At 32.2% G+C, this 72,089-nt stretch overlaps 1 protein-coding gene across 32 annotated transcripts; it reads right to left on the bottom strand.

Annotated features, from left to right (window-relative positions):
* Positions 1-13,366: 13,366 nt before the first annotated feature.
* Positions 13,367-65,018, bottom strand: LOC141405613 (uncharacterized). Of its 32 annotated transcripts, none has more exons than XM_073990148.1 (10): positions 64,895-65,018; positions 64,534-64,825; positions 43,075-43,249; positions 33,504-33,986; positions 27,463-27,632; positions 27,068-27,320; positions 26,870-26,984; positions 19,037-19,178; positions 18,556-18,629; positions 13,367-13,756 (listed from the first exon to the last, which is right to left on the bottom strand). In XM_073990148.1, the coding sequence occupies exons 2-10, from the start codon at positions 64,555-64,557 to the stop codon at positions 13,558-13,560; spliced, it is 1,635 nt and encodes a 544-aa protein (XP_073846249.1). In that variant the 5' UTR covers positions 64,558-64,825; positions 64,895-65,018; the 3' UTR covers positions 13,367-13,557. The 32 variants fall into 32 exon arrangements, with proteins under 32 accessions (XP_073846249.1, XP_073846264.1, XP_073846261.1 ...); XM_073990163.1 differs by having other exon boundaries at positions 64,631-64,825; XM_073990160.1 differs by having other exon boundaries at positions 33,504-33,971; positions 64,635-64,825.
* Between the last annotated feature and the right edge of the window lie 7,071 nt (positions 65,019-72,089).

The following is a 72,089-nucleotide window of genomic DNA, read 5'->3' as shown; positions in this document are numbered from 1 at the left end:
AAAGGACAACAAGGTTCTCTTACAATCCCACTGCAGCGGGTTCTTTGTACCGGATTGACCCGGAACTACACAACATTATTGTTCCGGCCAGCGGCTGTCACCTCAGTGTACATATGTTTGTATTTGTTTTGTTTTTCTGTGTTGGGAGCAGCATATCCCGGAATGCCTGCTCGGTTTGTGACATCCGCATCTTCACCCACATCCAGCCTTCGGTGAGATGCAATAGATGTCAGGAGTGGGTGCATTTAAGGGGTTGCTCTGGACTTGTCCACGCGAGGGACTACGACAGGGACTATGTTGCTGCATGCTGCGTGAACACAGTCTCACTGGGGACTGTCGTCGTCGTCGGATTACGAAACTCCATCGTCGTCTGACTACGAAACTCCCCCGCAGTCCCCTCGACAACAACCGCACACGCACCTTTAACACCAGCCGTTGTTGTCCCAATCCCAGAGAATGCATCTTTTTCCAATTTAATTGCAATGGACTCCGAGGTAAGATCGAGGAAATAGTAGATTTCTTGAGTCGGAGGAATATCAAGGTCGCTGCGGTGCAAGAAACCAAGCTCAACAGCAACTGTAGCTTACAACGTTGCGATGGTTACAACGTGCTAAGGAAGGATCGCACAAGAAGTGGAGGTGGCGGATTAGCTTTCCTATTGCACCAGTCTGTCCAATACATACATATCTCGCTTGAGCCTGTCTCTAATGATCCGTATATGGAATGTATGGGGGTAGCAGTCAGGTGTGGAACTGCCGAGATAGAGCTGCTGAACGTATACATCCCGCCGAGAAATAGCTGTATCTCAGATTACATGCCTAACATTAGACCGCTTTTGGAAGGTCATAATCGTCTGGTCTTGGGGGACTTTAATGCGCATCATGAGATGTGGCATTCGGCCCTCGGAAATGACCAGAGAGGTACAGCGCTGGCTGAGCAGATTAACAGCTCTACGTTTTGCACGGTCAATGAGGACGCCCCTACCAGAATTAGAGGAGAGTGTCACAGCTCGCCAGACATAACCTGGTCTGACAAATGACGTTACCTGGCAGACCAGCTTCCCATAATTGTCTCCATAAGACTAACCGATTTCATTACCTCTGAACGCCGCACATTCGTCAATCATAAGAAAGCTGATTGGCCGGGTTTCAGAGAGTTCACCAATCACCGCTTCAGAGAACTGCCCAATCCTTCTAATGCTGCAGCCGTTCGCCATTTCCCTGCTGGTCGAATACCCGAAATAGGACCAAACTTCCCAGCAGAAGCGACGGGATTAGCAACTGAGCGTGATAAGCTTCGCCGAACCAACCCCAATGACCTCAGAATCAGGGAGCTGACACTGGAAGTTAACAGGCTTGTTGGCGAGCATAAGCGGAACAAGTGGTTAAATCATCTGAAGAGTTGCAACATTGGAGCCGGTATAGGTGAATTGTGGGCAACGGTTAAGTCACTCTCGAACCCTGGAAGAAGGGAAGATAGGACATCAGTCGCGTTTGGCTGACTCGTTACGTTGACTGACTCGAAGAGGTGCGCAAGTTATTTCAATCGACAGTTTGTCGAGCACCCCAAGAGTGACAAGGCGAAGAGAAGAGTATTACGTCGCATCAGATCTCTTCCTGCCGAGGAGGAACCACCACAGTTTACAATGGATGATGTTGCCAATGCCATCAGGAACGCTAAATCATCCAAAGCGTTGGGCCCTGATGGAATCTCCATGGTAATGCTGAAGCAGCTAGATGAGCCGGGAGTGGAGTATTTCACTAAAGTTCTCAACTTGTCGCTATCCACCCTCATTGTTCCCGATGTCTGGAAAATGGGCAGGGTGGTCTCACTACGGAAGCCCGGCAAGGATGCCAGCAAAAGTGAATCGTACAGGCCGATTTCGCTTTTGTCACCCGTAGCAAAGACCCTTGAGGCCTTAGTCCTCCCCAGTATCAGAAACAGCTATCAAGTTGCCGATCATCAGCATGGATTCCGAAAGCAGCACAACATGACAACTGCGCTGCACGCAATTACCACATATATTTGTCAGGGACTCAACCAGAGACGGCCGTGCGATAGAGCTGTGATGGTGGCGCTTGACTTATCAAAAGCCTTTGATACAGTCAGGCACTCCACGCTGTTTGAGGACATTGAGCAGACGTTAGATAGTCAATTATATGTGTGGATACCAGTCGTACGTGGAATTCAGGAACAAGAAGTCCAAACCCCGTAGAGTGAAACAGGGAGTTCCCCAAGGTGGGGTGATATCTCCGGAACTGTTTAACCTCTACCTCTCCTCTATTCCGCCCCCTCCAGACGGCATCGAGATCGTAACGTATGCATTTGATTGCACGATCCTGGCGTCGGGTACCTATCCGGATGACATCTGTGAGAGACTGAACAACTATTTAACCGATCTTACCACCTTTTTCCATTCGAGGAATATGCAGATTTCCGCCACAAAATCAACAGCCACTCCACAGTGGTCCCACTTGTATGGGAAGGTGCGACAAAAATATTTATAATCGTCGGATCAATCTGATTTTTTCAGTATATGCTAAAAATAAGTAAAAAATACTTTAGCCAAAAAATCATCAATATGGGTCCAGTTTTTCCTATAGCCCCCATGTAGCGGTACCACCCGATTTCAGGTATTTTGAAGCTTTTATCTACATTTTCGGCCTTAACTGGCTGTACTTTGGTATTTGGGGTTCGCAATGGTCAAAAACCTTCTGCGCCAAAAATTGTGCGCTTAGGTCCAGGTTTCGGTATAGCCCTCATATTACGGTACCTCCCGATTTCAGGTATTTTGAAGATTTTATCAACATTTTCGGCCCGAATTGGTTGTAATTTGCAATTTGGAGTTCTCAATGATCAAAAACCTTCTGCGCCAAAAATTGTGGTCTTAGGTGCAGGTTTCGGTATAGCCCTCATATTAGGGTACCTCCCTATTTCAGTTATTTTGACGTTTTTATCTACATTTTCGGTTCAAATTGGTTTTAATTTGCTATTTGGAGCTCTTAGTGGTCAAAAAACGTCTCCGACTGGTATCGTGGACAGGAAAGGAAACAAATTATTCCATTTGAGGTCAGAATATTTCATGGTAGGGGATATAATAAAGTTCGGTGCGACCGAACTTTACATTTTTACTTGTTTTTCATTTTATATGTAGCATCATACATATATCAAAAATATACAAATGTAAAAAATACACTCATAAGTAGATCTCAAAAGAAAAATGTCTTAATTATTAAAGAAAAAACTCAAAACAAACAATTAAAACACAAAACAAAGAAGAAACTGAGAATACAGTAATACGGCATATTCACTGAAACGACCAGAGGCATCGTCAGTATTTTTAATGTCACGCACGGAAGCGCAAGTATATGCAGCTGGAACCAAATTTTTTGTAAACTTGACACTATTTCGAACATTCTTCAAAAAATTTGGAGAGTGGCGAAGGATGGCGAAGTTAGTAAAACTCAACTTCAATTTTTAGGACTTGGAAACAAAAATCCACAAAAAAGTATTATAAAAAATGTGATTTCCAGCACATTTTATGCGAATAATGTGTACAAAATTTTATGCAAAAGTAATTAGAAAACCGTGTACTCAAACTTCCATTTCGAAAAAAATAATTTCATCCTTTCAATTTTGAGTTACTTGCATTGTAAGATGTCACAACCTTACTGATGTTTCTAAAGTTTTTAAGAGAACATATGTAAATGTCAACTTCTTCTGTTTTGTCTTGTTAAATACCGTTATAAATTACAAAAACAGTGCTGGAATATTAAAATATAATATGTTTAGAGATAATTTGCTGAATTGTCGCAGAGATTTGCTGATATCGATTTTTCGATTTTTGTCGCAGGTTGGGACCAGTGTGCACTCTGTTCACCACATTGACAGCGCAGAGAATTGAATGTCTTGGTCGATGGTAGAAGAATTCCGACCACAAACTGCCCTAAAATTTTAGGGGTCACATTCGACACTACTTTCAGGTCGTGCGCGCACGCCACAGCTATCTGCGACAAACTGAAAAGTAGGAACAAGGTCCTCAAGTCCCTAGCCGGCAGCACTTGGGTGCTGATAAAGAAACCTTGTTGATCACATATAACGTGATAGGTCGGTCTGTGGTAAGCTATGCGGCGCAAGTCTGGTCCCCATGATTGTGTGATACGAATTGGGAAAATATTCAAACTTGCCAGAATGCCGTCCTGAGAACAGAAACAGGGTGCCTCCTCAAATCGTCTGTGGACCATCTACATGCGGAGGCAAAGATTCTTCCAGTAAAACAACGCAATGAAATGCTTTCGTTGCAGTACCTGCTCGGATGTTACCGTGTGAGCCATCCCAATCATCATCTTGTGGGTAGGCTCGACACATTCAGGCAGATCAGGAAGGATATCCATGCTCTAGAGAGAGAGAGAGGCCCAACGATACAGGAGAGAACCCCTAGATAAACAAGCATATTAAGCAATTATAGTGTGAATAAAGTCCTCGAAATACATCCTCCATCTATTGCAGCTAAGGAGCGTCAGCTGCCACGACAAACTAGAGTAGTTTCGGCTCAACTACGCTTGGGATATTGCAGTCGCCTAAATTCTTATTGGGCGGAAATCGACCGCTCCGTGCAGGACATCTGCCCAATATGTGGCATGGGCCCGCACGGCACAAAACACCTTTTCAACTGCCCAGCCAAACCTACTCATTCCGGTGGATCTGTGGTTACATCCAATCGAAGCAGCCACTTTCCTGGAATTGGAGATAGACCCAGAGCCAGACAACAACAACAATAGGTCCTCTTACTGAAGACCACAATGTTTCTTTGAAAAGACTTTTATAGAATTGTTCAGTGTCGTCTTATAGAAGATATCTAAGTTTTCTTATAGCGCGTTTCTTTTAAGATCTTCATGGTTGTCTTAATAAAGATCTCAGGGTAGGACATTGAGATCTTCTATTAGCCCTCAATATCTTCTCATAGAAGACCACAATGGTTTTTTTGTGAACACATCAAAGTCTTCTTCCGTAGAGGACCTCAAAGACTTCTTATATATGTCCTCAAGTATTTCTTATAGAAGACCACAAAGTTTTCTTTCTTTTCTCAGGGTACTCCTATAGAAGACCTCAGGGCCCTTCTACAGATGACCTCATAAGGTCCTCTTAAAAAGACCTTAAAATCTTTTTTAAAGAAATCCTCAAGTTTTTTAAAAGACGCCCAGGTCTCACTGAAGACCTCAGTATCTTCCCATAGAAAACGTAAGGGCCTTCCTCTTAAAGAAGACCTTAGGGTCTTTCTATAGAAGACCTCAAGTTTTTCTTATAGAAGTTTTCAACGTCTTCTTACTGCAGACCTCAGGAATTTTTAATCGAATAACTAAATGTTTTCTTATAGAAGACCTCAGGATCAACTTGTAGAAGACCCAGAGTCTTCTTATTGAAAACCTCAGCGTCTTCCAATAAAAGACATTTAAGTTTTCCAATAGAAAACCTCAGGATCTCTTAAAAAAAACTGAGGGTCTCCCTATAGCAAACTTCAGGTTCTCCTAAAGAAGACAGAATTCTGTGTATAAGACCTCAGGTTCTTCCTCTAGAATACCGCAAGATATTTTATAGAAGACTTTAGGGCCTTCAAATAGAATGTTTCTAGGTATTGTTATAGAAGGACTCCAGGTCTTGTTATATAAGGCCTCAGGATCTCTTATAGAATGTCTCATAAGGCTCTTATTGAAGCCCTCAGGATCTCTTTTAGAAGACCTCATATGGACTCGTGAATTTTCGAAATTTTTTGTATGGATTTGTGGATTTTTCCACAAACCTCAGCTGAAAACCTCAGCGTCTTCCAATAGAAGACCTCAGGATCTCTTACAAAAAACCTCAGGCTCTTCTTATTGAAGACCTCAGGGTCTCCATATAGCAAACTTCAGGTTCTCCTATATAAGACAGAGTTCTGTATAGAAGACCTCAGGTCCTTTCTCTAGAATACCGCAAGATATTTTATAGAAGACTTCAGGGCCTTCTAATAGAATGTCTCCAGGTATTGTTATAGAAGGCCTCCAGGTCTTCTTATAGAAGGCCTCAGGATCTCTTATAGAAGATCTCATAAGGCTCTTATAGAAGGCCTCAGGATCTCTTATAGAAGACCTCAAAGGACTCGTGAATTTTCTAATTTTTATGTAAGAACACGTGGATTTTTCCAAATTTTTTATAAGGACTCGTGTATTTTTTTTAATATTTTTGTAAGGACTCTTGTAAATTTCAAAATATGTTTTGAATATTTTTTGGAATTTTGCAAAAAAATTTAAAGACTCTAAAAGAAATTTCAAAATATTTTTTAAGTACCCGAAGAAATTTTAAAATTTTTTTAAACATCCAAAGAATTTTTAAATTTTTTTGAGGACACGTGGATTTTTTAAAATATTTTTCTTATACTTACTGAATATTTTAAAGGACTCGAGGATTATTGAAATATTTTTACACATCAGTGGATTTTTAAAAATATTTCATTTAAGAATCCAGGGAGTTCTTAAATATTTTCAAGGACTCATGCAAAATTTATAATCATTTTAAGCACCCAGGGATTTTTAAAATATTTTTCAAGGATCCCTGGAAATTTTAAAATATTGTTTTAGTATCCAAAGAATGTTTTAAATATTTTTAAGACACAATAAATTAAACAATTTGTTTTTGAAAACATGTGGATTTTTGAAATATTTTTAAGGACCCGTTGATTTTGTAAAATATGTTTAAAGGATCCGTGAATTTCATAAAACATTGTTTAAAGATTCGTGGATTTTTTCAAAGCATTTTTTAAGGATCCGGGGCTTTCGAAAAATATTTTAATTTTTTTAAAATATTTCTAAGGATCCATGGATTTTTTCGAAATATTTGTTAAATTCCAGTGAAGTTTGTAAATTTTTTAAAGAGCAGTGGATAAAATAATAAATATTTTTTAAGGATCTGTGGATGTTTTAAAGAGTCGTACATTTTTTTTTAAATATTTTTAAGGAACCTTGGATTTTTTTAAATATGTTTTAGGGTCTCCTGTAGGGCTATTTTGTAACTTTTATCGATTGAAAAGTTGTTAAACTTTCTTTTGTTTTTGTAACAATTACAAAACAAACAAATGAAATTGTTGTAAAATAAACAATGAGTAAAGTTGTTAAAAAGTTTCGGAATAGGGGGGCTGGATTTTTTAAATTTTTAATTAAATTTTTAATTAATTAATTAAATTTTAAATTATGTTTTAAAGTTTTTTTTTTAATATTTTTCATGGACCCGTGAATTTTTTGAAAACACCTGCCTCCTTATATTTTTTAAAATAGTTCTGAAAAGCCTGTGGATTTTTAAAACTACACGGTGCTCTTGAAGCAACTTTAAATGTAATGTGCTTACACCTGGGAAGTTTTTGCAATGTTCATAGGTGAGAAAAATCCAAAAACAAGAAAAAATCGCTGGAGGGATTTTTAAATAAATCGCGATTCCAGTTGACAGTTTTAGGGGTTTTTTAGGTTTTTACAATTTTGCTTGGAAACCGCAAGTCCTATCGAAATGGGTCTAAAGAAAATGTTGTAGCTGTGAAAATTCTCTACAAGATTGAATTTCATAATTTTTTCCTTGGGTGTACCATTTTCAAGATATATAAGTTTAAGTTGGAAAATTGCAGTCATGACATTGTTTTATAAGGAGGCGATACAGTCAATGCATTGTCCCAATTTGAACTTCTGTATATCAATAACGGTAAAACCTAAGAAATTATCATAAAGATAATCTTGTAGAGAATTTTCATAGCTACAACAGTTTCTTTAGTCCCATTTCGATAGGACTTGCGGTTTCCAAGCAAAATCGTAAAAACCTAAAAAACCCCTAAAACTGTAAACTTGAATCGCGATTTATTAAAAAAGCGCTACGGTGATTTTTTTTGTTTTTTTTATTTTTATCATCTATTATCATCTATTAAAATTCCCAGGTGTAAGCACCTTCCAATTAAAAGTTGCTTCAAGAGCACCGTGACTATTTTCTAAGGGTCCGTGGATTTTTTCAAAATATTTTTAAGGAGTCGTGGATTTTGTAAAACACTTGCTTAAGGATCCGTGGACTTTTAAAAAAATTTAAGGACCCGATGACTTTTAAGAACCAGGGGGTTATTAAAATACTCGTGAATTTTTTTTAAAATATTTCGTAGAAGACGTGGATTTTTTCAAAATATTTTTAAGGATCCATGGATTTTGTAAAATATTTTTACTCCTTATTTGGACTCCTGCGTTTTTAAAATATTTTTTAAGGACTCGTGGATTTATTTAAAATATTTTTAAGGGCTCTCGGATTTTTAAAGCCCCGTGGATTTTGTAAAATATTTGTAACTCTTTATTTGTTCTCCTGGATTTTTGAAAATATTTTTAAAGGGTTATTGGATTTTTTAAGGACTTGTGGATTTTTTAAAATATTTGTAACTCCTTTTTTATACTCCTGGATTTTTTAAAATATTTTTAAAGGGTTTTTGGATTTTTTAAGGACTTGTGGATTTTTTAAAATATTTTTAAGGACTCGTGGGGTTTTAAAATATTTTTAAAGATTTGTGTATTTTTTAAAATGTATTTTTTGCGACTCCTGTTTTTTCTAATTTTTTTTTTAATGATTCTTGGATTTTTTAAAATATTTTTTTATATTTTTAAGGACCCGTGTATTTTTTTAAATATTTTTTTCAAGACTTGTAAATTTGTTATAAGGACTCGTGAATTTTTTGAAATACATATTTTTTTACAGAGCCGTGGATTTTTAAAAGCTTTTTTTAAGATCACAGGGAATTTTTAAATATTTTTCAAGAACTGATGAAATTTTAAAATAATTGCAAGGGCCCCGGAAATTTTCAAATGTTTTTCGAGGCATTTTTTAAATATTTTTATGGACCCAATAGATTCAAAAAACATGTTTTTGAAGACACGTGAATTTTTTAAATATTTATAGGGAGCCGTTGATTTTAAAAAATATTTTTAAAGGTCCCGGGAATTTTTTAAAATATTGTTTAAAGATGCGTTGATTTTTTCAAAGTATTTTGAAAAATATTTTTAAGGAACCATTAATTTTTTCAAATGCTATTTTAAGGACGCGTTGATTTTGTAAAATATTTTTTTAAGGATCCGTTTATTAAAAAAAAAGAATTAAGGACCCGAGGATTTTTTAAATACTTTTAAGGATTCTTAGATTTTTAAAATATGTTTTAAGGATTCGTAAATTTTTTAAAATATTTTTAAAGTGTTCTAGAACTGTTTTAAGGGCTTGTGGATTTTTTAAAACATTTTTAAGGACTCGTGGGGTTTTAAAATATTTTTAAAGATTTGTGCATTTTTTAAAATATATTTTTTGCGACTCCTGTTTTTTTATAAATTTTTTTAATGATTCTTGGATTTTTTAATTTTTTTTAGATTTTTAAGGACCCGTGGATTTTTTAAATATTTTTTAAAGACTTGTAGATTTTCCGAAATTTGTTAAAAAGACTCGTGAATTTTTGGAAATATTTTTTTACGGAGCCGTAGATTTTGAAAAGTTTTTTAAGATCCCAGGGAATTTTTAAATATTTTTCAAGAACTGATCAAATTTTAAAATAATTACAAGGACCCAGGAATTTTTTAAATATTTTTCGAGGCATTTTTTTAAAAATGTTTATGGACCCAATAGATTAAAAAAAAAATATTTTTGAAGACCCGTGGATTTTTTAAATATTTTTAGGGAGCCGTTGATTTTAAAAAAAATATTTTTAAAGGATCCGGCATTCTTTTAAAATATTGTTTAAAGATTCGTTGATTTTTTTCAAAGTATTTTTAACGACCCTTCGATTTTGAAAAATATTTTTAAGGATCCATTAATTTTTTCCAATGTCATTTAACAAAAAAAAAATTAAGGACCCAAGGATTTTTTTAAATACTTTTAAGGACCCTTAGATTATTGCAATATGTTTTAAGGATTCGTAGATTTTTTACAATATTTCGTAGAACACTTGGATTTTTTAATATTTTTTAGGACTCGCAGTGTTTTTAAGAAGAAGACCTCAGGGCTCCCTATAGAAGTCTTAAGGATCTTTCTATAGAATACCTCATCTCCTATACAATTTTTTTTTATAAAAGTTCTAGGACAGAGAAGACATTCCACAGTCGATACGTCTGAAGAGCTGCTCAACTAACAGCGAAACCAGGTCACGTAATTTGTGACTGTGTGGCTTCGTATTCCTGGCTTTCCTTTTTCACTTGCAAAAAATTTCTGATCATCAAGCTTAACTCTAAACGAGAAAATTAATAAAGACCTTAAGTTCTAATTACACAAGTCATCAAGGTCTGGTTATAGAAGACATCAGGACTTTTTTTATAGATCGCCAAAGAAGCTTTCTATAGAAGTGATCAAGGGTTTATTATAAAAGGTCTGAAGGTCCTCTTATAGTAGCCTCTTTATAGGAAGTCTTCTAAATGAAGACCACATAGTTTTCTAAATGAAGAAACCCGCAATGCCTTCTTGTATAAGACGTTTAGGTTTTCTTATAGAATACCTCATGGCCAGCACAGTAGATCACAATAGTTTCTTATGAAAGGCCTCAAAATCATCTTAAAGAGGATCTCAGTGCCGTATTATAGAAAATCTCAAGTTCTCTTAAAGAAATGTATTTTATTCTTATTTATCCCCTTTCAAGATAATGCCTTTTCTTATACAAGCAAAAATTGTTTTTTTTTTTTCTTTACTAAAGTTCATCATTTCCGCGCCGCTTCTTAACGGGTTAAGTGGTTTACATTTGGAATTATGATAATCATCTGCATACAAAATAGTGAGAGTAAATCATGGCAATGGAATGGGCGTGGGAAAAATGTTCTCCTACATTTAAATCACATGCAATGTGGCTATGGTGTTGTTGTTGTTGTTTTTGTATTTATTATGTATCCTTTGTGTCTTTATTGTTGGTATAATTTAGCACTTAATGATTGATTCATTGGTTGTTTGGTTTGGTTGGTAGGCTTTTGGTTGTTTGTTCATTGGAGAGTCGAATCCTTTTGTGTGGAGTGCCATGGTGAATTAAATTTATGGTATTTTTGTAAATTTAATTTATATATTTTTGTGTAAAAAAGCCTTTTTGTAATGACTTAAATAGCCGTTATTTATATTTGCATTGCATTAAATTTTAAAATTCTTTTTTTCAGCCCAGAGAGAGAGAGAGAGAACAAGTAAAAAAAAGTATCAGTCGGCTTGGCCGACAGAGATATACCCTCAGCCTGTGTATATTGAAACAATTTTTTCCCATAAAACGTATGTATTTAGAGGGTTTTAAAAATTTTGAACGCATGAACCGACAAATATGTTGATTAGATTAAAGAGCAGAAGTTTTGCGGGGGAATTACTTAAAAGAATGGATCGACATTGACCATTATGGAAGTCGATCTCCAGCCACTACATACGTTGCCATAGGGGGGTTTTACTCCCTTTGGGCTGTCTGTTTAAGAAGTGTGGTTTTGCCCCTGAAAAAACTTTTACCATCATAATTGAGGCAGCGAATGCAAGTTGCTTCAACAAAAATAAAAGTGATTCGATAGCAGGTCTTAAAGTGAACTTATCCGAAATTTTGTTTGGGAGGTACTGGATGAAGTGGACAAATATAGCCCATATTTGGACCTGATCTATATCTCGTAGATATATTAAGATGTGTTAAGTATGGACCAATTCGGCCACTCCCTTCAAAAGTTACCGTACGAATAATTTTTCCGAACATTTTTGAAATTTTGTGGGGGAGGTACCTGAAGGAGTGGACCGATATGGCTTATCTTCGAACTTAAACTATGTTAGGACAAAATATTACTAAGGCCAAAATTTTGACCCAATCAGCAGATCCGTTGGAGAGTTATCTTGCGCTCCAACCACCCCACACGGAGTCATAGGGGTTTTGTGAAACTTTCAAGCTATTTTCTCAGGAAGTTTGGACTTGCTCCTGCTGAAACTTGTACCGTCGTATGGGGGGCAGTGAATACAAGTTGCTAAAACAAAAACCAAAGCGATTCGAGAACAGGTCCTAAACTGAACTTATCCGAAATTTTGTGTGGGAGGTACCCGAAGGAGTAGACCTATTGAGTCCATATTGCAACCTCATCTAAGTCTGGTACATATTTCACGATGAGCAAAGTATGAACCAAATCGGTTACCCCCTTAAAGAGTTATCGTGCGCACAAATTTTCCGAACTTTTTCGAACTTTTGTGGGGGAGGTACCGGAAGGAGTGGACCGATATAGCCCATCTTCGAACTTAAACTAAGTTTGGGCAAAATATTACGAAAGCCAAAATTTGAACCGAATCGGTTAATCGGTTCGAGAATTATCGTGCGCTCCAGCCAGCAGGACAGACAGACAGACGGACGGACATGGCTAGATCGACTCCAAATTGTCTGAAACACATTTCGTCCAAACATACTTGGGGTCTAAAACCATTATTTCGATGAGGCACATTTTCATCGTATCAAAGTGTATATACCCTCCTTAGCCTAAAGGCTGAGGGTATAAAAATGGGGTTTTTAAATTTAGGGGAATTTTAATTTTTTATTTTTTGCTGCAGTTTTGGTATTCATTTTTGTTTTTTGTACAAGCTTAATTTGACTTGGTTGACAAAAAAGGTGTTGCGTTTTAAAAATTCATAAAATTTCCTATTTAATTTTTACCATTATTTTTTATAATTAAATTTATTTGTTAATTTGTGTGTGGTTTGTTTTTGTATTCACTGAATATGGTCCTATAGGATATTTGCATTTCATAAGTTCTAGGTTTTTGGTTTTTTGTTTTACTCTGTGTGTTCTTTGTTGTTGTTGTTGTTGTTAATATTAATTGGAAGAGATTTTGAATATCACTAATAAGTTTGCGGTTTGTTATTAAATCTAAATATATAAGTTTGTAGCTGAAGGTTTGTTTAGAAAATTAAATAAAAATAAAAACTAATAAATACAAAAAATAATAAAAAATTAAAAAATAAAATAGATAAATAAAAATATTAAAAATGTAATGCAAAATGATGATTAAAAAAGGCATAAAATCCAAGATGCACATTGTATCACTGACATTATTAAATTTCTTACAAAATTAGGAATAGGTCTCCATACTCCCTCTTAGATATTAAATCGAATTGTCTACTTTAGCGATGCCTTTTATTAATATCCGTCTGGAACGCTATAAGTGGTGATGTTCTTAATACCATGATATTGAGGCTTAAGTAGACCTATAGACTAAGTGCTATTAATCTGAAACTTAAATAAAATATTTAAACTGAAACCAACCCCCTACCCTAATCTCCATATATTCCCCTTATAAAAAAAAAAAAAAAAAAAAAAAAAAAACAAAACAGAAAGAAAATAAAACAAAAGCACTTTACGAAAATCAATAGTTTTGTTGTTCTTTATTTTTTTTTATATTTTCTATGTATCACCCATTTTTTGTTAGATTGTTTTAATTGTTCTCCATTTTGTGTCCTTTTTTCTACTTCTTCCGCAATCGTTGTCCCCATTTTGTTTCTTTTTATGTGTGTTTTTTGTTTGTTTTTTTTTTTTTTTGCTTCTAACTAAAATACTTGTATTGGCCTATATAACCCCGTATAACCACACAGACGAGCTCTCAGGGCAGGTATTAAAACGGCAGCAGCATTTATATCCTTTAGAAGTTCGGCACATTCACAGATAAGCAGGTACATTTTATCGCCACGTTGGGAAGTACTTTTATGCAAAGATATGCGACGTAAACCGGCAGTACGTGGTAAATATCTAAAAAAAAGAGGCGGAAGAAGAAATGCAAATATTAAAATAAAGAAAGAGAAATTGTAATGAAGTAAACTGTGGAAAAGTAATTTTCAACCGTAGGAAGGGAAACGTTCTTAAAAGTCGGGAAGTCATTGAAATAATGGTAGTGAACCCTACATATGTTAAGAGCAAGTCCGTTTCAGACAATTTACAAACTTAGATTAAGCTTGAAAATGTAATATATCCATCTACGCCTTCAAATACCTCCCCCACAAAAATCCAAAATTGTTGAATCAAGTGCAGTTTAAGGGCTATTCGAGAATAGTTTTGTAATTTTTAACAAATGTGGTTCTTTTTGGTCCTGATAACGATGATATAATTTTTCCCGTGGGCAAGTCCATATTTGCTAAGAAAGTGGGCAAAAAGCTCTGAAACCTTTCTGGCCCAACTAAGACTTTTTTTTAAATATTTTTTAAGGATTCGTGGATATTTTAAAATTTTTTAACGACTTGTGACTTTTTAAGGACTCTTGAATTTTTCAAAATATTTTTTAAGTACTCCTGGATTTTTCAAAATATTTTTTAAGGACTCCTGAATTTTTTAAAGAATTTTCAAGGGCTCCTGAATTTTTTAAAATACTTTTAAGCACTCGTGGATTTTTTAAGGTATATTTAAGGACTCGTGGATTTTTTTTTTAATATTTTTATGGACTCTTGGAATTTTTAAATATTTTTATGGACTCGTTGAATTTTTAAAAATGTCCTTAGGGATTCGTGAATTTTTAAAGTATTTTATTTTATAAGGGCCCGTGTTTCTTTGGACTCTTGGAATTTTTAAACATTTTTATGGACTCATGGAATTTTTTAAAAATGTCCTTAAGGAATCGTGCATTTTTAAAGTATTTTATTTTATAAGGGCCCGTGTTTTTAAAGTATTTTTTAAGGACACGTGAATTTTTTTAAAATATTTTCTAAGGACCCGTAAGTTTTTTAAAATATTTTTAAGCAACAGTGATTTCTTAAATATTTTTAAAGACTCCTGGTTTTTGTAATTTATTTTTAGGACGCCTTGATTTTTAAAATGTTTTTAAGGACCTGTGGATTTTTTTTGAAAATTTTACTTAAGGGCCCGTGGATTTTTAAATTTTTTTAAGGACTCGTGGGTTTTTCCAAAATTTTTAGAGAAAATTGTGTTTTTTTTAATATTTTATAAAGACTGGTGAATTTGTTTAACGTTTTTAAGGGCTTGTTGATTTTTTAAAATTTTTTTAAGGACTCGTGGATTTTTTTAAATATTAATGACTTGTGGATTTTTTAAAGTAGTTTTAAAGTCTCCTAGATTTTTTATATTTTTAAGGACCTGTGGATTTTTTGAAAATTTCATTTAAAGGCCCGTGGATTTTTAAAATTGTTTTTAAGGACTCGTGGGTTTTCCAAAATTTTTGGAGGAAATCGTGGATTTTTTGAATATTTTATAAAGACTGGTGAATATTTTTAACATATTTAAGTACTTGTTGATATTTTAAAAAATTGTTAAGGACTCGTGGATTTTTTCAAATATTAATGACTTGTTGATTTTTTAAAGTCTCCTAGATATTTGTAATATTTTTAAGGACTCGTGGATTTTTTAAACACTTTTAAATGACACGTGGATTTTAAACACTTTTTAAGGATACGTGGATTTTTAAACTATTTTTAAGGACTGTTGGATTTTTTAAATTTTTTTAAGGATTCTTGGATTTTTTAAAATTTTTGTAAGGACTCTTGGATTTTTTAAGTTATTTTAGAAGGACAGGTGGATTTGTTAAATATTTTAAAGGGTTCTTGAATTTTTGGATTTTTTTTAATATTTTTAAGGACTCCTGGATGTTAAAACACTATTTTTAGGACTCGTGGATTGTTTAAAATATTTTTAAAGGACTAGTGGATTTTATAAATATTTTTTAAGACTCGTGGATTTTTTAAAATATTTTTAAGGACCCGTGGATTTATTAAATACTTTTTAAGGACCGGTGGATTTATTAAATACTTTTTAAAGACTCGTGGATTTTTCCTATTTTTTTATATGGACTTGTAGATTTTTTAAAATATTTTATAGACTCGTGGATTTTTAAATATGTTTTAAGAACTATTGGATTTTTTTTTAAATATTTTTAAGGATTCTTGAATTTTTTAAAATATTTGTGAAGGACTCGGATTGCTCAAAATATTTTTATCGTGGATTTTTTCAAAATAGTTTTTAAGGAACCGCGATTTTTTGAAATATCTTTTACGTGGATTTTGTAATATATATATTTTTTAAGGAACCATGAATTTTTTGAAAATTGTAAGAACTCGTGGTTTTTTAAAATATTTTTAATGACTCTTGGATGTTTTAAAGACTTGTGTATTTTTAAATATATTTTTAAGGACACTTAAATTTTTTTTAATATTTTTAAGGACTCGTGGATTTTTTAAAATATTTTAAGGACCCTTGGATTTTTAAAAACAATTTTAAAATATTTTTTTGCATATTTTTTTGAGTCCTAAGATTATTCAAAATAGTTTACTCATTTACTTTAAAAAATATTTTTAAGACCCATGGATTTTTAAATTATAAATGACTAGAGCATTTTTGAAAATATTTTTGTTAAATATTTTTAAGGACATATTAAATATTTATAAGGATTTCTTAAAATTTTTAAGTACTCGTTTTGGATGTGGGTGTTTTTAAATCTTTTTCAAGGACTCGTGGATTTGTTTAAATGTTTTAAGGACTCATGGATTTTTAATTTTCTTTAAGGACCCGTGGATTTTTTTTTAATATTTTTAAGGATTCATGGATTTTTAAATTTTCTTTAAGGACCAGTGCATTTTTTTAATATTTTTTAAAGACTTGTAGATTTTTTAAAATATTTGTAAGGACTCTTCTATTTATTAAAATATTTTTTATGGATTCTTGGATTTTTTAAAATATTTGTTAAGGACTCGGATTGCTCAAAATATTTTTATGGTGGATTTTTTCAAAATAGTTTTTAAGGAACCGCAATTTTTTGAAATATCTTTTAAGTGGATTTTGTAATATATATTTTTTAAGGAACCATGGATTTTTTCAAAATTTTAAGGACTAGTGTTTTTTTAAATATTTTTAATGACTCTTGGATGTTTCAAAATATTTTTTAAAGACCAGTGGATTTTTAAAAATATTTTTGGGTATTTTCAGATTTTTTTTAATATTTTTAAGGACTCGTGGATTTTGCAATATATTGTTTAAGGACTCCTGGATTTTTTAAAAATATTTTTAGGACCCTTGGATTTTTAAAAGCATTTTTAAAATATTTTTTTGAGTCCTACGATTTATCAAAATAGTTTACCCATGGACTTTTAAAAATATTTTTAAACACCCATGGATTTTTAAATTATAAAGCATTTGTGAAAATATTTTGTAATATTTATAAGGATTTCTTAAAATTTTTTTAAGGACTCGTTTTGGATGTGGATGTTTTTAAATCTTTTTCAAGGACTCGTGGATTTGTTTAAATGCTTTTAAGGACTCATAGATCTTTAAATTTTCATTAAGCACCCATGGATTTTTTTTAAATATTTTTAAGGATTCTTGGGTTTTTAAATTTTCTTTAAGGACCGTTGCATTTTTTTAATATTTTTTAAAGACTTGTAGATTTTCCGAAATTTGTTATAAGGTCTTGCGGATTTTTTTGTAATATTTTTTTAAAAGAGATTTTTTAAATATTTGTTAATGTGTCATGGAAAGTTTTAAATAATTTTAAGGACCCAGGAATTTTTTAAATATTTTTAAGGACACAAAAAATGTAAAAATCTTTTCTAAGAACCCAGACAATTTTTAGATATTTTTACAGACCCAAAAATTTAAAAATTTTTTTGAGGACCCGAAGAATTTAAAAAAAAATTTAATTGTTTTTGTGAACACGTAAATTTTTGAAAATAATTTTTAAAGACTCGTAAATTTTTTAAAACATTTTTGCGGACTCTCTGATTTTTTAAATATTTTTTTTAGGTATATTTTATTTCTTTTAGGTGTATTTTTTAAATATTTTTAAGGACATAAGTATTTTTCAAATACTTTTTACTTTTAAGGATCAATTTAAAACATTTTTAAGGACCCGAAGTTGTTTTAATTTTTAAAAATATTTTTAAGGAGCAATGGAAATTTTAAAATATTTTGTATGGACCCGAAAAAAAATCTAAAAATCTAAAAAATATGTTGAGGACGCGTGGATTTTCTAAAATATTTTTAAAGAACCGTGGATTTTTGAAAATATTTTTAGGACCCGTGAATTATATAGAAGGATTTTTTGAAGACTCATGACCGTGAATTTTTGTAATATTTTTAAGAACTCGTAGATTTTTTAATAGGTCTTCTTAAAAAACTGTAAAGTTTCTTATGGACGACTAGAAGGTCTGATAAATGACCGTATGAGCTTTGTCAGCATATCATGCTCTGGTATGGTTTGGAACAGCTTCGCTTCTAATGTTTTCTCCACAATTACTTTCCCCTTTCTCTCTTATTTCTAGGTTTTACCTCCCATTTTCAATGAGTATACGACAAAACAAGATAAACAAAAAGGATGGGTGGGCCTCTAGACCCCCTCGGACTACATCCGTCAGAAACCTTGTCAAAATTACATATTCTCTTCGCATAATGCTGTTGTGCAATTTATTACATTGCCAGTGATTCACAATAGACCTTTAAATGATAATGACTTCATAGACATCAAAGCTAATATCCGGTGTGTTGTAATATCCGTTAAGTTGTCATTAACAGAAAACAATCTTCACTACAATCTTCGCATTTTTGATACCCACCTGTATAACATTCTAGCACCAGTCCAATACAGCCAATTCTTTTCAAAGCGTTCACCATCGTCGCCTTCAAAGACCTAAAAATGAAAAACAAAAATACAAAAACGAAGATTTACTTTTACTCACATAATAATGTCAAAACAAATTACAAGACAACTAAAACAACAGCAACAACAACAACTATAACAAGGATAAGCAGCAGCCAAAACAAAAAAAAAAAGAACTAGTGGCAAAAATTTCTTAAATTACATTTAAATATAACATGAGCCTTAGTGATAGAAATTCGCGCTACAGGACATTAACGAACAGTGAGCGGTGGTAGACAGGCGGAGGACAGTAACTTTTTACAACCATGGAGATTGGTTTGCTACATAATAGATAGGCTATGTCTGGTGCAGACAAGCAGCAAGAGCAAGCAAGAACCAACTAATCAAGTTAACAAACACACACACACACACACATACAAACTCAAATAAAAACTTACCTTAAATACTGAAATAATATAACCGGTGGCCGGAGTTTGTGTCTTCTTAAAGCTGCCACTTTCACTGGGGGCCAACTGTAAAGGAGGACGACATATGGCAGCCACTTCACTATATAAATCTAATGTATGAGCGGCAGTGTATCTAAACATTTTTTTACACAAAAATAAAAGAGAATAAAAGGAGAATTAAAAAAAAATCATTGATAGTAAAATAATAGCCTTGTCAACATACAATGGGACCACCACAATAAATTAGCCGGCCATACACAAAATATTGACCAGAAAATCTCTAAACTGGCGAAATTGGCCAGCAGCATCAACTACTTACAATTCATTACAAATGTCATCGTCAGTACGAACGACACACAATTGAGGCAACGAACCGTGGAGAATGTGATAATAAAAAATATTGTGACACACATAAATCACGAAATGAATGAAAAAACCTAGCAGTGATCAATTTGTGTGTGGCGCAAACATTCTTTCATTTTCCGCCAAACGAGGATATCCTGTTTAAAAAGTATCCAATCTGCTGTGTAAGTATGTCACATTTTTATATCTGGAAGCTTTCCAACAATTATTATCTCAGATCTATGAACTAACTTGCCAGAGAATTGGCCACATTGCGGCATATCAACGCACAAATTGTTTGTAACAGTGAGAGACCAGAGGAGGCCTTCATGCATTTATGCAGTGAGAGAAAAAATATCCATCCGTGGAAACAAAGACCACAAAACGATGATTTTTTTTTAACGTACCCACAGACAACCATCCCAGGATACTAAACAATACAAAATATTTTTTAAGGACCCGTGGTACTTTTTAAATATTTTACAGGAAACGAGGATTTTTTAAAAATATTTTTCAAGGATCAGTGGAGGAAGCTGCGAGTCTTAAAAATATTTACAAAAATAAATATATTTTAAGAATATTTTTCTAGGACGCGTGGATTTTTTTTAATATTTTTTTTAGGACGCATGGATTTTTTTAGATATTTTTCTAGGACGCGTGGATTTTTTTAATATTTTTCTAGGACGCGTTGATTTTTTTAATATTTTTTAGGACGCGTGGATTTTTTTAAATATTTTTCTAGGACGCGTGGATTTTTTAAAATATTTTTAAGGACCCGTGGATTTTTTTAAATATTTTTCTAGGACGCGTGGATTTTATTTAAATATTTTTCTAGGACGCGTGGATTTTTTAAAATATTTTTCTAGGACGCGAGGATTTTTTTAAATATTTTTCTAGGACGCGTGGATTTTTTTAAATATTTTTCTAGGACGCGTGGATTTTTTTAAATATTTTTCTAGGACGTGTGGATTTTTTTAAATATTTTTCTAGGACGCGTGGATTTTTTAAAATATTTTTCTAGGACGCGTGGTTTTTTTTAAATATTTTTCTAGGACGCGTGAATTTTTTTAAATATTTGTCTGGGACGCGTGGATTTTTTTAAATAATTTTTTAGGACACGTGGATTTTTTGAAATATTTTTCTAGGACGCGTGGATTTTTAAAACATTTTTCTAGGACGCGTGGATTTTTTAAAATATTTTTCTGGGACGCGTGGATTTTTTTAAATATTTTTCTAGGACGCGTGGATTTTTTTAAATATTTTTTTAGGACGCGTGGATTTTTTTAAATATTTTTCTAGGACGCGTGGATTTTTTAAATATTTTTCTAGGACGCGTGGATTTTTTTAAATATTTTTCTAGGACGCGTGGATTTTTTTAATATTTTTCTAGGACGCGTGGATTTTTTTAAATATTTTTCTAGGACGCTTGGATTTTTTTAAATATTTTTCTAGGACGCTTGGATTTTTTTAAATATTTTTCTAGGACGCGTGGATTTTTTTAAATATTTTTCTAGGACGCGTGGATTTTTTTAAATATTTTTCTAGGACGCGTGGATTTTTTTAAATATTTTTCTAGGACGCGTGGATTTTTTTAAATATTTTTCTAGGACGCGTGGATTTTTTTAAATATTTTTCTAGGACGCGTGGATTTTTTTAAATATTTTTCTAGGACGCGTGGATTTTTTTAAATATTTTTCTAGGACGCTTGGATTTTTTTAAATATTTTTCTAGGACGCGTGGATTTTTTTAAATATTTTTCCAGGACGCGTGGATTTTTTTAAATATTTTTCTAGGACGCGTGGATTTTTTGAAATATTTTTCTATGAAGCGTGGATTTTTTTAAATATTTTTCTAGGACGCGTGGATTTTTTTAAATATTTTTCTAGGACGCGTGGATTTTTTTAAATATTTTTCTAGGACGCTTGGATTTTTTTAAATATTTTTCTAGGACGCTTGGATTTTTTTAAATATTTTTCTAGGACGCTTGGATTTTTTTTAAATATTTTTCTAGGACGCGTGGATTTTTTTAAATATTTTTCTAGGACGCGTGGATTTTTTAAAACATTTTTCTAGGACGCGTGGATTTTTTTAAATATTTTTCTAGGACGAGTGGATTTTTTTAAATATTTTTCTAGGACGCGTGGATTTTTTTAAATATTTTTCTAGGACGCGTGGATTTTTTTAAATATTTTTCCAGGACGCGTGGATTTTTTTAAATATTTTTCTAGGACGCGTGGATTTTTTTAAATATTTTTCTAGGACGCGTGGATTTTTTTAAATATTTTTCTAGGACGCGTGGATTTTTTTAAATATTTTTCTAGGACGCTTGGATTTTTTTAAATATTTTTCTAGGACGCGTGGATTTTTTTAAATATTTTTCTAGGACGCGTGGATTTTTTTAAATATTTTTCTAGGACGCGTGGATTTTTTTAAATATTTTTCCAGGACGCGTGGATTTTTTTAAATATTTTTCTAGGACGCGTGGATTTTTTGAAATATTTTTCTATGACGCGTGGATTTTTTTAAATATTTTTCTAGGACGCGTGGATTTTTTTAAATATTTTTCTAGGACGCGTGGATTTTTTTAAATATTTTTCTAGGACGCGTGGATTTTTTTAAATATTTTTCTAGGACGCGTGGATTTTTTTAAATATTTTTCTAGGACGCGTGGATTTTTTTAAATATTTTTCTAGGACGCGTGGATTTTTTTAAATATTTTTCTAGGACGCGTGGATTTTTTTAAATATTTTTCTAGAACGCGTGGATTTTTTTAAATATTTTTCTAGGACGCGTGGATTTTTTTAAATATTTTTCTAGGACGCGTGGATTTTTAAAATATTTTTCTAGGACGCTTGGATTTTTTTTAAATATTTTTCTAGGACGCGTGGATTTTTTTAAATATTTGTCTGGGACGCGTGGATTTTTTTAAATAATTTTTTAGGACACGTGGTTTTTTTGAAATATTTTTCTAGGACGCGTGGATTTTTAAAACATTTTTCTAGGACGCGTGGATTTTTTAAAATATTTTTCTGGGACGCGTGGATTTTTTTAATATTTTTTTAGGACGCGTGGATTTTTTTAAATATTTTTCTAGGACGCGTGGATTTTTTAAATATTTTTCTAGGACGCGTGGATTTTTTTAAATATTTTTCTAGGACGCGTGGATTTTTTTAAATATTTTTCTAGGACGCGTGGATTTTTTTAATATTTTTCTAGGACGCGTGGATTTTTTTAAATATTTTTCTAGGACGCTTGGATTTTTTTAAATATTTTTCTAGGACGCGTGGATTTTTTTAAATATTTTTCTAGGACGCGTGGATTTTTTTAAATATTTTTCTAGGACGCGTGGATTTTTTTAAATATTTTTCTAGGACGCGTGGAATTTTTTAAATATTTTTCTAGGACGCGTGGATTTTTTTAAATATTTTTCTAGGACGCGTGGATTTTTTTAAATATTTTTCTAGGACGCTTGGATTTTTTTAAATATTTTTCTAGGACGCGTGGATTTTTTTAAATATTTTTCTAGGACGCGTGGATTTTTTTAAATATTTTTCCAGGACGCGTGGATTTTTTTAAATATTTTTCTAGGACGCGTGGATTTTTTGAAATATTTTTCTATGACGCGTGGATTTTTTTAAATATTTTTCTAGGACGCGTGGATTTTTTTAAATATTTTTCCAGGACGCGTGGATTTTTTGAAATATTTTTCTATGACGCGTGGATTTTTTTAAATATTTTTCTAGGACGCGTGGATTTTTTTAAATATTTTTCCAGGACGCGTGGATTTTTTTAAATATTTTTCAAGGACGCGTGGATTTTTTTAAATATTTTTCTAGGACGCGTGGATTTTTTTAAATATTTTTCTAGGACGCGTGGATTTTTTTAAATATTTTTCTAGGACGCGTGGATTTTTTTAAATATTTTTCTAGGACGCGCGGATTTTTTTAAATATTTTTCTAGGACGCGTGGGTTTTTTTAAATATTTTTCTAGGACGCGTGGATTTTTTTAAATATTTTTCTAGGACGCGTGGATTTTTTTAAATATTTTTCTAGGACGCGTGGATTTTTTTTAAATATTTTTCCAGGACGCGTGGATTTTTTTAAATATTTTTCTAGGACGCGTGGATTTTTTTAAATATTTTTCTAGGACGCGCGGATTTTTTTAAATATTTTTCTAGGACGCGTGGGTTTTTTTAAATATTTTTCTAGGACGCGTGGATTTTTTTAAATATTTTTCTAGGACGCGTGGATTTTTTTAAATATTTTTCTAGGACGCGTGGATTTTTTTTAAATATTTTTCCAGGACGCGTGGATTTTTTTAAATATTTTTCTAGGACGCGTGGATTTTTTTAAATATTTTTCTAGGACGCGTGGATTTTTTTAAATATTTTTCTAGGACGCGTGGATTTTTTTAAATATTTTTCCAGGACGCGTGGATTTTTTTAAATATTTTTCTAGGACGCGTGGATTTTTTGAAATATTTTTCTATGACGCGTGGATTTTTTTAAATATTTTTCTAGGACGCGTGGATTTTTTTAAATATTTTTCTAGGACGCGTGGATTTTTTTAAATATTTTTCTAGGACGCGTGGTTTTTTTTAAATATTTTTCTAGGACGCGTGGATTTTTTTAAATATTTGTCTGGGACGCGTGGATTTTTTTAAATAATTTTTTAGGACACGTGGATTTTTTGAAATATTTTTCTAGGACGCGTGGATTTTTAAAACATTTTTCTAGGACGCGTGGATTTTTTAAAATATTTTTCTGGGACGCGTGGATTTTTTTTAAATATTTTTCTAGGACGCGTGGATTTTTTTAATATTTTTTTAGGACGCGTGGATTTTTTAAATATTTTTCTAGGACGCGTGGATTTTTTTAAATATTTTTCTAGGACGCGTGGATTTTTTTAATATTTTTCTAGGACGCGTGGATTTTTTTAAATATTTTTCTAGGACGCTTGGATTTTTTTAAATATTTTTCTAGGACGCTTGGATTTTTTTAAATATTTTTCTAGGACGCGTGGATTTTTTTAAATATTTTTCTAGGACGCGTGGATTTTTTTAAATATTTTTCTAGGACGCGTGGATTTTTTTAAATATTTTTCTAGGACGCGTGGATTTTTTTAAATATTTTTCTAGGACGCTTGGATTTTTTTAAATATTTTTCTAGGACGCGTGGATTTTTTTAAATATTTTTCTAGGATGCGTGGATTTTTTTAAATATTTTTCTAGGACACGTGGATTTTTTTAAATATTTTTCTAGGACGCGTGGTTTTTTTTAAATATTTTTCTAGAACGCGTGGATTTTTTTTTTAATATTTTTCTAGGACGCGTGGATTTTGTGAAATATTTTTCTAGGACGCGTGGTTTTTGTGAAATATTTTTCTAGGACGCGTGGATTTTTTTAAATATTTTTCTAGGACGCGTGGATTTTTTTAAATATTTTTCTAGGACGCGTGGATTCTTTTTTAATATTTTTCCAGGACTCGTGGATTTTGTGAAATATTTTTCTAGGACGCGTGGATTTTTTTAAATATTTTTCTAGGACGCGTGGATTTTTTTAAATATTTTTCTAGGACGCGAGCATTTTTTTAAATATTTTTCTAGGACGCGAGCATTTTTTTAAATATTTTTCTAGGACGCGTGGATTTTTTTAAATATTTTTCTAGGACGCGTGGATTTTTTTAAATATTTTTCTAGGACGCGAGCATTTTTTTAAATATTTTTCTAGGACGCGTGGATTTTTTTAAATATTTTTCTAGGACGCTTGGATTTTTTTAAATATTTTTCTAGGACGCGTGGATTTTTTTAAATATTTTTCTAGGATGCGTGGATTTTTTTAAATATTTTTCTAGGACACGTGGATTTTTTTAAATATTTTTCTAGGACGCGTGGATTTTTTTAAATATTTTTCTAGAACGCGTGGATTTTTTTTTAAATATTTTTCTAGGACGCGTGGATTTTTTTTTTTAATATTTTTCTAGGACGCGTGGATTTTGTGAAATATTTTTATAGGACGCGTGGATTTTGTGAAATATTTTTCTAGGACACGTGGATTTTTTTAAATATTTTTCTAGGACGCGTGGATTTTTTTAAATATTTTTCTAGGACGCGTGGATTCTTTTTTAATATTTTTCCAGGACTCGTGGATTTTGTGAAATATTTTTCTAGGACGCGTGGATTTTTTTAAATATTTTTCTAGGACGCGTGGATTTTTTTAAATATTTTTCTAGGACGCGAGCATTTTTTAAATATTTTTCTAGGACGCGAGCATTTTTTTAAATATTTTTCTAGGACGCGTGGATTTTTTTAAATATTTTTCTAGGACGCGTGGATTTTTTTTAAATATTTTTCTAGGACGCGTGAATTTTTTTAAATATTTTTCTAGGACGCGTGGACTTTTTTAAATATTTTTCTAGGACGCGTGGATTTTTTTAAATATTTTTCTAAAACGCGTGGATTTTTTAAAATATTTTTCTAGGACGCGTGGATTTTTTAAAATATTTTTTTTGGACGCGTGGATTTTTTTTATGTTTTTCTAAGACGCGTGGATTTTTTTAAATATTTTTCTAGGACGCGTGGATTTTTTTAAATATTTTTCTAGGACGCGTGGATTTTTTTAAATATTGTTCTAGGACGCGTGTATTTTTTAAATATTTTTCTAGGACGCGTGGATCTTTTTAAATATTTTTATAGGACGCGTGGATTTTTTTAAATATTTTTCTAGGACGCGTGGATTTTTTAAATATTTTTCTAGGACTCGTGGATTTTTTTTAAATATTTTTCTAGGACGCGTGGTTTTTTTTTTAATTTTATTTAAGGGTTTTTGTTTTTATTTTTTGAGGACGCGTGAATGGCCCATTGACAGTGATTTTTTTCTAGAGAACCAAACATTAAGTTTTGGAAAAAAAATTTCAAGGTACCTGAGACTTCAAAACCTGTATATTTTAAATATTTTTTGAAGGCCCCGAGACCTAATTTTCTTCAAATGCATTCTTTTAAAATATTTTTTCTAGGGCCTAGAAACCTTGGAGGTCTCTTAGATTTGAAAATATATTTTTAAGGGCAAAATACCTTCAAATTTTTGAAATAATATTTTCCAGAGACCTCCCAACGTGAGATTTTAAATAATTGTTTTCAAAGGCTCTGAGACCTCCGGACGTGGATATTTTAAATAAATTTTCAAGGGCCTCCAATCGTAGATTTTTAAAGGGACAGGAACCTTTGAACTTGGATTTTCTAAATAAATTTTTTCAAGAGCTAGGGTACCTCCGAACTTGGATTTTTTTAATACTTTTTCAAGAGTCAAAAAACCTCCAAATTTTTATTTTTAAAATATTGCTTTCAAGGGCCAAGAGAACTGCAATCGTACACTTTTTTAAGAATATTTTTCAATTTTGGATTTAAAAGAAAATAAGTCCAATATTTTTTAAAAATTTCCCAGTGTATATTGACCCACCTTTCACACCCTTCCCAAAACTTACCTTAAATTTTTTGGCTCAAATTTCGATAAAGATGAAACTCTTATGCCCGAATAAAAGTTTGAAGGATCCGTTTGTGTAGTATTTATAACATAATAGGTAATAAAGGGAAATTCGGCTGCGGAAAGGATATAAAGAAAAGGAAAAGAAAACACATTAAGTTCCAAACCAACAACAATCTTAAGATTGCAGCACACTTACAAATTTTCTCCATATTGGCCAACAACATGCCACCAACTGCTGTATTGGCCTGTTGCACTTCTGTTAAAAGTTCCGATGCCACAGAACGTTGTTTGAGCAGTGGATGGGCCAAGGGGGATTCAAGCACTGGATCTATGGGCTCAAGGGGACTCATCAAATGAACTAAAATGCATAATTTGGGATCGGAGACCTCCAGAACACTTAGAGGGCTGGAAGGTTTCGTTGAATTGCCATCGACCGGTGATGGAGGCAGCTGGAAAAAATATTTTATAGAAACTTCAATTGGGTCACAAAAATATTGTATGAGAGACCACAATTTGCGTATCGAATTTCTTTATGGCATTAGCATGATAATGAGAGCTAATATAAATATACTCTTATTCTCTTTTACTTACCGGTATGCCAGCTGGTAGAAAACGATCCACACTATGTACAGGTATTATAAAACAATCACGATCCAGTGTGGCCAATGATATGGGTTCTGAGCGCACACCGCCTGACGTCATGGAAACTAGGCCATTGTTTGGTCCCATTGTCGCACCGCTACCTGATATGCCATAACTAGCTGTAAGCGAAATCAAAAAAGGTATTTTTTGTATTAATTTTTAATATAAATATTTGAAAAAAGTTGTGTCACATCTAAAGCTTAAAGCTATTTTACAAAAGCCCATCTAGTTTAGCTCTATTTGAAGTCAGATTTCAATGAATATCGTTTGATTTTCGTTTTTTTTTACTTCACACACAGTTCCGTTGAGTTTTGTATAGAGCTTGGGGGAGAAGTTAGTCATGTGAATGGGTGTCGGAAGGAAGATTAGAAAGCTCTTTTCTCTGGTTAATAGTTATATAGACAGGGATCTCAGACGCTTAAAAAGCTTGCCAAGCTTATTTGCTTTAGTAGGGATTAGTAATAAAAATACATAATTTACATAAATTCCATAAAATCTGTTAGTATAGTTTTCAAAATAACGAAGTTGGAGGAAGGATGAGAGGCGGGAGAAAAGGTGATGAAAGGAAGAGGGGATTTTTAGAAATATGAATTGATGTTAAGAAAAAGAAAATTTTGTTAAATGATCATCGAAGGGAATACAATATTAACAAAAGCCCTTCAAGGACGAAAAGTTCACCAAACGTTAAATTTTTAAACGACCAAAAGATCTCCAAACGTGAATTTTTTAAAAAGTATTTTAAGGACTAGAAGCCCCCTAAACGTGGATTGTTTAACAAAATAATTTTTCAAAGTCCAAAATCTCTCCAAAGGGTCAAAAGCCCTCAAAACGTGGATTTAAAAAAAATATTTATTCAAGGCATTCCAAAGGACCAAAAGCCCTTCAAACGTGGATTTTTAAATAAATATTTTTCAAGAAGTAAAAGCTCTCCAAACGTGGATTTAAAACAAAAAATATTTTTTCCAGGAGGAAAAGCTCTCCAAACTTGAATTTAAAATAATATCTATTTCAAGGGTGAAAAGCTCTCCAAACGTGGATTTAAAATGTGGATTTTAGAAAAATATTTTTTTTCAAGGAGGAAAGGCTCTCCAAACGTGGATTTCTAAAAATTATTTTTCAAGGAGGAAAAGCTCTCCGAACGCGGAGTTTTTTAAATATTTTTTTCAAGGAAAAAAAGCTCTCTAAACGCGGATTTTTAAATAAATATTTTTCTCAAGGAGGAAAAGCTCTCCAAACTTATTTTTTTTAATAAATTTTCGAGGACCAAATGCTCTTCGAACGTGGATTTTTAAATAATTTTTTTCTCAGGTAGTAAAAGGTCTCCAAACGTTGATTTTTTTAATATTTAAAAAATCTCCGAACGTGTTGTTTTATAATATTTTTTGCAAGGAAGAAAACCTTTCCAAACGTGGATTTTTTAAATATTTGTTTAAGGATGAAAAGCTCTCTAGACGTGTATTTTGGAAAATATTTATTTAATAAGGAAAAGCTCTCTAGACGTGAATTTTTTTAAAAAATACTTTTTTAAGGAGGAAAAGCTATCTAGACGAAGCTTTCCAAACGTTTTTTTTTTAGATAAATATTTTTCTCAAGGAGGAAAAGCTCTCCAAACGTGAATTTTTAAATAAATATTTTTCTCAAGGAGGAAATGCTCTCTAAACTTATTTTTTTTAAATAATTTTCAAGGAAAGAAAGCTCTCCAGAGGACTAAAGGCTTTCTTAACTTAATTTTAAAAAAAAAATTTCAATGAAAGAAAGCTCTCCAAAGGACCAAAAGCTCTCTAAACTTAATTTAAAAAAAAAATTCAATGTAAGAAAGCTCTCCAAAGGACCAAAAGCTCTCTAAACTTAATTTTTTTTAAATAATTTTCAAGGAAAAAAATCTCTCAAAAGGACCAAAAGCTCTCCAAACGTGGATTTTTAAATAAATATTTTTCTCAAGGAGGAAAAGCTCTCCAAACGTGGAAAAGCTCTCCAAAGGACCAAAAGCTCTCTAAACTTAATTTTTTTTTAAATAATTTTCAAGGAAAGAAAGCTCTCCAAAGGACCAAAAGCTCTCTAAACTTAATTTTTTTTAACATAATTTTCAAGAAAAGAAAGCTTTCCAAAGGACCAAAGCTCTTCGAACGTGGGTGTTTTAATAAATATTTTTCTCAAGGAGGAAAAACTCTCCAAACGTTGATTTTATTAATATTTAAAACCTCTCCGAACGTGGACTTTTTATAATATTTTTTGCAAGGAAGAGTTCGTGGATTTTCAAAAATATTTGTTAAGGAGGAAAAGCTCTCTGGACGTGGGGTTGAAAAATCAAGTATGAAAAGCTATCCCAACTTGATTTGTTTAACATTTTTTTTTTCAATGATTAAAAGTTGTTCAGGCGTGGATTTTTTAAAAATATTTTTCAAGGATCAACGTGGATTTTTTTAAAAATATGTTTCAAGGATCAAAGTGGATTTTTAAACATATTTTTCAAAAAATTTTTTCAAATTTTCTAAAAAAAATATTTTTAAGGATTATACGTGTTGTTTAATATTTTTTAAGAATCATCTTCGATTTTTGAAAATAATTTTTTAAGAATCAGCTTTGATTTTTTGAAAACAATTTTTCAAGGATCAGCGTGGATTTTTCAGCAAATATTTTTCCAAGGACCAAATTTTTTAAAAAAAATTTTCCAAAGTCCAAACGAGGATTTTTTAAAAAATATTTCTCCAAGGACCAAACGTGGATTTTTAAAAAAATATTTTTTCAAGGACCAAACGTGGATTTTTTAAAAAAAAAAATTTCCTAGGACCAAACTTGGATTTTTTAAAAAATATTTTTCCAAGGACCGAACCTGGATTTTTTTAAAATATTTTTCAAAGATCAATGTGTTTTTTTAAATATTTTTCAAGGATCAACGTGGATTTTTTTAAAATATTTTTCAAGGATCAATGTGTTTTTTTTAAATATTTTTCAAGGATCAACGTGGATTTTTTAAAAATATTTTTCAAGGATCAACGTGGATTTTTTAATAATATTTTTCAAGGATCAACGAGATTTTTTTTTAAAATATTTTTCAAGGATCAACGTGGATTTTTTAAAAATATTTTTCAAGGATCAACGTGGATTTTTTAAAAATATTTTTCAAGGATCAACGTGGATTTTTTAAAAATATTTTTCAAGGATCAACGTGGATTTTTTAAAAATATTTTTCAAGGATCAACGTGGATTTTTTAAAAATATTTTTCAAGGATCAACGTGGATTTTTTAAAAATATTTTTCAAGGATCAACGTGGATTTTTTAAAAATATTTTTCAAGGATCAACGTGGATTTTTTAAAAATATTTTTCAAGGATCAACGTGGATTTTTTAAAAAAATATTTTTCAGGATCAACGTGGATTTTTTTTAAATATTTTTCAAGGATCAACGGGATTTTTTAAAAATATTTTGCAAGCATCAACGGGATTTTTTAAAATATACTTTTCAAAGATCAACGTGGATTTAAAAAAATACTTTTCAAGGACAAACGTGGATTAAAAAAATACTTTTCAAGGATCAACGGGGATAAAAAATATACTTTTCAAGGATCAACGTGGATTTAAAAAAAAACTTTTCAAGGACCAACGTGGATTAAAAAAATACTTTTCAAGGATCAACGTGGATTTCTTAAAAAAATATTTTTCAAGGATCAACGTGAATTTTTTAAAAAATATTTTTCAAGGATCAACGTGGATTTTTTAAAAAAATACTTTTCAATGATCAACGTGCATTTAAAAAAATACACTTTAAGGACCAACGTGGATTAAAAAAATACTTTTCAAGGATCAAAGTGGAATTTTAAAAGAATATTTCTTCGAACATGGATTTTTAAAAAAATATTTTTTCAAACATGGATTTTTAAAAATTATTTTTTCAAACATGGATTTTTTAAAAAATATTTTTTCATACGAGGAATAAACACTTTTTTTGAACGTGAATTTTTTAAAAATTATTATTTAAAACGTGGATTTTTTAAAAAAAAATATTTTTTCAAAAGTCGATTTTTTTAAAAAATATTTTTTGAAACGTAAATTTTTTAAAAAATATTTTTTCAGATGTGAATTTTTATTTAATTGTTGTCTTATTAGGACGAAGGTCATTTATTTGTGAGAGCTTTATTTAATTGAATTAATTAAGCTTTCATGACCTAAGGAGTTTTGTATTGAAAAGGAAGTCCAAGTGGAAGTGGAAGTCCAGACACATCCAACCAATATGCTACGATCGTTTCGCTGGTGGTTTAGTTCAGCTCATCAGGCAAATTAAGATGTGGTGCTAGACAAATCCTGAGTTTCAAAACTTGTATATATACTAAACTTATTGCAAATTTGCACTTGTGAAGTATTTTTGAAGCCTTTTTAGTATCAAGTCAGCCTAGTGTCTCTATTCTTCATAGAACCCTTCTTCAATACACACATATACAATCGAAGACTTTTTTCTTCATGAATTGCAATGCCTTCCAGTTCGGAAGTTTGATATTTGAATTTTTTAAATTGTTTTCAAACGTGGATTTTTAAAAAAACGTTTTTTTTTAAGGACCAAAGGTGGATTTAAAAAAATATATATTTTTTCAAGGACCAAAGGTGTTTTTTAATCAACCAAACGATTTTTCAAACGTAGATTTTTTAAAAAAATATTATATCAAACGTGAATTTTTTAAAAAAATATTTTTTCAAACGTGGTTTTTTTAAAAAAATATTTTTTCAAACGTACATATATTTTATAAAAAATATTTTTTTCAAACGTGGATTTAAAAAAAAATGTATTTTTCAAACGTGGATTTAAAAAAAATATTTTTAAACCTAGATTAAAAAAAAAATATTTCTCAAACTTGGATTTCTCAAAAAATATTTTCGCATATATGAATCTTTAATTTTTTTCTCAAAAGTGGATTTTTTAAAAATTTCTTTTCAAACGTGGATTTTTAAAAAAAAAATATTTTCTCAAACTTTCATTAAAAAAAATTTTCTCAAAAAAAATATTTTGCAAACGTGGATTTAAAAAAAAACATTTTTCAAGTGTAGATTTAAAAAAATATTTCTCAAACTTGGATTTTCGAAAAAAATATTTTCTCAAACGTGGATTTAAAAAAAAATATTTTCTCAAACGTGGCTTTAAAAAAAATATTTTCTCAAACGTGAATTTTTTAAATTTTTTCAAGGACCAAAGGTGGATTTAAAAAAATATTTTTTCAAGGACCGTAGGTGGATTTTTTAAAAAAAATATTTTTTCAAGGACCAAAGGTGGATTTAAAAAAATATTTTTCAAGGACCAAATGTGGATTTTTAAAAAAAAAATATCAAGGACCAAAGGTTTTTTTTTTGAAAAAAAAAAAATATTTGTTCAAGGACCAAAAGCCCTCCAAACCGCTTTTTAAACAACCCAAGGCCCTTCAAATCGGTTTTTTTTTTCAAAACCAAACGTAGATTTTTAAAAATATTTTTTCAAGGACCAAAAGCCTTCCGTGTATTTAAAAAAAAATATTTCAAGGACGAACAGCCCTCAACGGATAGAACGCTCTCCAAACGTGGATTTCTTGAAATATTTTTTTCAAACACCAAAAGCTCTCCAAACATTGAAATCCACGTTTGGAGTTGGATTTTCCACTAAACCATCCAAAAGTTTTTTTTAAATATTTTTAAGGACCAAAAACTATACAAACTTGGATTTTTTTAAATATTTTTCAATTACCAAATGTCTTACCAACGTGGAGTTTTCGAACTCCTGCAATTTTGCAGAATACTTCCCCCCAAAAATTATTGTTAATACCAAAAATAAAGTTTAGAAATGATAAGAAGAAGAAGAAGAAGAATGAATTAAATGTCATATGCTTGCTCATGAAACGGAAGGATGTGAACGGACGGAAGTGATGATAGCCAAAGAAGAATAGGAAGAAAAACAAAAGAAAAAATGCATTCCAAAAAAAAGAGGAAAACGAATGGTAGAGGTGGGGGCCTGGAACATTGTTTCAAACCTTGCCTAACAGCAGCGGTTGAAGATAAACCCGTAGGCCCCAGTTGTTGCTGTTGTTGTTGCAGCAGTTGTGATGTGGAGGAGCCTGGCGTGGTGATGTAGCTGCTTGTCTTGCTGTAATTGATGCTGTTGTTGTTGTTGCTGATGTTCTGGTTGCGATTGGTTTCTGTCATTTGTATGCTATCAATTGGATATCTAAAGCTACTACTTCTAGAGGTTGATGGTTGTTGTTGTGGTAGTGGTGGTGGTGGTGGCTGGTAATGGTGGTATTGGTGTGTGGTGTTACTGTTACTGTTGTTGCCGTTGTTGTTGTTGCTCCATCTTAATAGCGATACAGAAGGTTTGCGATCAACTAAGGGCTGTGGTGCATCCATAGACTCATGCTGTATGGGTGACAGTGTAAGCGTGCCGGTTGTATTGGTGTTGGTGGTCGATGGATTACAAGCACCGGAAAAGCCACTGCACCGCTCTGCAATGAGTTGTTCTGTTGATTGATATTTTTTTTTTTTGGAATTTGAAGAGAGAAATTGTGTGTATGACATGAATATATGTGTGTATGGATTTTTGAAATTTACATGATTGTGTGTGGGTGTGTGTGTGTGCAGAATGTGTGTATGTACATGTGTATGCATATGGAAATGCTTGAGTTTGAGGTTATGAATCCATGCATTTTGAAAAGGTTAAAGTTTTTAGGATTCTTGTTTTTGTTATTTAAAGCCAGCCATTTGAAAGCATTTCTGTTATGTTAAAGAAATTTTTAGAGAATGAATGCATGACAAGGGAAAACATTCAAGATGGAAATAGAGAGAGAAAGGATGAGAAAATATATAAAATGACCTTATTTTGCTGTAGGCAATGTTGCAGTTTAACAATATTTTTTAAGGATCTTTTTTCTTAAAATTGGCTATGGTATCAATTCATTGTAAATGTTCAGAGTAGAAGAGATACCTTTGATAAAATGTGTTGTGGTCCTAAACTCCTTTGGGAGTCAAGTGGAAACCAAGAATATATAACGATTCGAATACGACAACAAAGAATTTAGTTATTAAATAATAATTTTGAAATATGTATACATACCTGTTGGTATATAAACTTGAATATGTCCAATTTCTTTTATTTAGAATTCTAAAAAAATCCTCTTCCGTTAAAATATTACAAAATAAGGAGATTTTTTATTATTTTTGGGCCTTGTGTTGGTGTAGATAAGCATTTTGGTTTATTGTGTAAATTATGTAGAATGAAATGATGAGATGTACTGAATTTTCCAAACAAATGAAACGACATTTTCGAAACAAAAGAACTTACATGGTGGAGTCACAAGTATAACTTGCTTCCGAAATAGTTGTTTAAGTTTTTTAAAAAGCTAAAAGTTTTAGTCATTTAAATGAACGTTTTTTTTAGTAATTAATTTTAGTTAATTAGTGCATAGACAGAGAGATAGATAGAAATACACTTATATGAATTTACACATACATACACATAGAGGTTTTAAGCATTTTTTACCGTATACAGCTGACACACATTTCGTTTTTTTAGTTCAAAGTTCATTTCTTTATGTAATATACAACAACACTACTTGGATTATCACCATTATACACAAACGATTAGCAGTTGTTGTTGTTATTGTTGTGTTAATAAATTGCGGGTATGTACATAATTTTGTATAAGTATGTAAGTATTTAGCTATATATGTATGTAAAGTATTAAGTCATATGTCAGAGTGTCAGTCAGTAGTTTTTCAATATCCTTTTGGATAGTGGGATTTCTCAATGGCTTTTTAAGGAACCAAATGTTAAAAAGTTTTTTTTTTCAATATTTTGAAAAAGCAAAATTTTAACCAATAGCCTTCCAAATATGAATTTTTTAAAAAGTATTTTATTTTCATGTATTAACAACCTTCTAAACGTACATTCTTTAAATACTATTTTTTCAAGGACCAAGTAGAGCTAATCATGGAATAAAAAAATTTAAGGACCAACAACCCTTCAATGGTGGACTTTTTAAAAACTATGTTTTCGAAATTTTTTAAAATATTTTTAAGGACCAAAAGCCCCTGAAAGGTTTTTTAAAAAATATTTCTTTATGGACAAAAAGCTTTCCAAACGTGTATTTAAACAAAAAAAAAAATATTTTTAAGGACCAAAACCACTCTAATCGTGGATTTTTTAAAAAAGGCATCCTCACGTAGATTGAAAAAATTCAAGCTCCAAAAGCTTTCCAAGCTTAAATTAAAAAAAATGTATATATTTCATAAAGGAAAACAAACAGCTTTTCAAACTTCAATTTGTAAAAAATATTTTTGCAAAGAATGAAATTCTCTCCAAACGCGGACCAATAGCCTTCTATACCAATGCCGTTTTTTGGTATTGTTGAAGTTACGAAGTTTTTCGGCAATTCACACACACACGACCCGAACGCAACGAAAGAGCACACAAAAGAGAGTAAATGTTTTGATTTGTTTTTGTTTTGCAGTATGCGTGTATACAACCTTACTAACACACTGTCAAAAGTTGCCAATACGAGTATTTAGAATTTTGTGTGCCCTCTTTTTGGTCGGCAGTGTTCTAAACCTGAATTAAATAAAGCATTAGTTTGTAAGGACAAAAATCTCTCCATTGTCGAATTTTTAAAATGTATTTTCAAGAACCAAAAGCTTTCTAAACTTTGATTTAAAAAAAACAACTATTCTAAGACCAAATACTCTCCAAACGTTGATTTTTTAAAAAATATTTTTTCAGGGACCAAAGCCTTACTAATAGTACGATTATACATATATAACCGGATTTAACAAACCCACTGGGTTTCAAATGTCAATTCCTTTGCGTATACGTCAAATAAATCTTCATTATGAAGGTTAACCCTGCAAGCGGCTATAATATAAACATGGCGTGGATTTTTAAAAAGAATTTTATTAAGACGAAAAGATCTCCAATTTGGTTCCTTTAACCTGATTTTTCTACCAAAAATATATTTTTATAGACTAATATTTTTGTAATGGCAAAAAGCTCACCTATGCCTTCCAAATTATTTTTTTTAATATTTTTTCAAGGATGAAAATCTCTCCAAACGTGCATTAAAAAAAAGACCAAAAACCCTCTAAAATTATTTTTTTAAATTTATTTAAGGACCAAAAGCTTTCCAAAAGCCTACTTTTTCAAGACAAAAAGCTCTTCAAACCTGGATTTTTTAAATATTTTTTCAAGGACGGGCCTTACGTCCGAAGTCATTTTTTTAAATATTTTTAAAGACCAAAAATCGTACAAACATGTTTTTTTTAAATACTTATTGAAGGTCCTATCGCCCTCAAAACGTGGGTTATTTAAAACAATTCCAAGGATCAAAAACTTTCCAAACCTTACTTTTTTCCAAAATATTTTGTTTCAAAAATAAAAAGCCCTCCAAAGCTAATTTTTTAAAATATTTTTAAGCTCTAAAAATGTATTTAAAAATATTTTATCAAGGACCATTTTTTAATCATTTTTTTCAAGCTCAAAAAAATATTTAAACTTATTTTTACTTCAAGACCAAAATCTACGATCGTAGATTTTTAAACGTGATTATTTTAAAATATTTTTTAAGATCCAAAAATATATAAAAACATTTAAAAAAACTGTTTTCAAGGACAAAAATCGCAATAAACGTGAATTTTAAAAAAATATTTTTTTCAAGGACTAAAAGCTCTCTTATCGTGGATTTAAAAAAAAATATTTTTTCAAAAACTAAGAGGTCTCCAAGCGTGCATTTTTGTAAAAAAAAAAACAAAAAGTTCTTCCTCAAAACGTGGATTATTTCAAACAATTTCAAGGATTAAAAACTTTCCAAACCTTAATTTTTTACAAAATATTTTTTTTTTTCAAAAACCAAATGCGCTCCAAACCAAATTTTTTAATTTTTTAAGCTCTAAATATATTTAAAAAATATTTTATCAAGGACCATATTTTTTAACATTTTTTTTTTCAAGCTCAAAAAAAATATTTAAAACATATATTTATTTTGTGTCCAAAATATACGATCGTGGATTTTTAAATGTGATTATTTTAAAATATTTTTTTAAGATCCAAAAAAACATATTTATGATATTTTTTAAGATCCAAAATATATAAAAACATTTTTGTCAAGTAAAATTTTATCAAGCATGGATTTTTTAAAATACTTATTGATGGATTTTTTAATATACTGATTGAAGGTCCTATCGCCCTCAAAACGTGGATTATTTAAAACAGTTTTTCAAGGCTCAAAAACTTTCCAAACCTTAATTTTTTAAAAAAATATTTTTTTTTCAAAAACCAAAAGCCCTTCAAACCTAATTTTTTAAAATATTTTTTAAACTCTAAATATATTTAAAAAATATTTTTAAGGACCATATTTTTAAACTTTTTTTCAAGCTCAAAAAATATTTAAAAAATATTTTTATTTCAAGAAAAAAATGTACGATCGTGGATTTTTAAACGTGATTATTTCAAAATATTTTTTAAGATCCAAAAATTTATAAAAACATTTTTATCAAGTAACATTTTATCAAGCATGGATTTTTTAAAATACATTTTTTTAAAATACTTTCAAAAAATCAAAAACTTTCCAAACCTTAATTTTTTACAAAATATTTTTTTTCAAAAAACAAAATCCCTCGAAACCTAATTTTTAAAAATATTTTTTAAGCTCTAAATATATTTAAAAAATATTTTATCAAGGACCATATTTTTAAACATTTTTTTCTAGCTCAAAAAAATATTTTTATTTCAAGACCAAAATCTACGATCGTTGATTTTTAAACGTGATTATTTTCAAATATTTTTTAAGATCCAAAAATATATAAAAACATTTTTATCAAGTAAAATTTTATCAAGTATCAAGCTCAAAATATATTTAAAAAATATTTTTTCAAGACCAAAAAGATCGCCAATCGTTGATTTTTTTTAAATATTTGTTGAATGACAAAAAGCTCTCCAAACATGTTTTTTTAAATATTTTTGTCAAGGTCAAAAAGCTCTCCAAACCCAGATTTGTTTTAAAAAATATTTTAAGTGACTCAAAGCTCTCCATACGTGAATTTTTTAACAAATATTTTTCAAGGACAAACAGCTCTTCAAACGCGGATTTTTAAATAAAATTTTTTTAAAAACAAAAACTCTCCAAATGTCGATTTTTTAAAAAAATATTTTATCAACGACACAAGGCTCCAAACGTGGATTTAAAAAAAAACTGTTTTCAAGGACAAAAAACTCAACAAACGTGAATTAAAAAAAAATTCAAGGACTGAAAGCTCTCCAATCGTGGATTTAAAAAAAATATTTTTTTCAAGAACTAAAAGCTCTCCAGGCGTGCATTTTTGTAAAAAAAAATTCAAGGACTAAAAGCTCTAGGAACGTTTATATTAAAAATATTTTTCAAGGCCAAAATCTACGATCGTGTTTAAACATGATTATTTTCAAATATATATTTAAAAAATATTTTTTCAAGAACAAAAGATTGTCAATCGTGGAATTTTTTTATGACCAATAACCTCTCCAAACATATTTTTTATCATTTTTGCCAAGGACAAAAAGCTCTCCAAACTTGGATTTTTTAAAAAATATTTTAAATGTGTAAAAGCTCTCCAAACGTGAATTTTTTAAAAAATATTATTCATGGACAAAAATCTCTCCAAACGCGGATTTTTAAATAAAATTTTTTCAAAGACAAAAAACTCTTCAAATGTGGATTTTTTAAAAAAAATATTTTTTCAACGACACTATGCTTTCCAAATGTGGATTTAGAAAAAAAAATCAAGAACATAAAGCTCTCCTAGCGCGCATTTAAAAAAAACGTGTTTTGTTTCAAGGACTAAAAGCTCTCCAAACGTGGATATTAAAAATATATTTTTGAAGGACAAAAGCTTTCTAAACGTGGATTTCATGGCCAAAACACTCACCAAACGTGGATTTAAAAAAAATATTTTTTTCTCGGCCAAAACACTTTGCAAACGTGGCTTTTTTAAAAAATATTTTTTCAAGGCCAAAAACTCTCCAAACGTGAATTAAAAAAAAATATTTTTTCAAGGCCAAAATACTCTACAAATGTGGATTTAAAAAAATTGTTTTCAAGCAAAATACTCTACAAACTCTACCTCTACAAAAAAAAAAAAATATATATATATATATATGTACATATGTATATATATATATATATATATATATATATATATATATATATATATATATATATATATATATATTCAAGGACTAAAAGCTCTACAAAGTTGGTTTTCAGGGACAAAAGCTCTCCAAACTTCGAATTAAAAAATAGTTTTTTTTTCAAGGATTAACAGCTCTCTACTTGTGTTTATTTAAACAAACGTGGACTTTTTTTAAAAATATTTTTTCAAGGCCAAAATACCCTCCAAACGTGGATTTTAAAAAAATATTTTTTTCAATGCCAAAATACCCTCCAAACGTGGATTTAAAAAAAAAAAATAAATTTTCAAGGACTAAAAGAAGCTCCACAAAGTTGGTTTTTTGAAAAAAAAAATATTTATTTCAAGGATTAAAAGCTCTCCACTCGTGTTTATTTAAACAAACGTGGATTTTTTTAAATATTTTTTTTCAAGTCCAAAATGCTCTCCAAAAGTGAGTTTTTTAACAAATATTTTTTCAATGTCAAAATAGTGTCCAAACATGGATTTTAAAAAAAAATATATTTTCAAACCCAAAATCATCTTCAAACGTAAATTTAAAAAAAAATATATATATTTTGAAGGACTAAAAGATTTCCAAAGTTGGTTTTTGAAAAAAAAAAAAATATATATATTTTCAAGGGCAAAAGCACTCCAAACGTGGATTAAAAATTTTTTTTTTCAAGGATTAAAAGAAAAAAAAAAAAAAATATATATATATATATATATAGGAAAAAATATATATAGGAAAAAATTCTCTCCAAAAGTTAATTTTTAATTAAAAAAAGTTTATTTTCAAGGATTTAAAGCTCTCCAAACATGTTTTTTTAATATGTTTTCAAGGGTTAATATTTTTCAAGGACTAAAAGCTCTCCAAACGTGGATTTTTAAAAAAGTCTTTTAAGGACAATACGCCGTGCATTTTTTAAGGATCAAAAACCATACAAGCCTGGGTTTGTTTCAAATACTTTTTTCAATTACGAAAAGCCTTCCAAATGTGAATTTTTTAAAAAACCTTTCCAAGGACCAAAAGCCCTTCAAAACAGTATTTTTTTAAAAAAAATTGTCTTAAGGACCAACAAAAATATTAAAAATATTTTTCAAGGATAAAAAGCTCTCCAAACGTGGATTTTTTAAAATATTTTTTCAAGGTCAAAAAGCTCTCCAAACGTGGGTTTAAGAAAAAAATATTTTTTCAAGGACTTAAAGCCCTCAAATCGTGGATTTTTTAAACCATTTTTTAATGACCAAAAGCTCTTCAAACGAGGATTTTTAAAGATATTTTTCTCGGACCGAATGCACTCCAAACCAGAAAATTTATAAATATATTTAAAAAAACTATCCACAGGTGAATTTATCAAAGAATGTTTTTAAGGACGAAAAGCTCACCAATGTGGACTTTTTCAAGAATATTTTTGTAAGGGCGAAAAACAACAAAAATAATTTTTCGAGGACCAAAATGACAACTAAGATGAAATTTAAAAAAAAAAAATATTTTTCAAAGACGAAAATCTCTTCAAGCGTGGATTGTTTAAAAAGTATTTTTTCAACAAAAAAGTCTTCCAAACGTGGATTTTTTAAGAAATATATTTTTTCTGCAGGGATCGAAAGCCTTTTTAATATTTTTCAAGAACTAAAACAACACCTTCAAAAGTTGATTTTTTAAAAAATTCTTCAAGGATCTGTAGGCATATTCTGTAACTTTTAACAACTATCGATATTGTTTAAATTCCTTTTGTTTTTGTAACAACAATAAAACAAACAAATGAAATTGTTGTAAAATAAACAATGAGTAAAGTTGTTAAAAATAGGCGCCTTAAAATTTTTTAAATATTTTTGAATAACTAATAGTCTCCAAACGCGAAGAATCAAAATTTTTTAAATATGTATATTTTTCCTAGTCGGAAGGCTTAATTTTTTTTTTAAATATTTTTCAAGGACGAAAAGCACTCCAAATCTGATTTTGTCAAAGTATGTTTTTAGGGACGAAAAAAATATGTTTTAATGACCAAAAAAGTCCTCCACACATGGATTTAAAAAAAAAAATATTTTTTCAAGGACCAAAGTGGATTTTAATTAAACATATTTGCTAAAGAACCAACAAATCCTCCCGATTACAATGATATAACTTTATTAAAGGGTAAGTCCATGCTTCCTGATATAATGAAGCGAAAGTTCTAAAAAGTCCTACGGAAATCATCTAAACTGGATGGACCACGACAAGTATCGAAAGAAGAAACAGACATTTGTCCAACCTTTGCAATACTCGTAATATTGCTGTCAAACATAAATCAAATCCGAAGATGAAATATATCGGATAATATCTCTCCCACAAAATTTAGTGCAGTTTCTATACGACCGACAATCAGTTTGAAAATTTCACCAAAGATAGTCCTTGTGGTCCTGTTTAAAACGATATAAAATGTAGTAGCAGTGGTGTCTTTAGGCATGGCACTTCAGGCTCGGAAAATAAAGGAGGTTCTTTGAGCTAAATATAGCATAGGACTGAACACATTGATATTACAGAAGTCCCCTTTGTCCTTTAAGACATGTTCGTGGAAAATGTTTTTTAAACAGAAAATCGAAGGTCGATTTTATAAGAATTTGTATAAAGATCTTTAGAGTTTTTTTCATATATAATTTTTTTAATATATCATTAATATATCCTTTAATCCTTAATGGACATATTAAATCAGTACGTGTTTCTGTCAATGTCTACGTGTCTGTTTGTCTGCGTATCATTAGTTCAATGTTTTTGTATATTTTTGTTGTTGTTGGTGGTGTTATTAATGTGTTAGTCTGTAAGTAAGTTTTAGTTTGCGAGGCTCTTGACATGTTTAGCATGTATGTAAGTATGTTCACATGTCCAATATAAATATGATGGTATTCGCGTGACAGAGTAAGTTGTTGTTTTTGTTATTGACGCTTATTGAGATTGCATACACATTACTTTTTATACTACCCGCTTGGGCAGGGAACTAGTGAGGAGTTTGAGGAGCACTAAACCACTTTCATTTCAATTTTAAGGAGCATTTGAGGAATCTGAGTTCTTATTGTTAAGTTTCAATTAATTATTGTCCAATTGTCCACTTCAATTTCCAATGGCTAATAATAATTTATTCCTTTTTTATTAGAAATAAATTTTAACTAGTGCCTTTTCCTTATTCACCAGCTCTCTTAGTCCACTTCCCTTCCTTCCAAGCGACTAGTATTTGTTTTAGTAATTTATGATGAGGTTGTTTTTTTATAAAGTGGTGTTTGTGATTTATTTGTAATGAGAAAGACAGATATAAAAATTGTAATGGTGTGTGTGAGTGATTGGGTGTTTGGTATGCATTTGATTTCATTTTTAGGTTTCTTTTTGGTATGTGTATATGTGTGTGTGTGTGAAATTTTCTGTGTGATTTAGGTGAGCGCCTACCTTCGCCCACATCATAACCCGGCCGATTTGGTGAGAAAAACAGATGTGTCCTGTAGTGTATGTCGTCGGATTGCGATGTGAGACCCATATCACGTGAACGTTTTGTACGATTTGCTTTCGTTTGTAATTTTGTACCGCCACCACCGGTCTTTCCGCTGGTACCCTCACGAAAATTCTTGCGAAACATTAAATTCATTTTGGTTGGTGTTGCAATTGATGTTTTTGTTTTTGTTTTGTTATTTATTTAATTGGTTTGTGTGTCGGTTTGTTTGTTTATTGGTTGGTTGGTTTGTTTTATTGATTGTGAGGAGGTTTTTGTTGAAGAATTTTTTGAGATTTCGTTAAGCAACAACAAAATTTATGCAAAATAATGGTAAATGGTCTTTTGACTTTGATGAATGTCTGTCTCAATTGTTTTTGTTGCTAAGACCCAGGCTAGACTACGGTTTGTGTAAAAAGGAATGTAGCGGTGTATGAATTTTTGTAATGTTATGTGTGGCAGTGTGTTTGTGGAGGGGTGTCTAAGTGTTTGTGTTTTTAGTTGTTGAATGTAAAACAAATGTTTTGGGCTTTCTTACATTTTGATTGACCAGTTGCCTGGTGTTGTAAATTTCCCAGTGAACAAATTTAGTTGGACATTTAAGTCGAAGAGATTGAATATATTTTGTTCGAAAAAATTGAATTTCAAAAAATGTCAGCAAAATAGATTAAATAATGTCTCTCTTTAGATGAAATTGAACTCTAATTGTTGTCTGTTCCGTCGCTCAAGCCAATTCCGAGGCATCGCTCACATTTTTTATATTTATCCTAAAAATCTTACATTAAAATTATATAAATTAAGGAAGTTCGAGGTTTATAATTGATAGAATGTCTTTATTTATCGATATTTCGAAATTACATTTGATTGCATCATCAGGATTATCTAAAATAAACATATCGTCCGCCAAAAAGTATACTCATGTCAGTCTTTATAAACAATCCGCTTAATAATACCGTTAAATTTGAAGTATAGATGTCGTTACTGTATCATCATGGATTTTTTTTATAATTTTTCATAAACTTCTAGGACGGATTTATAAAAACAAAGTGTGTGGACTACTTCCAAATTCGCGGGAGTCAATATCGAGGTATGTGACTCAAGCGAAAGTTGTATATTAGACATTGTGTTCATTTAAGACACATAGAAGTACGCAACCTATCTCAGGTTTAATGCATACACTGCGACCTCAATTCTGGCAGCAACCCCAACCTTCGTGAAAACTCACAACATATATCGCACCTTCACATCAAGATTGATCTTCTCAGGTCACTTTAAGATTCAAGATTCAGATTATTGAGTCATTCAGCCATCACTTAACCCCTTTATATATAGACTGACCGCCTATGTTCTCTGGGACATTATGTGTGTCTGAGTGTGCTGTTGTTACAAAAGTGTTCTGGGAAAGAAAATTGCCTTTGCGTTTTGCGGTCGTTGTAACATGCAACAGTTTTGTTGTGGGCTTTGTTTTCCAAATTTGTTTTCCTCCTTGGTCATTGGTGTAAGTCATTTCAAAAACACTTAAGTTGGCAGGTAGTTTTTTTTTCGGCTATCGGAAACCGGAAATGATTAATATCCGCTGTGAGCGCCTATTTGTAGTTAAGTTGACATTACAGGAATTGGAAGCTAACCACAAGGATTGTAAGTGACTTTTATTTGTTAAACCTTTTATTTGTTAAGAAGGTCTCTAGAGACCCAAATATAAATTGATTTTATTTTCAGGCGAGGGGCCACAAAGTTAGGATTTTTGTCCACAGAAAATATATTCAGCCCATAGAAGGCCGGTAGAAGGTATCTTGCCTATAGAAGAAGAAGGTTTCCATACTACCCCTAAAAGGTCTCTTGGGTAATAAAGACCTTTAGGAGGCATCTTGCCTATAGAAGACCTTTAAAAGGGCCTTTGACTATAGAAGACATTTTAAGGTATTCTGTCTATTGAAGCCATTAGAAGGTGTGTGTCTACATATATGAGATCTTTAGAAGGACTTCTCACTATGAAAGATCGTAGGAGATCATCTGCCCATAGAAAACCTTAGAAAGCCCTCAGTTTATAGAACGCATGTCCAAATGCATGTCATTAGAAAATCTTCTGTCTTCTTCTGTCTGTCTGTAGAGGACTTTAAAACGGTATTCTGTCTTGAGAAGATGTTTAGAATGGCTTCATTGGAGACCTTTAGAAGATGTTCTGTACATAAAGAACCTTTAACAGGTCCTCTGTCCATAGAAGACCTTAAGACAATCTTCGGTCAATAGAAGACCCTTACTATATAGAACACATTTAATAGGCCATATGTATGTCCGAAAAAAGGCATTTAGTATGGGTTGTGTCCATAGACGACTTTTAGAAGGTCTTCTGTTCATAGAAGACTTTTAGGAGGTATTTTGCCCATAGAAGACTTTATGGAGGTCTTTTGTCCATAGAAGACCTTAAGAAGGACTTCTGTCAATAGAATACCTTAAAGGTTTTCTATCGATAGAGGACCTTTAGAAAGTCTCCTATCCATTGAAAACATTTATAAGGTCTTTCGTCCATTGAAGAATAAAATATTTTGGCTACTTACTTTTGAAAATCTTTGGAAGGTCTTTTGTCCATAGAGTAGGTCTTCAGTCAATAGAAGACTTTTAGAAGGTTTTCTGTCCATAAAATATCTTTGAAAGGCTTTTTGTCTTCTGTCTGTTGAAAATCTTCAGAAATTAATCGATCTTCAAAAGCCCTTTAGAAGGTCTTTTGTCCATAAAATACCTTTGATATATTTTCTGTCTATAGAAAAACTTTGGAAGGTGTTTAGAAATTCTTCCTTCCATAGAAGACCTTTGGAGGGTTTTCTGTCTATAAAAGATCTTTAGAAGGCTTTCTGTCTATAGAAAACCTTATTGTGTCCATAGATGACCTTTAGAAGCTTTTATATATTTAGAAGACAAAAAGAAGGCCCTGTTTGTGTAATAGAAACCTTTAGAATGTCTTCTGTCTATAAGAGACAAAAGACATTCTGTAGATAAAAGATCTTCTGTCTATAGAAAGCTTTCAGGAAGGAACATAAACCCATATTTATAGACGAGCTTTAGATGAAGTTTTTTTCTTTAGAAGTCCTTTAGAAGGTACTTTCCGCATGAAAGATCTTTAAAAGGTTATATGTTCATTTTCAGATTTCATATCCAAGCTGTGGTATGAGTAGCGTCAGCACGTATGTGCATAGTTGTACTGTCAAATTTCAATTAATTTTAATGCATTTTGTTTCTGTCAATAAAAGACCTTTGGATGGTGTCCTGCCTAAGGAAACTTTCAGTGATCTGCTGTCTATAGAAGGTTTTTAGGAGGTCCTTAAGGGCGTATACGCATAGTTATACTGCGGAATTTAAATTAATTTGTTATATGAATTTTTGAACGGAACGTTTGGCCATTACAAAGCAATACTTTTTTCCCGCTAACATCTCCGAAGACCGCCCCCTAACATAAAAATGAATGCACACCGATTAATATTAGCTCAATGATATGGGACCTACTTCTTATAGCGTGTTTAAAGACACCACTTGTAGAGGAAAAATTTTTTCAATAGCCAATTTTTAATGAGGATTTCTTAAATGGTTTTAGAATGTACATTTTCTGAGCTATTTTTTCCACTTTCCTTCCTCCCATTCGTTAGTGTAGGCTTTTATGAAAATTTCGGATTTTGGAGACCACATGAAGTCCAACCAAATGGTTTCAACTCTCTATGAGAAAAAAAGTTGTTTTCGTCATGTGTATGTCTTCTGTTAGAAGACATTTTTTGTGGGGGTATTTCTTATCTCCCTTTTCTTTAATGTAATCCCAAGGTAGTCTTCCTAACAAGAAAGAACGTCATACATTCTTTCGGCGCATCTATAATAAGCTTCCTTCTGCACATCATTGAGGATACCTTTTATGAGGAACGTCTCCCTTCCAAAATTATTCGGTTTTATATGTGCTACATCCACAATAACAAAGGCGAATTAAAATAATATCCAACCTGTGGTATGAGCACCGTCAGTAAGTATACGATTTGTTGTACTGTTGAATTTCATTTCGGATTTTGGAATACAGAAAAAGTCCAATATAATGCTTCTAACGCTACGTGAGGAAATCGTTATGTTCGTCATAATAAGGTCTTTCTTACCTTCTGATAGAAAATATATTTGCGGAGGCCTTTCTAATCTCCGTATTTTCCCATAAAATGGCGAAATATTCTCTTTATAAAAGTTCATAAATTCCTTATGCAGAACATTTATGAGTAGCGTTTTTGTTTTTGTTATATTATTGGCCGCAAGGAAAATTGCCTAATATAAATATGGACTTATTTTATGCAATTAACGAAATTTATCGGCAAGTAAGTATCCAAAATAAGGTTGTCGCATTTTTATCAACTTTTATTATTACTTTCCATTTAGAATTGTGAGTTTGAATTTACTTACTTACTTAGCTGGCCCATTACAGAACATTTGTTCCATAAAGCGAACTAAGAAAATATCCCCATTCCTCTCTGTTTTTCGCTTCGCTTTTTGGAATACCGCGCCTTTTCATTTCTTCATCCATTTGTATGCTCCATCGAAGCTTGACCCTGCCGATTCTGCGTGCACCGCCATGTGGCATGTATTCATACGCCTTTTTAGCGGGCTCATCATCGCTCATTCTTTTGATATGGCCTAGCCAACGCAATCGTTGCATCTCGATACGTTTAACTATATTCATGTCTTTGTATAGCTGATAGAGCTCGTGGTTCATACGACGTCGATATTCACCGTCAACGCAAATCGGCCCGTAGATCTTTCGAAGAATTTTCCTCTCAAACACACTAAGCACTGCCTTATCTGCTTGCGCAAGTACCCATGCTTCGGAGCTATACATTAGCACGGGTAGTATCAGCGTTTTGTATAGTGTTATTTTTGTTTGACGAGATGTGGCTTTGTTTTTAAATTGCTTACTTAAACCAAAGTAGCATCTGTTGGCCAATAAAATTCTTCTTCTTATTTCACAACTGATGTTGTTTGTTGTGTTTATGGCAGTGCCGAGGTAGACGAAGTCTTTAACTACCTCAAAATTATAGGTACCAATTTCCACAGTTGGTCCGAGCTCTATGGACGCTTTGCGCGTCGACACCATCAACTTCGACCTTCATAAAGGTATCAGTTACTTCTTTTACTGATCGTCCCATGATGTCTATATCATCAGCATAAGCAAGTAACATGTGACTATTGGTGTAGATTGTGCCACTTCTTTTGACGTTTGCCTCTCGTATAACCTTTTCCAGCAGGATGTTGAAGAGATCACGCGAAAGGATGTCTCCTTGTCTGAAAACTCTTCTCTTCTCCTCCAGGATTTGCCGCAGGGTAAATATCTGGTCAATGGTGGACTTGCCAGGTCTAAAGCCGCATTGGTATGGTCCAATTATCTCGTTGACTATTGGCTTTAGTCGTTCGCACAATATCCCTGACACGATCTTGTAGGCAATAGGGAGTAGACTTATGCCCCTATAGTTAGAGCATACAGTCTTATCTCCCTTCTTGTTAACTCGTTCTTCCTGCCAGATGGTGCTAACTAGCTGATGAATACACCTTATCAGCATGTCGCCTCCGGTTTTGAACAGCTCGGCTGGCAAGCCATCGGCTCCTGCTGCCTTATTATTCTATAGTCGATTTATTGCTGTATTTACCTCATCTTGGCTGGGCGGTATACATTCAATACCATCTTCTGGGATTGGGACTGTGGCATCTTCGTCGTCTTCCCTGCTATTGGATACTAACAGTTTTGAACAATGTTCTTTCCATATAAGGCCTTCCAAGGTCTGGTCGATGATAATACTAGAAATTCCACAATAACAAAACGGAGAAAGGTCTTCTCCCGATATATGTACATGGGACCAGTAACCTGACAACGAAAGTCTGCAAACACAATAAACAACCGGATTTAAATATTTAGACATTTATCTGTCCGGTGGTCACTAATCTATGCTTCAACATTAAAAAGTTATGGTGCGTATAAGTGTTGACAATGCTTATACGCAATATGTGATATCAGTAGCCTTAGAATGGTAGAAGGAGGTCAACAAATCTCTACCGCCCATCCATACCAAAGTATTTCAATTAGAAGACCAGAAATTCTCATTCATGGAGGAGCAAAAAGCCTTTTCAGAAGTCCTGAGCACACTATCTGTATCAGTTACCAAAAGTTACCTTGCTGGTCTCTACAGGAGGATGTGCCTGTACCAAAGCCATCAGTTTGATGCTTGACTCTTTGGTAGAATTTTCGGACTTCATTCTGGCTCCTGTACATCTCGATTTTTCACACTCCCGCTTTTCCATCTCTCTCTTTTTCCTGCGGAAAAGACGTTTCTCCTCTCTCCTTTTTTCCCTATATCTCTCTCGTGCGCTACGCGTTGCTACGGATTGTAAAGTAGCCCTATATGCCGCATTTTTCTCTTGGGTGGCAGCACAACACTCCTGATCATACCATGGATTCCTTGGTGGAGGTCTCTGGTATCCAAGTATGGATTTTGCGGCTGTTTGCATGGAGTGGGCAATGCTTTGCCATTGCGCTGATATGTTATCGGGATGAGAAGTGCTTTGATTAAGCAATTGGGCTAGTTGAGTGGAATATGCTGTGGCTATCTGTTGTGATTGTAGCTTACCGATGTCTTACTTTCGTGTTGTGTCTGTTCGTACTTTGTTTGCTACGTTTATGCGGGTGCGTACCTTTGCTGAAACAAGCTAGTGGTCCGAATCAATGTATGCGCCTCGGAACGAACGCACATTCAGCACGCTCGATGAATGTATTCCATCTATCACAACGTGATCAATTTGATTTCATGTCTTCTGATCTGGAGACAGCCAGGTCGAGATGTCGAGATGTTGAAATCGGGTGCCGCTAACTACAATGTTTTTTGCAGCTGCAAAGTCTATCAGCCTCATACCATTGTCAGATGTTTCACTGTGGAGACTGAATTTCCCGACTGTTGGGCCAAAGATTTTCTCCTTTCCAATTTTGGCATTAAAATCGCCCAGACAACTACAAATCCGCAACCAAACTCATGTTTTGTGTCAGGGCAGCTATAATACAGTGCGTCACCTTTAGGTGTTGTTGTGACGCCTTTCCCATTCCATCGTATTTACTGTATGGCAGTAATGTCGGCCTTGTACTTTTCAATTACGTCTGCTAATGCGTAAACTGCACCTTCTCTATAAAGAGTGCGAACATTCCAGGTGCAGATTCGCAGATCGTGGTCCTTAAAACGTTTGCGGGGGTCGTCAACTTTAGACCAAGATAAATCCTGGAAATACCTTCTGGCTCTTCTATTTAAGTCTTGTTATTGGTACCCATTGCACTCCTTGTACGCAAGACCAATAATTACTTGTCCCAAAAGTCCACTAGATAAATTTTTGTCTGTATATATAAGAACATTTTTCACCTTTAAAAGATTAATAACATAACACATGACGTATGAGTTTTGTCAACACGTATACGCTCCACAGTTTCCCCCATATTTTTATAGAAATTCATGTTTTGGGTGCTAATGCGTAGATTATTTACCAAAGCACAGGCAGAATCAGTGGTCAATTTCTAACTGGCTATGTATTAGTTGTCTCTTATTGTCGCTTCGATTCCTAGCTAGCGTTGTGAGTCAGTTCGCACTTCATCAAAACCGGATGTGAAACTATGCTTCAACAATTTAGTGATTCGAATCGCTTTATGCCCTCGGTATCCATCGAAGTAAAATCTGTTCCAGCTGCCACAACAGGGTGGACATTTTGGTTTCTAAAATGATTTGGTTAAAACCATTAGGCCAGATCCGATTTAATCCATATCTTTGATTACTAAAATGGTCTCCACTGACCACCTCACTTTCTTATGAAACAAACTTAAGTTGAAATCTCAAAAGGTTAATCTTCCAAATACAGAAATAGTTTATGGAAATTGCTTACGGAATTTGGGTACTTGTACAAATAGCTAAACATACACACACATATGCAAACACACATAAAAACAAAAGAACTTTGGTTTTTATGACATCGAAACAAAAGACAAACAACCAAGAAATGGCAACAGGAAAGGAAGGTAAATGTGAGAATTTGTTTTATTTTATAGAACAAATAATAACAAGAAAATTGTTCCGGTTATTTACTTTAATGGCCTTATAATAACCATAAACATATTTGTAGTAGTAGTTGTTGTTGTTGCTGTTATTCATCTAACAATAACAATAATACTACATGGCATTTAATTGTATTACCATAAATTAGAAACTTCAGAGGGAAAGAGTGTCGTAGAAACAGTGCGGAGCTACTAACATTTCGACAACAAAGTCATCGACATTTATGGGGGAAACGGCTTTTGTTTCTGTTTTGAATGTCATGGTGACACGCACATCGTATTAGCAAACCTCCCAAATCCAAAATCCTTTTCATTGCGATCCTTGGTACAAGCCCAGCTTCTCATACCTCTTAAAGGATAATTGGTTTTGTGTGCCTAGTTTTGTTAGAAATTGCCATAAAATGGAATGTACGATAGACAAGGGAGAGATGAAGAAAGAGAGAGAGGTGCGGCAATGGAGACATTGAATAATCATTAAACACACTTATATAAATATTTTAACACAACATTAATTCAAGACCAATTCAAATTGGCTTCTATCCAAATTGAATTGTGTTTATCCTTGGAACGGAATTTGCGGCACAGGCAAGGAGGCGGCGAGGAGGCAAAGTAGAAAAATAAGCCTAATGCCCTATGATGGTTGTTGGAAGCAGAAACTCGACTCGAAAGCTTGGCAATGCTTTGATTATATTTTCAATCAGAAAACAATTTGTTTTGCATGAATTGAAAATGACAAATTTTATTAGCGAAACAATAATGAATTTGTAATGAGGGGATAAGTTTAGGCGACGTAAGTCTTGGTGAGTAGGTTTTGATGTGCCCTAAAAGATTTAAAAATAAAAGGAAACATTTTGATAGAATAATTTTAAAAAGCTTGGGTTTGGGCGCAGGTTTAGTAACCCTCCCCTAGAAAAAGCAGCCTACTACGACAAAACAAAAGAAAAGAAAAACAAATCCCTCAAAAGTTGACGATCCCCGCAAACGTTTTAAGGACCATGATCTGCGTATCTGCACCTGGAATGTTCGCACTCTTTATAGAGAAGCTGCAGTTTACGCATTGGCAGATGTACTGGAAAAGTACAAGGCCGACATTACTGCCATACAGGAAATACGATGGAATGGGAAAGGCGTTACAACAACATCTAAAGGTGACGCACTGTATTATAGCTGCCATGACATAAAGCATGAGTTTGGTTGCGGATTTGTAGTTGGTCGGAGGTTAAAACACCTGGGGCTCAATTCTGTTTCTATGAAAATGTGAAATGAAAAATTTTATAAAGGAAATAAATGTCAAATGAAAAAAAATTATAAAGAAAATATTTATCATTTCAAATTTTCATAGAACAAGAATCCAGCCTCTGGTCTCCAGCTTCACACCAGTGAATGAAAGACTTGCTGCAATTCGAATAAAAGCAAAATTCTTCAACATCAGACAAGGACGAACTGACCAAAGATATATTTTATGAGCGCTTAGAAGAAACGTATGACCGTTGTCCTGCCCATGACATTAAAATTATTCTAGGCGATTTTAATGCCAAAATTGGAAAGGGAAAGGCCCAACAGTTGAAAAATTCAGTCTCCACAGTAAAACATCTGATAATGGAATGAGGCTGATAGACTTCGCAGCGGCAAAAAACATGGTAGTTAGCGGCACCAGATTTCAACATCTCGACATCCGTAATGGCACCTGGCTGTCTCCAGATCAGAAAACAATAAATCAAATTGATCACGTTGTGATAGATGGAAGACATTCATCGAGCGTGTTGTATGTGCGTTCGTTCCGAGGTGCAAAATAAAGCACGAAGAGATACAACACGAAAGTTAGACATCGGTAAACTGCAATCACAACAGATAGCCACAGCATATTCCACTCAACTAGCCCAATTGCTTAATCAAAGCACTCCTCATCCCGAAAACATATCAGCTCAATAGCAAAGCATTACCCACTCCATGCAAACAGCCGCAAAATCCATACTTGGATGCCAGAGACCTCCACCAAGGAATCCATTGTATGATCAGGAGTGTCGTTCTGCTACCGAAGAGAAAAATGCAGCATATAGGACTAAGGCGTAGCGCACGAGAGAGATATCGGGAGGAAAGGAGAGAGGAGAAACGTCTTTTCCGCAGGAAAAAGAGAGAGATGGAAAAGCGGGAGTGTGAAAAAATCGAGATGTACAGGAACCAGAATGAAGTCCGAAAATTCTACCAAAGAGTCAAGCATCAAACTAATGGCTTTGGTACAGGCACATCCTCAAGGTAATTTGGTAACTGATACAGATAGTGTGCTCAAGACTTCTGAAAAGGCTTTTTGCTCCTCCATGAATGAGAATTTCTGGTCTTCTAATTGAAATACTTTGGTATAGATGGGCGGTAGAGATTTGTTGACCTCCTTCTACCATTCTAAGGCTACTGATATCACATATTGCGTATAAGCATTGTCAACACTTATACGCACCATAACTTTTTAATGTTGAAGCATAGATTAGTGACCACCGGACAGATAAATGTCTAAATATTTAAATCCGGTGGGAAATTTCTACGGACTTTCTTATTGCTGTTTATTGTGTTTGCAGACTTTCGTTGTCAGGTTACTGGCCCCATGTACATATATCGGGAGAAGACCTTTCTCCGTTTTGTTGTTGTGGAAGAATTTCTAGCATCGACCAGACCTTGGAAGGTCTTATATGGAAAGAACATTTTTCAAAACTGTTGGTATCCAATAGCAGTGAAGACGACGAAGATACCACAGACCCAATCCCGACAGCAATAAATCGGCTGAAGAATAATAAGGCAACAGGAGCCGATGGCTTACCAGCCGAGCTGTTCAAAACCGGAGGCGACACGCTGATAAGGTGTATTCATCAGCTGGTTAGCACCATCTGCCAGGAAGAACGAGTTCCCGACGATTGGAACCTGAGTATCCTGTGCCCCGTCCACAAGAAAGGAGATAAGACTTTATGCTCTAACTATAGGGGCATAAGTCCCTATTGCCTACAAGATCGTGTCTGGGATATTGTGCGAACGGCTAAAGTCAATGTCTTTTCTGCAACAAAAAAGAGGGAGATGGAAAAGCGGGAGTGTGAAAAAATCGATATGTACAGGAGACAGAATGAAGTTCGAAAATTCTGCCAAAGAGTCAAGCATCAAACTGATGGCTTTGGTACAGGCACATCCTCCTGTAGAGACCAGCAAGGTTATCTGGTAACCGATACAGATAGTGTGCTCAGGATATGGAAAGAACATTTGTCCAAACTGTTGGTATCCAATAGTAGCGAAGTCGACGAACATACCACAGACTCAATCCCAGAGGATGGTATTAAATGTATACCGCTCAGCCAAGATGAGGTAAAGACAGCAATAAATCGGCTGAAGAATAATAAGGTAGCAGGAGCCAATGCCTTACCAGCCGAGCTGTTCAAAACCGGAGGCGACACGCTGATAAGGTGTATTCATCAGCTAGTTAGCACCATCTGGCAGGAAGAACGAGTACCCGACGATTGGAACCTGAGCGTCCTCTGCCCCGTCCACAAGAAAGGAGATAATGCTTCAACTACAGTTGCATAAGTCTTCTCCCTATTGCCTTCGAGATAATATCAGGGATATTGTGCGAACGACTAAAGCCCATAGGGGATTTGGGCCAAGCCAATACGGCTTTAGACCTGGCAAGTCCACCATTGACCAGACGTTTTCCTTGCGGCAAATCCTGGAGAAAACCCAAGAGATGCAGATCGACACCTACCACGCTTTTGTCGATTATCAAACAGCGTTCCAATTTAACAGATACCCGGTCCTCAGTTAAAATACGAAAGAACCTCCCCGAAAAGTTTCGCAGCAAAAATACTCATTATAAAAACCCATAGTAATGCATTATTTTAACAAGGGCATGTCGCTCGAAATAAGTAGTTACTCGGCTTACCAGCCGAAATGTTCAAAACCGAAGGCAACACGCTGATAAGGTGTATTCATCACCTAGTTAGCATCATCTGGCAGGAAGAACGAGTACCCGACGATTGGAACCTGAGTATCCTGTGCCCCGTCCACAAGAAAGGAGATAAGACCGTATGCTCTAACCATAGGGGCATAAGTCTACTCCCTATTGTCTACACGATAGTGTCAGAGATATTGTGCAAACGACTAAAGCCAATGGTCAACGAGATAATTGGACCATACCAATGCGGCTTTAGACCTGGCAAGTCCACCATTGACCAGATATTTACGCTGCGGCAAATCCTGGAGAAGACCCAAGAAATGCAGATCGGCACCTACCAACTTTTTGTCGATTTTAAAGCAGCCTTCGACAGCCCGCTACGTTCAAAGGTATTCCAAGCAATGTCTGAATTTGGTATACCCGCAAAACTCATCCGGCTTTGTAAAATGACTCTAACTGACAAGATCTTCAGTTAAAATAGGAAACAACCTCTCCGAAGAGTTTTGTACCAAAAGAGGTTTTAGGCAAAGAGCCAGCCTTTCGTGTGATCTTTTCAATATCCTGCTAGAAAAGCTTATATGAGAGGAAAACGTCAAAAGAATTGGCACAATCTACACCAATAGCCACATGTTGCTTATGCTGATGATATAGACATGATGGGACGATCAGTAAAGAAGTAAACGATACCTTTATGAAGGTCGAAGGGGACTCTGCTAAAGTGGGTCTGGCAGTAAACGGTGAGATGACCAAGATGATGGTGTCGTTGCGCAATGCGTCCATTGAGATCGGGCCAACTGTTGAAGTTGGTTCCTATAACTTTGAGATAGTAAAAGACTTCCTATACCTCGGCACCTCCGTAAACACAACAAACGACATCAGTTGTGAAATAAATATTGGCCAACAGATGCTACTTTGGTTTATGTAAGCAGTTTAAAAAAAAGCCACATCTCGTCAAACAAAAATAACGCTTTACAAAACACTGATACTACCCGAGCTGATGTATGGCTCCGAAGCCTGGGTACAAAATTCGATAAAATTATTTGATCACAAAGTAAAAATACAACTGATAAAATATTTCACATATTGATAAAAATATTTATCGATTTTTTTATATTGAACTTATAAAATGGAATATGTGGACTATTTTGATAAATATTTTTGTCAATATGTGAAATATTTTATCAGTTGTATTTTTACTTTGTGATCAAATAATTTTATCGAATTTTGTCAATATGACAATTTTTTTATCGCCGGAAAATCGATAAATTTTTGATTGAATCTTTGAATTTTTTTTATCAAATTGCTAAAAAATTTTTCTGTGCGGACCAATCTGCGTTGACGGTGAATATCGACGTCGCATTTACCACGAGCTGTATCTGCTATACGAAGACATCAATATTGTTATACGTATCGAGATGCAGTGATTGCGTTGGCTAGGCCATATCATAAGAATGGGCGAAGATGAACCCGCTAAAAAGGCGTATAAATACGGACCGCTTGGCGCTGCACGCAGAATTGGCAGGCCAAGGAATAGATGGCGCCAACAAGTGGATGAAGAGATGACATGGCGCGGTATTCCAAAAAGCGAAGCACGAAACAGAGATAATTGGAGATCTTTTCTTAGTTCGGCCTATGGAACAAATGTTCTGTAATTGGCCAGCTAAGTAAGTAAGTAATTTAAAAAAAAAAAGAAATTAAAAATAAAAGGAAAAATTTGGAAATAATAATTTTAAAAGGACTCATAGAGCCATTAAGTATATATAGGGAAAATGGAAGATAGTTACCAATGAATGGTCATAACTGGGTATATCTTCATTTCTCTATAGTTTCACGTGGAAACTTATGTCCTCATGGTGTCAACTGGATAGATAACTCGAAAAAAAACACTCAAAATAAATTTTAAGTAAGCGACGAAAATATCAAACCATCTACGCCCAAAAGTTTAACTTTTAAATAGAGACATATCAATTTATACGATGACAAATGCAAATTATGCAAATATCATATTTTTTTCGACCCACCTCAACCTATAAACAAAGACAGTCATGTATGTAAATTAGTCACAACACAAATCTCATCCATTCATCTTTTGATTAATTGATAAAAACCCAATCTCTCTCTTATAAAAATAATTATCTCAAAAAATATTTGCGATGTCATTTTTGTGCGGCTGATTGAGGGAAAAGAGGCAACGAGTGGAATCAACAAGTTCTTGCTCTATTTCTTAGTGTCTGCTGCTGGTCGTAGTTTTTTTTTCCTTTTCGTCTTCTTCTTGGCGCTTGATTGGCTAGTTTATTTTGTTTGTTGTCATCTAAATTACGATGTGTAAACACGTTGCTAGCCAAACATTTGAAGGTGTTGTTTATTGTTGTTGTTGCTGTTTTTTTTTTTTTAATTGGCAATTTGTATGGATATTTGGCATACAAAATATTCACAGTAAGACCGTTAAAGCGTTGGCTATAAGAATTATGGCATTGATTTATGGTCTAGTTGAATTCATTAGACCTAATGTCACATACCAACTGACAATGTAAAATAGCACAACAGCAATTAGAACGTATTCAAATAGATATTTTTTTAATTGTTATTTATTTTTACTTTGATGAATTTGTAGTGAAATTGCACAATGGGTTGAATTTGGTATATAAAAAGGACAAAGATATTTTCAGCAATTTGTTTTAGAAGAAAAGTCAATCTAGTATACTTTTCCAAGGCGAAACATGCATGTCACATAGTGGTGCGTGTGTGGGTTCGAATCGTCGGCTTTCCTTTTTCACTTGCATTATAGATGATAAAGCTCGACTAAAAAATTAAAAAATTAATACTAAAAAAATTATCTTCGCCTAAAAAGGCAAAATTTTCAAATAAATAAAATCAGCTGAGCCAGGCTGGGCTTGAACCCACGTCCTTGAAAAACACAGGAAAAAAGTGTTGTCACGGCGTGTTAGCGTTCAGAGCCAAACTCATAACTTTCAAAGGCAGCGCTAAGCGTTTGTCATGAAAGCACAACTAAATGGGAAAATCCTCATTATTGTTGTAAAAAACAAAACATCCGATATGTCTGAAGAGCCTTTACCGAAGGCGAAACATGCATGTCACATAGTGGTGGGTGTGTGGGTTCGATTCGTCGGCTTTTCTTTTTCACTTGCATTATAGATCATAAAGCTCGATTAAAAAATTAAAAAAAATTCCAATAGAAATTTTCAATTCAACGAACGTTTCTACAAAAATAGGCAAATAACCAAATATAGAAAAAGTCAGCGAACTTTTTCTATAGAAACAACAAATTATAACTTTTTTGACTTTTTCTACAGAAATAGTAAATTTATTTATTTCTGTAGAAATAGCCAATTCAGCTAGCTTCTTATAGAAAAATCAATACCGCCAACTTTTTCTATAGAAAATGCAAATTCAGTTTGGTTTTTCTTATGGAAAAGTCAATTCAGCTAGGTTTTTTTTAATGATAATTAAATTTAGCTATCTTTTTCTTTAAGAAATGTAAATTCAGCAAACCTTTTCTTTAGCAAAAGTCAATTCAGCAAACTTTTAATATAGAAAAAGTCATTTAAGAAGATTTTTCTGTAGGAAAAGTCATTTCAGAAATCTTTTCTATAGAAAAAGTCAAAACCTCTTCTATAGAAAAAGTCTATTCAGCGAACGTTTTCTATTGAAATTGACTTTCAGAGAAATTTTCATATCGAAAAAGTCAATTCAGTTGAATGTTACTATCGAAAAAGTCAACTCCGCGAATTTTGCTATGGAAAAAGTCAATTAAGCTAACTTTTCCCATCGAAAACGTCCATTATTCCTATCGAAAGAGTCAATTAGGCAAACTAACTTTTTCTATTGAAAAAATCAATTCTGCTAACTTTTCCTATCGAAAAAGTTCAATTCAGCTAACTTTTCCTATCGAAAAAGACAATTCAGCTTACTTTTCCTAGCGAAACTATCAATTCAACTAATTTTCTTTTCGAAAAAGACAATTCAGATAACTTTTTCTATAGAAAAAGTCAATTCAGCAAACTTTTCCTATCGAAAAAGACAATTCAGCTAACTTTTCCTGGCGAAACAATCAATTTAACTAATATTCCTTTCGAAAAAAGACAATTCAGATAACTTTTTCTATAGAAAAAGCCAATTCAGCAAACTTTTTCTTCAGAAAAAGTCAATTCAGCTAACTTTTCTAATCGAAAAAGTCAATTCAGCTAACTTGTAATATCAAAACAGTTAGCTGAATTGCCTTTTTCTATAAAAAAGTTTGCTGAATTGACTTTTCCTGTAGAAAAAGTTTGCTGAATTGACTTTTTCTGTAGAAAAAAGTTAGCTGAATTGACTTTTACTGTAGAAAAAGTTTTCTGAAGTAATTTCGCTGAATTGACTTTTTCTATAGAAGAAGTTCGCTGAATTTACTTTTTCTATAGAAAAGTTTACTGAATTGACTTTTCCTGTAGAAAAAAGTTAGCTGAATTGACTTTTACTGTAGAAAAAGTTTTCTGAAGTAATTTTTTCAATAGAAAAAGTTCGCTGAATTGACTTTTTCTATAGAAAAAGTTCGCTGAATTGACTTTTTCTATAGAAGAAGTTCGCTGAATTTACTTTTTCTATAGAAAAGTTTACTGAATTGACTTTTTCTATAGAAAAAGTTCGTGAATTGACTTTTTCTATAAAAGAGTTTGCTGAATTGACTTTTTCTGTAGAAAAAGTTTGCTGAATTGACTGTTTCAAAGTTTGCTGAATTAATTTTTTCTATAGAAAAAGTTTATTGAATTGAATTTTTCTGTAGAAGAAGTTTGCTGAATTAATTTTTTCTACAAAAAAGTTTGCAGAATTAATTTTTTCAAAAGAAAAAGTTAGCTGAGGAAAATGTTTGCTGAACTGACTTTACCTATAGAAAAAGTTAGTTGAATTCACTTTTCTGCTGAAAAAATTAGTTGAATTGACTTTTTCTTTAAAAATTTTGCTGAATTGACATTTTCTATAAAAAAGGTTTGCTGATTTTACTTTTTCTGTAGATGTTTGCTGAATTTATTTTTCTATAGAAAATGTTCGGTGAATTGTCTTTTTCCATAGAAAAAGTTTGCTGAAGTGACTTTTTCTATAGAAAAGGTTTGCTGACTTGACATTTCCTGTAGAAGAAGTTTCGATTCAGCAAAGTTTTAAGGAAATGTCAATTCATCAAATTTTCTAAAGGAAATGTCTGTTTAGATAAACTTTTCTACTTTTTTATTGAAATAGTCAATTCAGCAAACTTTTTCTATACAAAAAGTCAATTCAGGTAACTTTTTCTATAGAAAAAGTCAATTCAGCTAAATTTTCTATAGAAAAAGTCTATTCAGCTAACTTTTCTTATCCAAAGAGTCAATTCACAAACTTTTCTTATCGAAAATGTCAATTCAACAAACTTTTCCTATCGAAAGGGTCAATTCGTCTAATTTTTCTTCAGGAAAAGTAAATTCAGCTAACTTTTCCACTCGAAAAAGTCAATTCAGCTAACCTCTCCTATAGAAATAGTAAATTCAGCTAACTTTTCCTTTGAAAAAGCCGATTCGGCTAACTTTTCCTATCAAAAAAGTCAATTCAGCTGAATTTCAGTTTCAGTTAACTTTTTCCTAAGGAAAATTAGATTTTTCTAAGTTTTTCTTAATGAAAAGTTAATTCAGCTAATTTTTTCTTAAGAATAAGTCAATTCAGAAAACTTCTTCTTTGTTGTTTTATTGGAATTCAGCAAACTTTTTATATAGAATAAGTCAATTCAGCAAGCTTTTTTATTGAAAAAGAAAATTCATCTAAATTTCTCTATAGAAAAAGTCACTTCAGTAAACTTCTTTTATAGGAAAATCCAATTCAGCAAACTTTTTTCTGTAGGAAAGTCAATTTAGCGAACTTTTTGTATAGAAAAAGTCTATTCAGCGAACATTTTCTTTTGGAACAAGTCACTTCAGCTAAGTTTTCCTATCGAAAATGTCAATTCAGCCAAATTTTTCTATCGAAAAAGTCAATTCAGCGAAATTTTTCTAACGAAAAAGTCAATTCAGCAAACTTTTCTATAGAAATGTCAATTCAGCAAACTCTTCTTATGGAAAATGTCAATTCAACAAACTTTTTCTATCGAAAGGGTCAATTCAGCTAATTTTTCTTCAGGAAAAGTAAATTCAGCTAACTTTTCCACTCGAAAAAGTCAATTCAGCTAACCTCTCCTATAGAAATAGTAAATTCAGCTAACTTTTCCTTTGAAAAAGCCGATTCGGCTAACTTTTCCTATCAAAAAAGTCAATTCAGCTGAATTTCAGTTTCAGTTAACTTTTTCCTAAGGAAAATTAGATTTTTCTAAGTTTTTCTTAATGAAAAGTTAATTCAGCTAATTTTTTCTTAAGAATAAGTCAATTCAGCAAACTTCTTCTTTGTTGTTTTATTGGAAAAATCAATTCAGCAAACTTTTTATATAGAATAAGTCAATTCAGCAAGCTTTTTTATTGAAAAAGAAAATTCATCTAAATTTCTCTATAGAAAAAGTCACTTCAGTAAACTTCTTTTATAGGAAAATCCAATTCAGCAAACTTTTTTCTATAGGAAAGTCAATTTAGCGAACTTTTTCTATAGAAAAAGTCTATTCAGCGAACATTTTCTTTTGGAACAAGTCACTTCAGCTAAGTTTTCCTATCGAAAATGTCAATTCAGCCAAATTTTTCTATCGAAAAAGTCAATTCAGCGAAATTTTTCTAACAAAAAAAGTCAATTCAGCAAACTTTTCTCTAGAAATGTCAATTTAGCTAACTCTTCCTATCAAATAATGCAATTCAGCTAACTTTTTCTAAAGAAAAAGTCTTCCTATCGAATAAGGCAATTCAGCTAAATTTTTCTATCGATAAAGTCAATTCAGCTATCTTTTTCTAAAGAAAAAGTCAATTCAGCTTACTTTTCCCTTCTAAAAGCCCATTCAACTAACTCTTCCTATCGAATAAGGCAATTCAGCTAAATTTTTCTATCGATGAAGTCAATTCAGCTAACTTTTTCTAAAGAAAAAGTCAATTCAGCTAACTTTTTCTACAGAAATAGTCTATTCAGCTAATTTTTTCTAAAGAAAGATCAATTCAGCTTACTTTTCTCTTCTCAAAAGTCTATTCAGCTAACTCTACCTATCGAATAAGGTATTTCAGTTAACTTTTTCTACCGAAAATCAATTCAGCAAACGTTTTTTACAGAAAAAGTAAATTCAGCTTAAATTTTCTTAAGGGAATCTGAATTCAGATAATCGAAAAAGTCAATTCAGTTGACTTTTTCTATAGAAAAAAATGTTAGTGATTTAACTTTTTGTATAGAAAAAATTTTCTGAATTCAGTTTTCCATAAAAAGGTTTGCTGAATTGACATTTCCTATAGAAAAAGTTTGCTGAATTGAATTCTTCATAAACATTGGTAAATTGACTTTTTCTACAGAAAATGTCTGTTGAATTGATTTTTTCTATAGAAAATGATTGCTGAATTGACTTTGTCTATAGCAAAAGTTAGCTGAATTGACTTTTTCCTTAGGAATAGTTTGCTGAAAGGTCAGACACCATTTTCTGAATAAAAAAGTTTAGCTGAATTGACTTTTTCTATAAAAAAGGTTAGCTGAATGGACTTTTTCCTTAGAAAAGGCTAGCTGAATTGACTTTTTCCATAGAAAAATGTAGATGAATGTACTTTTTCCATAGAAAAGTTTAGCTGAATTGACTTTTTCCACAGAGAAAATTAGCTAAACTGACATTTTCCATAGAAAAGATTAAATGAATTGAATTTTTCCTAGAAAAAGTTAGCTGAATTGACTTTTTCCATAGAAAAGGTAGCTGAATTAACATTTTCTATAGAAAAGGTCCTCTGAATTGACTTTTTCCATAAAAAAAAGTTTAGCTGAATTGACTTTTTTCATAGAAAGATTTAGCTGAATTGACTTTTTTACAGAAAGGGCTAACTGAATTGACTTTTTCCATAGAGAAAGTTAGCTAAACTGACATTTTCCATAAAAAAATATTAAATGAATTGACTTTTTCCATAGAAAAGGCAGCTGAATTGGCATTTTCCATAGAGAAAGTTAGCTGAATTGACTTTTTCCATAAATAACGGTAGCTGAATTGACTCTTTCCTTAGATAAATTAACTTAGTTGACTTTTTTCATAGACAAGTTAGCTGAATTGACTTTTTCCACAGAAAAATTTTGCTGAATTGACTTCTTGCATAGAAAAAAGTTTGTCGAAATAACCTTTTCTATAGAAAAAGTTTTCTGAATTGACATTTTCTATAGAAAAAGTTTGCTGGATTGACCTTTTCCCATCGAAAATGTTTGCTGACATGACCTTTTCTATAGAAAATGTTCGCTGGATGGACTTTTTCCATAGAAAAGTTTGCTGAATTGACTTTTTCTAAAGAAAATGACAATTTTTTTAGGGAAAAGTTTGTGTTCTGTTTCTGTTCATAAAAACCACCCCACTGTGCTCCTTACTTCAAATTGCCGATAGCTCTATTGGACTGCTGCAATCTGCAATGCTACTACCATCGACGACCATCAACTCATTGTAAACATTTGTCATTGTTTTGTGTGAGCGTCTGGGTCAGTGCTGCTGCTGTGAGTGTAGTGGGAAAATAGTTGCTGAATATTTTTGTTGTTGTTGTTCAATTGTTGTTGATGAAACTTTTGTTGTCTAAAGAGCTGTAAATGAGCACCGGCAATGTTTGGGTACGAGTTGTGCGAACAACACTTTCACAATGATGATGAAACGACAAAGAGCAACAAAAAAGAGAATTAAATTTTGATTTGTTTTTCGTTTTTTTTTCTAATGAGGAAAGAATGGCTAAGATTTGTTGTTATTTTGTTTTTAATTTGTTTGTTGCATTCTTTTTGGTGGGGTGTGTTGTTGTTTATTTTGTTTTACATTTTTTGTCAAGTTGCTGTCGTCGTCGTTGTTGTTGTTGTTGCTATATTTGTTTTGCCTAGACAATTCTGACGACAAAGCCCTTGACCTTGGATGTGCAACAACATTTGGACCATAGAATTTTAGACATCTAGCCAAGTGTCTCACTGCTTGGCTGTGGCTATTCGTGAACGTGAAAGTGTATCTTGTTGTTGGTGTTGTGTCAATGTGTGCCTGTTTGAATGTGTGTATGTGTGCGTGTATAGAAAAAAACAAAGTGTTTAAAAATAGATTTGAACAGATGATGATGCGTTTGATTTTTTTCTTCTTCTAAAGTTTTCTTTTTTAATGCAGATCCTTGTTGGACAAAAACAACCCAAACCCCATGACCAACATAAAAGCAACGAAACCTCAGGTGCCTCCTTTTGGAAAGTTTGTATTCCATGGCATGTGTGTGGGTATGAGTATGCAAAAAAAAAAAATAAAAACACAAAACACAAGTTCACCGGTTTAGAACAGCTGTTATTCATTTGAATTCAATTCGTTTTTTCTTTTTTGGTTCACTTCACACCCCTCCCACGCCCCCTCACGTTTCATACATACATACAGAGTAGTAGTAATTCATGTAGTTTTATATGTTTTGTAACCGTTTCGGATTGGAGGGCGATTGTTGTCGTAAGCGAAAAAAGCGCGTGTTATGAGTTTCGGATATTTGAAAACAACTTTTTTTCTTTTAATGGACGACACTCAATTTATGACTTTTGTTTTTATTTTGTTTTTTAATTTCCTTTTTTTATTCTATGGAAAATAAGCTATTAAACAATTTTTCCGTATATATAAGTATGTATATTTTACATACATACATACAAAAATATATATTTCTTCTATTTAATGTCAATGTGTTTTTTGTTCGTTCGATCGCGTTATGGCTTTTGGTTCTCGGCGATTTGTACGTTAAGACCTCTAAAATTTGACTGATCCGAATTTCTTGCCTAACGGGATGAACGATTCAAGAGAAAATGAGAAAAACATTTTTGTCAACCGCAAACGAAAAATTAAATGACAATTTAGATTATTTTCTCGTGGTGTCAACAGAGTTGGGAAAATTTGCTGAATTGGTTTTTTCTAGAGGAAAAGTTCTATAAGACGGCTCTCTCCACGTATTCTACAAACAACAAAGTTTACAAAAAGGTTGTTAAATGGAAAAAGGTTCTCTGAATTGAATTTTTCTATAGCAAAAGTTGGCTGAATTGACTTTTTTCTACAGAAAAAGTTCGCTGAATTGAATTTTTCCATAGCAAAAGTTTGCTGAATTGAAATGTTATAAAGAAAAACTTTGCTAAATTGGCTTTTGCTATAGAAAAAGTGTGCTGAATTGTCATTTTCTATAGAAAAAGTTAGCTGAATTGACTTTTTAAATAGAAAAAGTTTGCTGAATTTTCTTTTTCCATAGAAAAAATTTGCTGAAATGATTTTTCCATAGAAAAAGTTAGCTGAATTTATTTACTCCCATAGAAAAGGTTAGCTGAATTGACCTCTTCCATAGAAAAATTTAGCTGAATTGACTTTTTCCACAGAAAATATTAGCTGAATTGCCTTTTTATATAGAAAAGGTTAGCTGAATTGAATTTTTCCACAGAAAATATTAGCTGAATTGCCTTTTTATATAGAAAAGGTTAGCTGAATTGACTTTTTTCGTAGAAAAAGTTGGCTGAATTGACTTTTTCCACAGAAAAAGTTTTCTGAATTGACTTTCTACATAGAAAAAGTTAGCTGAATTGAAATTTCATAAAGAACAACTTTGCTGAATTGGATTTTTTACAGAAAGAGTTCGTTGAATTAAATTTTCCTATAGAAAAAGATCGCTGAATTGACTTTTTCTATAGAAAAAGTTCGCTTAATTAAATTTTTCCTGAATTGACTTTTTCCATAAAAAAGGCTAGCCGTAGAGAAAGTTAGCTGAACTGGCTTTTCTCCATAGTGAATGTTACCTGAATTTAGCTGAATTGAAAAGGTTGTCTGAATTGACTTTTTCTATAAAAGAGGTTAGCTGAATGGAATTTTTCCTTAGAAAAGGTAGCTGAATTGGCTTTTTCCATAGTGAATGTTAGCAATTAACATTTTCTATAGAAAAGGTTGTCTGAATTGACTTTTTCCATAAAAAAGTTTAGCTGGATTGAAAAGGTTGTCTTGAACATTTCTATAAAAGATGTTAGCTAATGGACTTTTTCCATAGAAAAGTTTAGCTGAATTGACTTTTTCCACAGAAAAAGTAGCTGAATTGGCTTTTTTCATAGAGAAAGTTAGCTGAATTGACTTTTTCCACAGAAAATATTAGCTGAATTGCCTTTTTATATAGAAAAGGTTAGCTGAATTGAATTTTTCCACAGAAAATATTAGCTGAATTGCCTTTTTATATAGAAAAGGTTAGCTGAATTGACTTTTTTCGTAGAAAAAGTTGGCTGAATTGACTTTTTCCACAGAAAAAGTTTTCTGAATTGACTTTCTACATAGAAAAAGTTAGCTGAATTGAAATTTCATAAAGAACAACTTTGCTGAATTGGATTTTTTACAGAAAGAGTTCGTTGAATTAAATTTTCCTATAGAAAAAGATCGCTGAATTGACTTTTTCTATAGAAAAAGTTCGCTTAATTAAATTTTTCCTGAATTGACTTTTTCCATAAAAAAGGCTAGCTGAATGTACTTTTTTCATAGAAAGATTTAGCTGAATTTAGTTTTTTCATAGAAAGGGCTAACTGAATTGACTTTTTCCGTAGAGAAAGACAGCTGAATTGACATTTTCCATAGAAAAGTTTAGCTGAATTGACTTTTTCCATAGAAAATATAGCTGAATTGGCTTTTTCATAGAGAAAGTTAGCTGAATTGACTTTTTCCATAGAAAAGGTAGCTGAATTGGCTTTTTCCATTAAGAAAGTTAGCTGAATTGAAATTTTCTATAGAAAAAATTGTCTGAATTGGCTTATTCCATAAAACCTTTTTTATGGACTTTTTCATTAGAAAATGTTAGCTGAATCGACTTTTTTCATAGAAAGGGCTAGCTGAATTGATTTCTCCATAGAAAAAGCTAGCTGAATTGACTTCTTCCATAAATAACGTTAGCTGAATTGACATAGAAAAAATAACTTAATAGACTTTTTCCATAGACAAGGTTAGCTGAATTGACTTTTTACATATAAAAGTTTAGCTGAATTGACTTTTTCCATTGACAAAGTTAGCAAAACTGACATTTTCCATAAAAAGATTAAATGAATTGTTTTTTCCCTAGAAAAAGTTAGCTGAATTGATTTTCTCCCATAGAAAAGGTTAGCTGAATTCATCTTTTCTATAGAAAAATTAAGCTGAATTGACTTTTTCCACAGAAAATATTAGCTGAATATACTTTTTGTATAGAAAAGGTTATCTGAATTGACTTTTTTCATAGAAAAGTTGGCTGAATTGACTTTCTCCATAGAAAAAGTTTGCTGAATTGAAATGTTATAAAGAAAAACGTTGCTGAATGAACTTTTGTTATAGAAAAAAAAATTCGCTGAATTGTCATTTTCTGTAGAAAAAGTTAGGTAATTGACTTTTCCATAGAAAAAGTTAGCTGAATTGACTTTTTCTATAGAAAAAGTTTGCTGAAATGATTTTTCAATAGAAAAAGTTAGCTGAATTGATTTTCTCCCATAGAAAAGGTTAGCTGAATTGAACTTTTGTATAGAAAAGGTTAGCTGAATTGACTTTTTCCACAGAAAAAGTTTGCTGAATTGCCTTTCTACATAGAAAAAGTTTGCTGAATTGAAATTTCATAAAGAACAACTTTGCTGAATTGGATTTTTTACAGAAAGAGTTCGTTGAATTAAATTTTCCTATAGAAAAAGATCGCTGAATTGACTTTTTCTATTGAAAAAGTTCGCTTAATTGGATTTTTCTATAGGAAAAGTTTCCTGAATTGACTTTTTCCATAGAAAAGTTTAGCTAAATTGACTTTTTCCGTAGAGAAAGTTAGCTGAACTGGCTTTTCTCCATAGTGAATGTTACCTGAATTTAGCTGAATTGAAAAGGTTGTCTGAATTGACTTTTTCTATAAAAGAGGTTAGCTGAATGGAATTTTTCCTTAGAAAAGGTAGCTGAATTGGCTTTTTCCATAGTGAATGTTAGCAATTAACATTTTCTATAGAAAAGGTTGTCTGAATTGACTTTTTCCATAAAAAAGTTTAGCTGGATTGAAAAGGTTGTCTTGAACATTTCTATAAAAGATGTTAGCTAATGGACTTTTTCCATAGAAAAGTTTAGCTGAATTGACTTTTTCCACAGAAAAAGTAGCTGAATTGGCTTTTTTCATAGAGAAAGTAGCTGAATTGACTTTTTCCATAGAAAAGGTAGCTGAATTGGCTTTTTTCATAGAGAAAGTTAGCTGAATTGACTTTTTCCATAGAAAAGGTACCTGAATTGGCTTTTTATATAGAGAAAGTTAGCTGAATTGACATTTTATATAGAAAAGATTGTCTGAATTGACTTTTTCCATAAAAAAGGCTAGCTGAGTGGACTTTTTCCATAAAAAAATTTAGCTGAATTGACTTTTTCCACAGAAAATATTAGCTGAATTGACTTTTTGTATAGAAAAGCTTAGCTAAATTGACTTTTTTCATAGAAAAGTTGGCTGAATTGACTTTTCCAGAGAAAAAGTTTGCTGAATTGACTTTCTCCATAGAAAAAGTTTGCTGAATTAAAATTTTATAAAGAACAACTTTGCTGAATTGGATTTTTTCAAAAAGTGTTCGCTGAATTGATTTTTTTCTACAGAAAAAGTTCGCTGAATTGACTTTTTCGACAGAAAAATTTCGCTGAATTGATTTTTTTCTACAGAAAAAGTTCGCTGAATTGACTTTTTCCATAAAAAAGGTAGCTGAATTGACTTTTTCCATAGGAAAAATTAAATGAATTGACTTTTCCCTAGAAAAAGTTAGCTGAATTGACTTTTCCGTAGAAAAGGTAGCTGAATGTGCTTTTTCCATAGAACAAGTAGCTGAATTGACTTTTTCCATAGAAAAGTTAGCTGAATTGGCTTTTTTCATAGAGAAAGTTAGCTGAATTAACATTTTGTATAGAAAAGGTTGTATGAATTGACATTTCTAATAGAAGGTGCTAGCTGAAGTGAATTTTTCCATAGAGAACGTTAGCTAAACTGACATTTTCCATAAAAAAAAAATTAAATGAATAGACTTTTCTCTAGAAAAAGTTAGCTGAATTGACTTTTTCCCTAGAAAAGTTTAGCTGAATTGACTTTTTCCATAGAGAAAGTTAGCTAAACTGTCATTTTCCATAGAAAAGTTTAAATGAATTGACTTTTTCCTAGAAAAAGTTAGCTGAATTGGCTTTTTCCATAAAAAAGATAGCTGAATTGGCTTTTTCATAGAGAAAGTTAGCTAAACTGTCATTTTCCATAGAAAAGTTGAAATGAATTGATTTTTTCTTAGAAAAAGTTAGCTGAATTGACTTTTTCCATAGAAAAGGTTGTCTGAATTGGATTTTTCCATAAAAAGGGTTAGCTGAATTGACTTTTTCCATAGAGAAAGTTAGCTGAATTGACATTTTCCATAGAAAAGGTTAGCTGAATTGACTTTTTCCATAGAAAATGCAGCTGACTTACTGGCATTGTAATGTTTGAATAATAGATGAAATGAAGTGAATTGAATTTTCCATAGAGTTAGTTAGGTGAATTGACATTATCTATAGAAAAGGTTGTCTGAATTGACTTTTTCTATAAAAAAAGGATAGCTGAATTGACTTTTTTCATAGAGAGGACTAGCTGAATTGACTTTTTCCATAAATAACGTTAGCTGAATTGATTTTTTCCATAGAAAAATTAACTTAATTGACAGAAAATGTTCGCTGAATTGACTTTTTCGATAGAAAAACTTTGCTGAATTGACTTTTTCGATAGAAAAACTTTCCTGAATTGACTTTTTCCATAGAAAGAGATGAATTGACTTTTTCCATAGAAAAGGTTAGTTGAATTGACTTTTTCCATAGAGAAAGTTAGCTAAACTGACATTTTCCATAAAAAACTTAAATGAATTAACTTTTTCCATAGAAAAGGCAGCTGACTTACTGGCATTGTAATGTATGAATAATAAATGAAATTAAATCATTTGGCATTTTCCATAGAGAAAATTAGGTGAATTGACATTATCTATAGAAAAAGTTGTCTGAATTGACTTTTTCTATAAAAAAATGTTAGCTGAATTGACTTTTTTCATAGAGAGGACTACCTAAATTGACTTTTTCCATAAATAACGTTAGCTGAATTGATTTTTTCCATAGAAAAATTAACTTAATTGACAGAAAGTGTTCGCTGAATTGACATTTTCGATAGAAAAACTTTGCTGAATTGTATATTTCTTTAGAAAAACTTTGCTGAATTGACTTTTTTCATAGAGAGGACTACCTGAATTGACTTTTTCCATAAATAACGTTAGCTGAATTGATTTTTTCCATAGAAAAATTAACTTAATTGACAGAAAGTGTTCGCTGAATTGACTTTTTCGATAGAAAAACTTAGCTGAATTGTATATTTCTTTTGAAAAACTTTGCTGAATTGACTTTTTCTGTAGAAAATGTCCGCTGAATTGAGGTTTTCAATAAAAAATATCCGATGAATTAATTTGTCCTGTAGCAAGAAATTGCTGGATTGAATTTTTTAAGAAAATCTTGGCTGAATTGAAATTTTATAAAGAAAAACTTGGCTGAATTTATTCTTTCTATACAAAAAGTTCACTGAATTTCCATTTTATATAGAATTTTCTCTGAATTGACTTTTTTAAAGAAAAGGCTTCTGAAGTGATTGTTTCTCTGAAAAAAAAAATTCTGATTTGCCTTTTGTATAGAATAAGTCCATTGAATTGGCTTTCTTTATAAAAGTTTCCTGAATTCACATTTCTATAGAAAAAATTCGCTGAATGGAACTATTTTTGGAACCAAAATAATAAATAATGTGGCGTGGCATATACTTTACTCGATTTTCCCACACAATAGCTCACAGGCCCTCATGTCCTCCTCTCTAGACAAAATTGTGTTATTTCCAATTTTCCATCCCTGATGAGGACCCACTTAATCAGAGAAACAAACATTTTTGTCTTTCTTGCTCATCAACAAATGACTGTGATTGGCACTCTTTTTTTATGATACGAATATCAATTGAGAGTCACCGCTCTTAACACAAATCCACTTAATAAGTGATAAATTGAAAATTCTTGAAAAAAAGTCGCACCAATTTCTCTTTCTGCACTTGACCCTAATTAAGAGTTTGTTTACTTTTGAGCAACGCCGTGGCATGCCGTTGTTTTGCACATGGCGGCAATTATGTGTCTCTTCATTGCTTCGTTTTTTACCCTCAATCCTTTTTTGTCCGTTAGCGTAACTAAATATAGCATTTAATGATGTTGTCGTCATCTCAAGTGTGAATGAGTGTGTGTGTGGGGAGAGAGTGGGTGCGGGTGTGTGCTGTAGCTGCAGGAATGAAACCATATCACCGTGTTTTGAGGTTTGTTTTTCATTCTCGTTTCAGCTGCCATTGTTTAAAGTTTCGTTTTGGAGAGATATGGAAAACATTGCCAGGTACATGGGGTGCAGCAGTTTGCATATTGGGTTTATTTTAAATGCATCCAAGTGTACAAGTGTGTGTGTGTCTCGGGGTTTGCATGTGTGACGATGTAATTGTAGCCAACACACACAGTTTTCAATTCGTTGAACAGACTAACAACGTTACCACCTGGTTGATTGCTGTGGCTGGCACATCCTTTTTTGCGGAAAAATTAGACAACAGAATATGGTGGTGACGACGTATCTAAAAACAAACTACACAAGTGGGAAATGTGTTACAGTGACTCAAAGAAACAATTCGATTTAATTTGAATAGTAAAAAATTGGAGAATATTATTTTTTCTATAAAAATCCGTATCAGTAATGTTTGTTTATAAAAAAGTATTTTCAGCCAACATAGTCTACAGTAAAATTGAATTAGACATATTTCGAAGTCAATTCAGATAATATTTTCTTT

This window comes from Musca autumnalis, unplaced genomic scaffold (genome assembly GCF_047663935.1).
Source record: "Musca autumnalis isolate F117 unplaced genomic scaffold, ASM4766393v1 scaffold_5, whole genome shotgun sequence".
Classification (NCBI taxonomy): Eukaryota; Metazoa; Arthropoda; class Insecta; order Diptera; family Muscidae; genus Musca; species Musca autumnalis.
The sequence above is the reverse complement of the archived record's forward strand: the minus strand, read 5'-3'. Positions and strand labels throughout refer to the sequence as shown.

Excerpts from the sequence above, each read along its gene's own strand:
- LOC141405613 (XM_073990148.1), bottom strand. The coding sequence starts at position 64,557 with ATGAATAACAGCTGTTCTAAACCG. Across the intron at positions 33,987-43,074 it reads GGGTTATGATGTGGGCGAAG|AACAACTCATTGCAGAGCGG; the intron begins GTAGGCGCTCAC and ends ATCAATCAACAG. Across the intron at positions 18,630-19,036 it reads ATATTATTTCAGTATTTAAG|GTCTTTGAAGGCGACGATGG; the intron begins GTAAGTTTTTAT and ends TTTCATTTTTAG.